The 61487-nt window shown below is 27.9% G+C and overlaps 12 protein-coding genes across 14 annotated transcripts; 7 read left to right on the forward strand and 5 right to left on the reverse strand.

Annotated features, from left to right (window-relative positions):
* The first annotated feature begins 4068 nt into the window (after positions 1-4068).
* Positions 4069-13007, forward strand: LOC128952790 (neurocalcin homolog). Its single transcript, XM_054298233.1, has 4 exons — positions 4069-4134; positions 11856-12139; positions 12207-12336; positions 12412-13007. Exons 2-4 carry the CDS (start codon positions 11892-11894, stop codon positions 12601-12603), a joined length of 570 nt encoding a protein of 189 aa, XP_054154208.1. The 5' UTR covers positions 4069-4134; positions 11856-11891; the 3' UTR covers positions 12604-13007.
* Positions 4557-11430, forward strand: LOC128952788 (neuronal calcium sensor 2-like). Its single transcript, XM_054298232.1, has 4 exons — positions 4557-4584; positions 10137-10521; positions 10605-10662; positions 11128-11430. Exons 2-4 carry the CDS (start codon positions 10190-10192, stop codon positions 11317-11319), a joined length of 582 nt encoding a protein of 193 aa, XP_054154207.1. The 5' UTR covers positions 4557-4584; positions 10137-10189; the 3' UTR covers positions 11320-11430.
* A 1129-nt stretch (positions 13008-14136) lies between the features above and the next one.
* Positions 14137-16455, forward strand: LOC128966443 (extended synaptotagmin-1-like). The gene is made up of 3 exons (XM_054313294.1): positions 14137-14712; positions 14794-14920; positions 14978-16455. Exons 1-3 carry the CDS (start codon positions 14137-14139, stop codon positions 16453-16455), a joined length of 2181 nt encoding a protein of 726 aa, XP_054169269.1.
* An 813-nt stretch (positions 16456-17268) lies between these two features.
* Positions 17269-18155, forward strand: LOC128951967 (S-phase kinase-associated protein 1-like). Its single transcript, XM_054297279.1, has one exon. The coding sequence runs from the start codon at positions 17444-17446 to the stop codon at positions 18044-18046; it is 603 nt and encodes a 200-aa protein (XP_054153254.1). The 5' UTR covers positions 17269-17443; the 3' UTR covers positions 18047-18155.
* A 1171-nt stretch (positions 18156-19326) lies between these two features.
* On the forward strand, positions 19327-28957 carry LOC128951955 (neurobeachin-like). 2 transcript variants are annotated; one of them, XM_054297264.1, is made up of 4 exons: positions 19327-19558; positions 19764-19894; positions 19967-27964; positions 28028-28957. In XM_054297264.1, the coding sequence occupies exons 2-4, from the start codon at positions 19768-19770 to the stop codon at positions 28684-28686; spliced, it is 8784 nt and encodes a 2927-aa protein (XP_054153239.1). In that variant the 5' UTR covers positions 19327-19558; positions 19764-19767; the 3' UTR covers positions 28687-28957. The 2 variants fall into 2 exon arrangements, with proteins under 2 accessions (XP_054153239.1, XP_054153237.1); XM_054297262.1 differs by having other exon boundaries at positions 19764-27964.
* A 594-nt stretch (positions 28958-29551) lies between these two features.
* LOC128951962 (endoplasmic reticulum-Golgi intermediate compartment protein 2-like) lies at positions 29552-31294 on the reverse strand. The gene is made up of 6 exons (XM_054297273.1): positions 31045-31294; positions 30869-30977; positions 30752-30798; positions 30311-30691; positions 30144-30242; positions 29552-30086 (listed from the first exon to the last, which is right to left on the reverse strand). Exons 1-6 carry the CDS (start codon positions 31151-31153, stop codon positions 29635-29637), a joined length of 1197 nt encoding a protein of 398 aa, XP_054153248.1. The 5' UTR covers positions 31154-31294; the 3' UTR covers positions 29552-29634.
* A 132-nt stretch (positions 31295-31426) lies between these two features.
* On the reverse strand, positions 31427-33701 carry LOC128951957 (dnaJ homolog subfamily C member 2-like). The gene is made up of 6 exons (XM_054297267.1): positions 33529-33701; positions 33241-33459; positions 32936-33179; positions 31928-32871; positions 31748-31858; positions 31427-31672 (listed from the first exon to the last, which is right to left on the reverse strand). The coding sequence occupies exons 1-6, from the start codon at positions 33542-33544 to the stop codon at positions 31437-31439; spliced, it is 1770 nt and encodes a 589-aa protein (XP_054153242.1). The 5' UTR covers positions 33545-33701; the 3' UTR covers positions 31427-31436.
* Positions 33702-33982: 281 nt separating this feature from the next.
* On the forward strand, positions 33983-35358 carry LOC128951961 (GPI mannosyltransferase 1-like). The gene has a single exon (XM_054297272.1). The coding sequence runs from the start codon at positions 34081-34083 to the stop codon at positions 35308-35310; it is 1230 nt and encodes a 409-aa protein (XP_054153247.1). The 5' UTR covers positions 33983-34080; the 3' UTR covers positions 35311-35358.
* A 317-nt stretch (positions 35359-35675) lies between these two features.
* LOC128951965 (thymidylate kinase-like) lies at positions 35676-36524 on the forward strand. Its single transcript, XM_054297277.1, has 2 exons — positions 35676-36314; positions 36388-36524. Exons 1-2 carry the CDS (start codon positions 35790-35792, stop codon positions 36508-36510), a joined length of 648 nt encoding a protein of 215 aa, XP_054153252.1. The 5' UTR covers positions 35676-35789; the 3' UTR covers positions 36511-36524.
* Positions 36525-36697: 173 nt separating this feature from the next.
* LOC128951956 (ral GTPase-activating protein subunit beta-like) lies at positions 36698-42576 on the reverse strand. 2 transcript variants are annotated; one of them, XM_054297265.1, is made up of 13 exons: positions 40519-42576; positions 40399-40458; positions 40156-40295; positions 39991-40085; positions 39811-39927; positions 39639-39743; positions 39455-39544; positions 38352-39252; positions 38040-38286; positions 37286-37961; positions 37100-37229; positions 36913-37029; positions 36698-36851 (listed from the first exon to the last, which is right to left on the reverse strand). In XM_054297265.1, the coding sequence occupies exons 1-13, from the start codon at positions 42253-42255 to the stop codon at positions 36740-36742; spliced, it is 4527 nt and encodes a 1508-aa protein (XP_054153240.1). In that variant the 5' UTR covers positions 42256-42576; the 3' UTR covers positions 36698-36739. The 2 variants fall into 2 exon arrangements, with proteins under 2 accessions (XP_054153240.1, XP_054153241.1); XM_054297266.1 differs by lacking the exon at positions 39455-39544.
* A 364-nt stretch (positions 42577-42940) lies between these two features.
* Positions 42941-43976, reverse strand: LOC128951964 (tRNA methyltransferase 10 homolog A-like). Its single transcript, XM_054297276.1, has 2 exons — positions 43100-43976; positions 42941-43040 (listed from the first exon to the last, which is right to left on the reverse strand). Exons 1-2 carry the CDS (start codon positions 43857-43859, stop codon positions 42949-42951), a joined length of 852 nt encoding a protein of 283 aa, XP_054153251.1. The 5' UTR covers positions 43860-43976; the 3' UTR covers positions 42941-42948.
* An 804-nt stretch (positions 43977-44780) lies between these two features.
* Positions 44781-53648, reverse strand: LOC128966444 (type-2 histone deacetylase 1-like). The gene is made up of 8 exons (XM_054313295.1): positions 52252-53648; positions 50437-51356; positions 49149-49470; positions 48342-49106; positions 47802-47935; positions 45291-45457; positions 44972-45174; positions 44781-44910 (listed from the first exon to the last, which is right to left on the reverse strand). Exons 1-8 carry the CDS (start codon positions 53101-53103, stop codon positions 44848-44850), a joined length of 3426 nt encoding a protein of 1141 aa, XP_054169270.1. The 5' UTR covers positions 53104-53648; the 3' UTR covers positions 44781-44847.
* Positions 53649-61487: the final 7839 nt, after the last annotated feature.

Below are 61487 nucleotides of genomic sequence, written 5' to 3' on the forward strand. Positions count from 1 at the left end.
TTAATAAATATTTAATTTTAAATTTATAATAAATAGATCAATAAAAATCATATTCAAATTTAATGATTTTTTAATAAGACAATAAATGTTATTATTTAATAGTGAATCAAACTATGATACTATATTTAATAGTTTTATTTATATTTAATATATATTTAATACTATATATATATATATATACTATAGATTATATTTAATATTTTCTAAAAATTATTTATATTAATAATTAAAGGAATCACTTTTGGTATTTACAGTATATTTGTATATTAATAAATGTAATGTTAGTACAAAGTAATATCCATATTATTTAATTATGTATTATCTGTATTATATAAATATAATGACTATTTATGATAACAGAGGTCTCAAACGATTTCATTAATTTTTTATTTTTCGTCAAACATGTTATATAAAAATATTGTATAATATTATTAGCAATTTTGTACGAAAACTTTGTTTATTCACTAATGTTATGAAGGGTTTGCTTAACATTTATTGATATGTTATTGCAATGCAATGCAACAAATGGCAAAAATCAAGTTTTTATGGCTAACACTAAAACATTAGTATTTTTAGTTTTAGTGGCAAACGTTAATAGTTGTTGATTGAGATTGAAGTGATGGTCATATTTGAATTTAGCAAAATTGATGGTCATATTTGAATTTAGCAAAATTGATGGTCATATTTGAATTTAGCAAAATTGATGGTCATATTTGAATTTAGCAAAATTGATGGTCATATTTGAATTTAGCAAAATTGATGGTCATATTTGAATTTAGCAAAATTGATGGTCATATTTGAATTTAGCAAAATTGATGGTCATATTTGAATTTAGCAAAATTGATGGTCATTCATACATTATTATATTTATTTGATTAAATCATAGACATATTGTCTAAACCATACAATTTATTTAATTAAATTAATATATTTTTTGTGACAATTGTGCACATGTTATACTAAATAATTATAATTATAGAAACTATACAACACTTTAATAGTTTAAGGTTGACGTCAATAGTAAAGGTAAGTACAAAATATTGATTACCTTAAAGTGATAATATTTTTTCATATTTTTGCATAATTTATAACAAATTATTCAATAATAATGCTTTATTTATATATTGTGTTTTATACAAAATTATTTATAAATAAATTAATATATAAATAATTAAATGATTAAATGATTAAATGATTTATGCATTTGTCATATGATTGTCAAATTAAATTTACTGTATAAGTAGTAAAATCCTTTGAAATATCAATTATTATTATTTAAAATATCATCCATACTATTATTCAGAAAATGATAAATGCATTAATTTAACAAATAGTTTTTAAATAAAATAATTATATATATGTTTTCATATCTAAGTATTTAATTATTTGCCACATAATTATGGTTACAATCGATAAAAGTATCGGAAAATCAATTGTCAAATACTATGAATGTTGAGAGCAATTGATTGTAATATTGTTGTTATGCATATAATGAAACAAACGAGTATTATGTTAATGATATAAATAAATTATATATTGTTATAATATATATATATATATATATATTTGTTTGTCAAACTTGATAGTTATCTTATAAGTTATAACTGTTTAAAAGTGATACAAATATTACATAATAAGTGGTCGACTCTTGCGCTTTGATGTAGAAAATGGTCGATTTCTTCGGTAATAAATAATAAGTTTGTTTTACTTTAACAGTAAATGTATTTTGCATTTACTCTCTATTTTTTGTTTCTTTAATATACATATTGTCAGAGAGTGTGACTGTAAACTGCATACCGTTTCATAATATACTGTAGTTATATAATACTATAATATACCGGTATATAAAAGTGATCTCACATTTGAGTGTTTCATATACCCAGTAGTATAGTAACTATTGAAGTCATTTTATTACTGTTACAATACTGTACTAACTTTTTTTATGTTCACTAAAAATAAATGAAATATTTAATGCATTGAACTTTTTTGTTGTCATAATATTATATATGCAATTGTTTTTATGATAAAACAGTCGCTATCATCACATATTATTTTTTTTGTTTTTTTAGTGCAGTAAATGGTAAGTGAACTATAAGTAAACTTTTATAATACATATAAATTTATATTACATTAATATCTTGTTTATGATAATACTTGTTTCGCAAAAGTTGAGTGTAATTTAATTTTAGATTAATTAGACAATTTAGCAAATTATGATTAATTATAATTTAATAGTATAATTATCCATTAAAAATTATCAAATTAAAATAATTAATCATATGAATGTTATCCCATATTTTTTAATTATTAATGAAATTACAACTAAAACAAAATGATATATAATTGCAGTAATATTTTATATTACCTGTATATTGATTAGTACAGTATTTCAACAGATGTTAATCTATTGACTTGAAATATTAGATATCTTTATATGATTTGTTAGTTTATTATTCATTATTATATTTATACTTTGGAGACAATCAATCATTTTTTGATAGGAGTGTCCATTTGAGAGTGACATCAATTGATACCTCAATTGTTTTAATTATTGTTATATTTTTTATTAATACAATTGTTTTTGACATGCAATTGTTGTCTTGTATTTTAGTATAATTATTTATATTTATGTATACATTATATTATTATGATTGTGAAACATTTTATTTCTATATATTACTAAAATAATTTTACTTAATTTTTTACTGTAAATATAATAATAATAATATATACTTAAATTATTTGAAAATTATATTATCTGATGAGTTTGTTGTTAATATCGATGACTTTACAAACTTAATAGACAATTAATTTTTAAAACGATATTATAATACAATATTTAATACTACTTTCAGTATATTGATTTCAATTATTCTTAAATTTTCAATATATGTAATTTATAAATATATATATATATATATATATAGTAATCGTGAAAACAATCTGGTAAAAGTTTGAGATCAAATATCTTAAAAACTATTTGATTAATTTTGATGTAGAGTATATACTGTACTATAGTTTATATACAAACAAACAAAATATTCAAAAATTATAAGTAATTTTATAAATTTAATTAAACAATGTCTAAACATATGGAAGCAGTTCTTAATGCTCGTAACGAACTTAATGTCAAACATAAAATTTTTCATTTATTTAATTATATCTTTTTAATTAATGATTTGTTTGTACATAAACTATAGTATATACTTTACGTCAAAATTAATCAAATAGTTTTTAACATATTTTATATCAAATCTTTATCAGATTATTTTCACTATTACTGTATATAAATATAAATATTAATTTCTATAGCATATACAGTAAAGTAAATTTATATTATTATTAAAATAGTTTGCAAGTATATACACACACACACCGAATTTTTTTTTATTTGAACTTTCATCTCAAATAACTAATAAAAAATGTAAAATGTAAAAATGTCAAATATATAGTATAGTATATTTAAATTTATATCAATGAATATTAAGAAAATTGTAACAAATTGTTTGTATTTTATTATATTTTTTATTACATAACACAAATTCTTGTGATTTATTGTTTGTTTTTCTTTAGAAAAAACAGACTTAACTTTTTTACACCTGATTTCAGTTATTTTCACTATTGTTGCTCTCACTCAACAAATTAATCCTAATCTAAGTTAAGTTTGTTTTGTCATTCAATACAATCTTTAAAAAAACAGAAACCATTACAATATTATAGACTACAGTATAGCTTATATGCTGTTTACATAATATAACAACCAATTCTTGTGTATGTCAAACACCATTACATAACTTTAACATTAATATAATAACAAAAATTATGAATTATTTATTTAGTAATGTATTTTCTGTTTCCTTTAACAAAAAAAACAAATATAGGTTTTTGTAATATCCTTACAATTGAAGAGAAAATTGTTGAAACAAAATAAAGCAAAACAAATGAATGAATACATCAAATGGTATTTATATCTAACATATGATTTCTACTAAAACTCATCTCAACTTATGTTTAACAGGACATCACTTTTCAAATAAAATGATTATTACATATATATAAAAAAATAACATTACATCTCAATAATATAATCAATGTTAATGTTGGCATAAATTTTCAAATTTGATGTTTTTTATGGTAAGTTAACTAAATCTTATTTATTACTAAATTATTGTATGTTAAATTTAATATTTTTATGTAAAATTTTATAAACTAAAAGTGTTTTAAGTCATGATCAATAATAATAATAATAATAATAATTTATAATATTTTTGTAATTATTATCTAAATTCAATTTGTTATTAAAATAATACATATTTGTAAATAATAAGCAATGCAAAATTTGTGTAAAACAACAAAATGTTAAGATATTATGTCACTATAAACCAAAAATTATACATTTTATTAAATATTGGATTTTAAAATTTGGATAAATATGAGATCAATAACTGTTTTGGCAAATATTAGCGTTATTTTGGTTGAGAAATAGTATTTAAATTGATTGAAATATGATTTGCGGTACAATACATATTCAATTTAATATAATTAATTAAAGCATTATTCATTGATATCAAACAAAATCAAATGGTAAGAAATTATATTTATAAATGAAATATTTTATTATTTATAATATTTATGTCAAAATTAATATTTTATTTGTGTAATGCATGATTTTCATACTTTAATGTTACATTGATTTAATTGATATTAATATTTATTGCAATTTATTTGCATTTAATTTATTCTACTCAAACATATTTTTTTGTTTATTTTTAATTTAGTTAATAATATTGCCTGCATTTTCATTATTAATATTTATGGCTATAAATACATACAGTAATACTTAATGCTTTACGACAGTATGACTTACGACAAACATAGGAGTGAATTATTATTAATTAGATGTATATTTTTGTCGTTGACTTTTTATAAATTAACTCTACATTTGAAAAGTATATAACTTATTAAATATTAATTTACAGGTAGAAAATATTATATATAAAACACTAGAATCTTATACATGTATTGATTAAAAGTAATGTTATGTATAAATATAAATCACAAGAGACAACAATTTTCTATTATATCTATTTATCTATTTTTTATATTTTAGTTATATTGTTAAGAATAAATAAAAATAATTAATTATTATGATAATGTAGAAACTTTCAAACATTATTTTTTAATTATTTATGTTTATATGCAATTAACTAACATTAAACCTTTACAGTATATGATTGATTGTTACATTGATGAAACATTAATTGATTAATTACAATATAAAACTATAAGAGATTTCTGTAAAACTATCTTAATCTCTATCACTTGATGTCGAAAATATTGGTCATAATGTTATAAATGAGTCCAAATAATGATGTGTTCTCTACAACATTAATAGTCATTTGTATATACTGTAGGATAGATTAAAAACTTTGTTGTCATTTAATTAAATATCTATCAATGTTTACATATATATTAGTTTTTATTTATTTTCGTCTAATTTGGTTTTTACAATTTTTTTTATAATATCTACATTTAAGGCAAATATTAATAACATTGTAAATATGTTTAGCATTTTTGCAGAAGTAATACAGTATATCTATAGGTATAATGTTTTTATTAAATTGCATTTATTAACTATAAATAGTCTATAATATTGCGAACAATTCTATGTATACTATAGATTAAAGTTTAATCAATAGTTGTCTATTTGTAATTTCAAGTGAAACTATATTTTTAAATATTTAATATGTTTACTGTACATAATAATAATAATAATAATAATAATACTGTTTTTAAATTATGTATTGATTTTTTTTAATTATTTTAACTTTATTTTAAAAACATTATATTGGATTATAATAATCATAATACTGTAATACTGTATTTAAAATTACTACTAAATTGTAAACAATTGTGAAAGAGTTGATTATTTTGTAAAATAAGAAGAATAAATAAAATATAATATCAATTGATGTTTATGTAAGCGTTTATTCTGTATTTGTCTAACTTTTAAACTATTTTTATAAAAATTTCTTAGCAATTACTCAATTCTATGTAAATAATTAAATTTGTCTCAAAAATGCATTAAATTTAAATAATATAAAGAATTGTTTAACTAGACTACAAAAATAGTGTATATTTATAAATAATGAAATTTAATGAAAACATTAACACATTTGTATGATTTTGAGTTTGAATTACATTTAAACAATATAAGAATTAGAAATATATTTAAATAAATAATAATTATATTTAATTTATTTACAATTTGTTATTTCAGCAAAGACTATAATAAAATGTATAATTAATAATAAAAATCATATAATAATGTCATAGAACTAAAAAAAATAAATATAAAATATGCGTAAGTTATTAACAATAACTTAAAATATAATAAAAACAAAAAATTTATGTAAAAGTAAATAACATAAACTCAGGTACATTGAAAATGATAATTTTTAATTTGTTTAATGTTTAATGATTGAATATTTAAGATTTTTATTAGTAATATATAACTAAATTACTAACTTTGGGATATATTTTATTTATTGAAATTAATATTATGAATATATAAGAAATCCATTAAATAATTATATGACATAATTCAGTAAATAAAATATTTTATATCAAATTTTTAAAAAATAAATCATTTATAACTATAACATAACAAAATTATAAATTTTATTTTATATTTATTTAATAAAAAATAAAGTAATGAATAATAATTATAATGAATAAATGATAATAAAAATTATTATTATGTAGTATTTTTCAATAAATCAAAAAAGCTATTATATTGTGTAATAAGTAATTTTGCTATTTAAATTAAATTTTAGCAGTTTTAATGTTTTCAAATGTGTATTATTTTGATAAAATATTTTTATTATAATTTGTTTACTTGATTTATAAAAATAGGTGTCTATTAGTGTTTTATTTATATCAATTGTCAAAATATATATATAATTATTGATTATTTATACAGTATTTTAAAAAATAAAATAGATATACAAAAGTTGAATTACTGAATTAGCTTTAAAACTATTAAAATTGGATAAAAATAAACATTTATTTTAAAATTAGACTTATTTTTAGATAATAAAAATATTACCGTAAATAATTTCCTTTTTTACAATACCTGTATATAAATAACATTAATTTATGTTTGATATTATTATCAGTTTATCATTTATTTTATATTAATAACTTAGATTAATGTATAAATATGATATATGAGAATTGAAAAGAGAAAATACTTGTTTTTTAAATATTTATATTTGATTTTTCAGTGATTATTCACAAACACTTGATTTATTGTTTGACGTGATTATCATTCAAATCTATAATTATCACAAAAACAATATTATATTGTAATTTACAACTAAAGACAAGCAAAACGTTATTTTTTAAATCCCTTAAGTAAACAATACTTACACTAAGAATCTAATTTCGGATTAACACAATTTGATAATATAAATAATAATCAAATGATATGTTAGTATTTATTAGTGTTGGAAAAATGCAAGTTTTTGAATTTGTAATACAGATTCTGTATAATATAATCATTAATACTTGTGAAAGAACTTTATCATTATTAAAATGTTTGTTTTATTCAAAATCGATATTAAAAGCGATTAATACTCAAAAAACAATAGATTAATAAAAAGATTAATTATTTACTTATATTATTTACATTTTTGTATTATATTAGTGTATAATAATTTAAGATTATAATTACTTTATTTTAGTCTTACTTATTACTTAAATATATAATTTCTTAAATGCGTTATTATGCTAAATTATTATTATGATTAAATTAATTTTATTTGATTACTTTATTTATTTTAAATTATCAATTGCTATACTGTATATATTGAACTTTATGATAATTATTAATTAAATAATAATTTTAGTCATATTTATTTATTACTCACTGATTGGTTATCAGTTATTTTAAATATTTATTTACATTTTTACATAAATTAGACTTATTATGATTTAAATAAAATATAATGTATTTTTAAAAGGTAATCTCTTAAATATATGTATTTATTGTATATCTACAATATAAATGAATATAAATTATATATTAATTATATCCAGAAATTTCCATAAAATAGTATTTATAAGAAATACTGTACAGTAATTATAATTGCATAATAATCTATTTGATTAAATAAAATGTTTAATTATTAGATTGATTTTCATTATTATTGTATAGTATTGTACGTACAATGTATTACCAATAATAACCACAATTATGTTAATAGTTTAAACACATTTATTTCTATTTACAAAATAATATAATTAAGGTTTAGTTATGACTTAAACAATGTCCAACTATTGATATTTAATATACTATATTTGCACTTTAATACATTTAATAAATAAATTGCATTACCTTTTGTACATTTTTGTTATACCGGTAATATTTATTTTGTTAGCGTTTTCATTATATTATCGAAATGACATTTTATATGCAAATTAAGGTCACAATTAATAATATTAGTTTTTATATAGCTTTTAATTAGTAGGCAAACAATTATAGTATAATACAACTCGAGAATATTTTATGCATTTATAAAATACTTCAATTAAACTAATTGATATTTTGTATAAATACATTTTTAAATTATTTAACTAAATTAAATTACATTATAATCATTGATTTTATACTTTAGATTTTACATTAAATTAAAATTAATATAAATAAAAAACATTTTCACAAATTATTTTGTGTATAAAAAGTATTATATTTGAATTTAGTAAATGAGAACTATTTATATTATATATTATTGTATTTATTTTTAAATAAATGTTTTTTATAGTTAATCTTTTATTTATAATGTATCTATTGTTAAACATAAATAAATTAGAATTAATTTAATTATTAGAACTAACATTTAGTATAATAATTACTAATTAGTAATTATTATACTAAATGTTGGTTCTAATAATTAAATTTATTAGTTATTAATTTAAACAGCGCAAGTTTTTAATTTTAAAATTTATAACAAATCTATATTATAGACAGCCAGTAGAAAATTATTTGCCCCAAACCCATACCCACCCATCCAACCACTTCATAACCTTACACTCACCCAAACTAAATAATAATTAAGTAATAAAACTAACATTTTATATATGTATAACTGCATAAAAACAATACTTTTTTGCTGTCTATAAACTTTTATATAAAATAAAGTATATTAAAATATTAAAAACATTTCTTCCACTTTTACTAATCAATATATAACACAAATGTATACATAAATATTACAAAAATATAATAATTTTTAATTAAATTACTTTAATAATTCTTAAGATGTTTTTGTTATTATCTTGTTTGACATCTGATACAAATAGTTAATACTTATATTTTTATAAATTAATTTATATAAAATTGATTATACTAAATAAATTGAAAAAATCAATAAATAGTAATATAAAAATAGTTATATATTGGAACTTGGTCAATATATATATAATTTATATTGATATATTTTTATATGTATATATTTGATAAAGTACATATAAATAATATTTAGTATATGACGATTAAATAATCTAATAAATAGTTAGTTTTACATTTAGTTATCATTTATGGAAATATTTATTAAATAGTATTGAAATAGATATAATCTGTAAAATCACTTGAATGTCACAATATATGTCACACATTAGTGAAATGCATTGAAGCAATCATTAAATTATATGATATACAGGTATTATATATAAAGTTCATAATCAGCTCAGAGATAATCATTGCATATTCACAACTCGTCCGCAATGTTATCGATTATATTATTCATTATATTTTGCATGAATTTTTAGCTAAATTACAATTAGTTATTAAGGTTTAACTGCAAACATAATGTCATTGTTTTTGTTGGTCCGACCGTTACTACACCAACACATTAACCACTCAAATATCTGCACATTATATCATTATTTTGCATTTCATTTCAGTAGAGTTGCACTGAAAAATTTCATTAACTATTTTGCGTTTTAATTAATTTAATTTTGATTTAAGCATAAAAATTATTTTTAAATTTTAATTAAATTTAGAAATTTTTTAATTCTAAAAGGTTTAAATCAATTGACATTTAATTTTTTGCATATATATATATATTTCTCAGGTTTTTTAAATAAATTGTTTTAAGCTAAAGCCAAGGCCATCAAAATAGTGACGATGGGCTGTTCCAACTCAAAGTCAGCCATCAAATTAAACGATGAGGACATTGAGTTTCTTAGAAAAAATACAAATTACACCGAGAAGGAGATCCGTGACTGGTATAAGGGTTTCCAAGTGGACTGTCCTAATGGAAAGTTGCCTAAAGAGAAATTCTTGGAGATATATCAGGGATTCTTCAAGGGTGGTAATCCCGACAAGTTTTGTGAACACGTTTACCGAACTTTCGATGAGGACGGCAACGGTTGGATCGACTTCAAGGAGTTTCTCTTAGCCATTGGTATCACCACCAGTACTAACCCCAGAGAAAAACTAAAATGGGCTTTTAAAATGTACGACTAGTTTACTAAATATAATTTAAATATTTTTGTTACAATTATTATTTTTAATTATTGTTTTAATATGTTGTGCTTAGGTATGACATCAATAATGATGGTCTCATTGAATTGGATGAAATGACAAAAATAATTAAAGTAAGATTACATTCAATTTGACATTAATGACAATGTTTTATATAATATTCAATACTTTAATAGCTCTATAGTTGTTGTATGTTTAACATACACTACACTCTATGCAGTAAATGGCATAACATATTAAATATTTATAATCATTTACTGGGAGTTTCATTAAAATTAATTGCAATTTATTCACATGTATTTTATTTATACTATTTATAGTATATTATATAATTTAAGTACAACTCGTTACATATTTATTAATAATTATTTTAATAATTATTTTTATAAATAGCATGATTATAACATAAACTATTAATGTATAATAATTTCTAATAATTTTTTTATAAAAATTTAACTCTAATATACTCTATTATATACTCAATTTCAACTCTGAAAATGTTTACTATAATTATTAATTATAATATTAGTCTAATTTATAAAAACAAAATAATTACTGAAACATAACTAAAACAATAGGCTTTACACGAAATGCTCGGCGAAGAGGCAAACGAGGCATTTGATGGCGAAGAAGCAGCTCTTAGAGTGAAAGATATATTTGAGAAAATGGATGCAAACAATGACGGAAAGATATGCTTAGAGGAGTTCCTCGAAGTTTGCAATATTGACGACGGATTAGCAAAATTGCTGTCACTTTCCGGTGACACCTAATTGTCACCAATTCTTCATTCCATATATTAATGCATTTAATATATAAAATAAATTACAAAAATGAATACATTTAGTGCTAAATTGACAATTCATTAATAAAGAGCTATACAGTAATCATTAACAAAACAACATATCTTTATTATAAATATATTTTTTAATATTATACATAAAAATATTTATTGTGTTATATAATATAAAATATAGCTTATATTTAAAAACGTCTAATAATTTACTTTTTATGTTAAAAAATGTTTGAATTAAAATATACTAAAAGCCATTTTATTATTTAATATTTTATTTTATTTTAATCAAATTTTAATTGATAAATGTATTTAACAATAATATTGTAAAATATTGATCATGACTTGACTCACTGTAATGTATATAAACATTTCAGTTATATATTCAATTGTTATTATAGATTAAGTGTTTTAATTTATTAAAAGTATGATAACAATTAATAATTAAAAAATTATAAAACGCTATTTTTTGTTATTTTTACAAGTTATCAATTTATTTATATTTGCTTTTATTAGATAAAAGATAATTTTTAAAAATATACAGTAATTTTGATGGGAAAACAAAATAGTAAATTAAAGCCCGAAGTGTTGGCTGATCTCAAATCAAGCACTGAGTTTACCGACGCAGAGATACAGGAGTGGTATAAAGGTTTTCTAAAGGATTGTCCCAATGGTCACCTGTCTATCGATGAGTTTAAAAAAATTTATGGCAACTTCTTTCCTTACGGCGACGCTTCACGTTTTGCTGAACATGTATTTCGGACTTTTGATGCCAACGGTGACGGAACCATAGATTTTAGGTTATATTTAAATATTAAGTAATTTTATATATAATTATATTAAAAATAACAACATTTCAATACATAGAGAATTTTTATGCGCTCTTTCTGTTACATCGAGAGGAAAGTTAGAGCAGAAGCTCAAGTGGGCATTCAGTATGTATGACTTGGATGGCAATGGTTTCATCAGTAGACAAGAAATGCTGGAAATTGTGACGGTTTGTAAATATATAGAGTTTGTATACATTTTGTGCAATTATTATAAAATAATATAAATTTATGTCAAATATTAGGCGATTTATAAGATGGTTGGTTCAGTGATGAAGATGCCTGAAGACGAGTCGACACCAGAGAAGCGAACGGACAAAATATTTAGACAAATGGACAAAAACTCTGACGGAAAGCTATCTCTTGAAGAGTTCATCGAAGGCGCCAAAAGTGATCCATCGATTGTACGATTACTTCAATGCGATTCTCAGACATGATATCAAACATTAATTGCATTTCTTTGTAGTTAATAATATGTGAAACAAATATTGATATTTAAAAGTTGGTCTTTTATTATATATCTATTGATTTTAGCAAAACAAAAGTTATACAGTATTTTGGTTGAGACAACAATTTAAGGAATTTATAATGAAATGACTTATATAGGATATACCCAAAAACATCACTGAGTGCTTATATACCACATACATATTTGACAGAAATTTGAGATCTAAGTCGAAAAAATTATAGATATAATTATCAATTTTATACATGATATCTATGCAACTGTTAAAACTAATAACTTTTCTATAATTTAAAAAAACTTGATTTTGTCTAATCGTTTTCGAGATTTTCTAAAGTGACCTTTGATTATATAAATAATTTCTATATATTTTGTAATATTAATTAAGATTATGTAATTAACATTTTAAACATATTTTTAAAATATTGCATTTTAACTAATTGGATGCTAACTTAAAATAGTCTGTTTTCAAAACTAACTGATAACTTATAAAGTTTAAAAATGTTAATTACATAATCGTATTTAAAGTTAAGATATACAAACATTATTGGATTTATAAAATTTTGTATTCAACTCATCTAAAATTTATCAAATTATAAATTTTCATTTTAAAGTCGAATATGTCGAAAATGATGAGTTATAATGAAAATGCGATTTCTTTTTTTAGACTAATATACAGTGAATTTAATTATATTTAAAAATTTCGATTGAATATTAAAATGAAATCTCAAATATCTGTATTCTCATACATGTATTATGATTTTAATGACAGCACTTACCTTATAATTTACATACAATCCTATAATATTAATATAAGTCAAAGTTCCTTAAAGCGCTACAACAACGCAATATTATTACAGTATTTAAAGTATTAATAATTACAATATTATATACAATATTATATTTAATGTTAATTATTTATGAGTATATTTTTAATATTACTTGACACTTTTTTCATTTTGTACATATATATAATATGAAAATTTATTGTATATATATAAATATTTTCAAAAAAGTTATTAAACAATACAATAAATGTATTGATTGTAATTATATACTTTATATATGGTATATCTAAATATAATTTTTCTGATTATTTGAAATAAATGTTTATCATTCTGACTATCATTTATTATCTGATTTATAATTTTGATTAGTTTTCAGTCAAATTTATATTATGTAACTCTTGAAGAGTTCATCGAAGGTATGCAAATATATAACTGAGTTTTCGTATACCAAACTCATACCTATTTGAGAGAAATTCAATTTTATACATGATTTCTATGCAACTTATATTCTATAGTATAGTAAATAGTATTATACTTTAAATGCAATTTCTTTAACTGTTATATCGCACGCAACAAACAATAACTTAGCGAAACCTAATATATTACTTGTTTAACCAAATATATCAATATATTTAAATCTAATAATTATTAATCTTTTAAAAACACAATTTGTTAAATATCTTTCCTATCATATCGTATATTGACTTCTACATCAAAATATGAGTTCCCGAAAAAATGCTACGACTATACCAATAATCGGTTTCATTGTCCATCGGCTCAAACTGTTAGCCAAATCGCGACTCTTCTCCGCCATTATTATGGATGATTTGAAGCAAAAGAAAAAGAAGAGCGAAAAATCTAAAGCATTTGATTTAAATCTATTGCCGAGAGTTAATCTGTCGAAACCAATCAACATATTGGGTCACATACTCATGTGGTATAACATACCAGTGCTCTTTGGTATCATAATGTCGCTCATATATGGCTACTATTTTGAGACATATGTCCGTTTCGTCGACTATTTTGGTCTTAACATTATCGTGAAAATCATAGCTCTGATGATAGGTCTGATGCCTATCGGTCTGATCGTAGCACTGGTAGCTTTGATGCGCACATTTGAAGAAGAGTTTGACGTTGTAGGTGACGGTCGCTATTTATATAATGCCCAAGACTTGCCAAAGTTAGTCAGTAATCTGGACTGGAGTTCTGCGGAACCTGAAGTTGAGAGCGCCAATTGGATACGGGATCTACTGGAACAACTCTGGTCTAATCTTAACATTTTTGCCATAAGAATGGTTAGTATAATGTTTCCTAATTGTTCATTGGATCCTATACTCGGACCGGTTAACCAAATAACAAAATTTGAAATCAAAAAGCTATTTCTCGGCGAAAAAGTACCAAAAATAACAGGAATTCATGTCATGAATCGAGGCGTCAAACGGGAGGATCTAATCATTGACTGCGAGTTCACATTTGACTCAGATTTGGAAATACAGATCATTGGTTGGTATATAAGTATTGATTAAAAATAACATTTTTAACAAAATACTCGTTTTGTAGGCAACTATGACATTGATTTTGGTGTCGACTGGTTTTATTTTAAGGCTAAAACAAGACTATTGTTAACACCATTATTCTCAGATCTTCCTGTGGTCGGTAATCTGCAGATATCATTACTGGAGAAACCAAAAATCAATTGGCACTTCACTGGACTATTGGCAATCTTGAATTGGGATTTCCTTAAAAGTTGTGTCGAGTGTGTTGTGTCCTATTTTGTAGGCAATCCCCGATTTTTTGCAGTCAATTTGGCTAAAGTATTGCCGACGCGGGAAATGAAGCTCAGGGAGCCAATCGGGTTTCTTCGTATTGAAATATTGAGTGCTAAAAATGTTGAACGACCGCAATCAGGCGGTGCTTTGAATTGTCTCCGTAAGCCCGACCCGTACTGTAAGATTGAAGTGGAAAACGAATCGATGTCAACAAGTATTATAAAAAATGATTCAAATCCTGAATGGAATCAACAGTTCTGTCTTATGGTACACAACTCTATACTCAATCCATTAATATTATCCATTTTCGATGAAGACCTTATCGAAGACAAACTTATTGGTCGCTTCTCTCTACCGATAAAAGAATTTGTTGACAATCGACAGCTAAATGGTCGCGAGATATCAGTTCCGTTGACTCTAAATGGTCGTCGCATTGAAACACTGGAACCGCCCATAACCGACAAACGCTCGACACGTATGGCCATTCGGGTGAGTTGGTTCAAATTGACTAATGATGTTAAACTCTTGGATCATAATTTGCGTCTCTCGCGTACACAACTGCCAGTGGCTGTACTGTCCGTTTTGATCGATTCAGCTTCCGGTTTGGACACATGTACCGTTCAGGTGCGAAGTCCCGAATTGAGACCAATTGTCAAAATCAGTGTCGGAAATCAGATGCGCTTTACAACATGCAAACGGAGAACGGGTTGCCCGGTATGGGAGGAGGCCTTTCACTTCATTCTTTATAACCCTATTTGGGAGAACATCCGCATCGAAGTGATTGATATGTATTGGGTCGAAGAGAAACAGTTGTTGCCATTTATACCACTCTATGTTTCAAGTTTTGGTACTAAAGACATACTGGGATTGTCATCCAAAGGGACAGTACTCGGAACGTACGAGATATCCACTAATGAAGTATTAAAAGCACACAAAATGAAACTCGAGGGCTCGTATCGACTAAACGGTTACGTAGAAAATGGWTTCATACGGTTATTGACGACTATCCGAATCGCAGAATTTGAATCTCATGTCATCGAGAATATCCGCAAACCACGCGTCCAATTGGCATATGTAGTGAAACTTKAAAAACAACGACAAGAGGCAAAGGAAATGAAAGAAAAACAGTTAAAAGAAGTAATCGATTGTAAGACAGAAAACAAATCATTCAAACAGTTGTCCGCCGACCACACTGTCCAACCGGTTCCCTCTCGAGTCAAGTTTGAACCAAAGTTGGATAAACAAGAGACTGGAAGAATGCATTCATAATCCTCTGAGGATTGAATGATATTTCAGAAATGTATATAATTATCAATTACTAAAAGTCTTAGTTTTTTAAACTGATTTTATTATTAATTATTTTAATAATTTTTTTACTATACCTTCATATTTCAACTAATTATTTATCGATTTTTTAGAAATGTTAATAAAAAATAATTATGTAATTAATTTTTATAAAATACTATTGTATATACTCTATGTATTAATAGTTGGCAATAAAATTGTGATATTTAATTATAAAATAAATCATATAATTATTGTTAAATTTATATACATTAGAGATAACATTTAAAGACTAAAATTATATTTTTTTATATAAGTTTATATAATGAAAATACATATTTTGTTAATGAGTTGCTAATTAATTAACCATGATTATTATTAATTAACCATGATTATTATTAATTAACCATGATTATTATTAATTAACCATGATTATTATTAATTAACCATGATAACTATTATTTAAATTAAATTTACAAACTTAAATTTAAAGGATTTAATTCAATCGACATTTAATTTTTTGCATATACTGTATATACAGTATATAATTAAAACTTTTAAAATATATTATATTTTAACTAAAGTTAATTGAATGAAATGTCTTGAAAACAAATTAATGTTTTATATTTAAATTAATTTAAAACATATTATTATATTAGTATTGATTACTAATCACTAAATAATGATTTGTAATGTACTGTATTTGTGAATCACTATTTCAATGTACTGTTGTATATGAATGTAACAAATTGGCGCTTAAATAATGCTGTTATTGAATGACTATTAAAATATTCAACTATTGGTTGCTTTTTATTCATTGACTCAATAATAGATTGAATGTTAGACTCAGTCATACATTGAATGAATTACTCAATCATTTAGTTTGTATTTCATTGACGACAAGCAATCGTTACATTGATTTCAATCTTTGCAAACATTAATACATTAATTGTTTTATTAATTTATATAAACAATGGCTTCGGCTTCGGGAGAGACTATTGATGACTCTTTGGCTCAGTTAGAGGCAAATGAAGAACGAATGGCCAAAGAAAACAAGATTAAGATTAAGTTGAAATCCAATGAGGGAGGAGTGGTTGAGTGTGGACTGACCGCAGCAAAGATGTCGGTTCTGGTGAAGAATATGTTGGAAACGATTGTTGATCCGCAAAAACCATTGGAAGAGTTGGCTAATCAGGAACCGACACCACTTAACAATGAAGCCGTGACCGATGCGGCTCTTAAGAAAATAGTTGAATGGTGTGAATATCATTGGGACGATCCTCCCATTGATGAGGATTTCGAGGAAGAAAAGGATCGACGCAATGAAGAGTTGTCTCATTGGGACAAACAGTTCATTGATATCCCAGATCAGGGGGATCTGTTTGATATCATAGCTGCCGCTAATTTTTTGGACATAAAAGGTTTGGTCGAAGTCGGCGCTAAACACATCTGTTCTAAGATCAAGGGTAAGACATGTGCTGAAGTCAGAGATATGCTGAAGATTACCAACGACTTCACGCCTGAAGAAGAAGAGGCCATTCATAAGGAAAATGAATGGATTTATGCTAAGGATTAGACATTACATTTAATTTCAAACATTTAATTTTATTTCTCATAATATTGGATATAAATATCAACTTTCTATGTAAAAATGTTTTTCAGTTAATAAATAAATAAAACTTCAATAAAATTTCAATTATTTAATATTTGATACATTTATGATTTAATGTACCGATAGTTCAATATGTAATACATTAGTTTAGTTTTACAGCATTTACTTATTTGGTGTACAAATAGATAATCATTTTATTTGAATTTATGATTTAATGTTTAGTAATATCAATCATCAAATGATTGCAACAATTTAAACAAATTGTAATTTGATTGAAAAATGTAATTAACAACAAATTAATACTTTAATTGTATAGTAATTGTTAATTGAAAGGCTATTATTAATACAATGTTATTAAGTATTTGTATGGATTAATCAACTTAACTATAATTATGAATAAAATAATAAACTTTAATATAATATATGTTTTCATAGATTTTATAGCCATTTATATCATTTATAAAGAGGATTGAGTCAAATGGTTGACTCATAAATAGTTATTTTAAAAGTAATAAATACATTGATATTGAGATATATTTATTAAAATAGTCAAAACTTAAACTTAACTTAAACTCAAAAGTATTCAATTTCTATCTATTTGTTAATTAGATTATTACTTTTCAAATGAAATATTTTTATATTTCAAATAACTTCAACAATATATTTATGATATATAATAGAAATACATTTATATGTACTGTATATAACAAATAAGTCTTTTTTTTGTTATTAATAACCAAAATTTTATCATCAATTACTGATAGTTTAAGTATAGGTTTGGCTAGTTTTTTAATTTTTATGTATAAAAAACTAACTAAAACTAAACTAAACTATTTTTATATGCAAAATCAATACAAATGATATAAAATACTGTACAGTACTTATAAAATGCATTGATTAGTATATTAACTATAATAAAACGTTAAATGTTTTTATATGAAAATAAATTTTATTAAACATTAAATAATGCAAACAAATTGTGACAAAATTGCTAACAATTTATTAAAAAGTTTATCACCGATTGTTATAACTTATAATTGATAGACTATTACAAGAAAAAGTAATTGATTTGAATGACACAAATACTTATTGAAAAATATAAATATTAATTAATTATAACTAGAGTTTCGGTCAAATAATTTTGAAATAAATAAATAATTATTTAATAATTGTTAGTAATTATAGTCAACTTGTAGTGTAAGTGTAAGTGTTATGATATAACAGTATTGCCAATCAAGCGGTGTATTAGTAGTGATGTGTACTCTATTGTAGTGTTTGTTATGTATGTGTTGTATAATACTATTACTATTACAATACAAGTGAATTGCATTGCATTAGGAATACATGTTTTACAGCCATTTGAGTGAATGTCAGACAACATTGACATCACTGACAAACACATCACTTCTGGACTCACATTGACTGCAATCCGCCCACCAATTGATCCATTGATTTGTTCCCAAAGTTATATTAATTGTAAGTAATTGTCACCAAAAATTGTCATAATATGGGTCACAATCATTGGACACAAACACAGGCCTTAGATTATGTAAACAATATATGATATCAATGGATGTCTTCAATTGATTTACTAATTGATTACTCATTTGTTATTCAAATTAGTTGTTAATTAATTTGTCATTTATTATAATTTTTGTTTATTTTTTCTGTTAATTATCAGTGAAATGAACTCAAATGAAGACACAAATAATGCCAACAATGAACCTAAAGATACGGATGACATAAACGCTCAAAATGTGACCACAAGTGGTGATCATCTAAATGCTAATAACGATATCGACAATAATATAAGTATTAATAATAATAATAATAATAACAGTAATAATGATGATGTGATTAATGAAGTTTCAAACAAATCTGTAGAAAATACCACAAATGATAATATTAGTAAAGACACTGATATGAGTAGTGCCAGTGATGAAGGACTTGTAAGAGAAGATAAAAGTGATAATAACGGATCTACTGATCCAAAGGTGATAACAATAGATGATAATAATGAAGAAAGTGTACAACAAGACAACAAATGCACTGATGAGACAACAGAGGATACAAAACCACTGGCTATCAGTACTCATAGTCCCGGAAGCGCTCAACAGATCATCGATGTTAAAGAAAACCAAGAGACAACACCTGATGGTGATAGTGGTGATAGAGTGTCTAACAATGAGATGAAAATTGATGAAAAAGAGATAGAAACGAGTGGCGACCTAAATACCGGCAATGAGAGTGATGTCAATAATGAAAAAATTACAGATAAAACTATTGATGATTTAAATCCATTTAAAGATGAATCCGATGAACAATGTGACGATAAATTAGATGATAAAAATCCATTTGCAAATAATGATACCACTGAAGAGAAAAGTGAAACTAAAGAAAGTGGTGAATCAAATGTTGTCACCGATAATGATAAAGTCGATGTAAAGATGTCGGAAAACAAACCCGACTCGACAGTCAACAGTGATAATCAATCGACAACTGTTTCACCGGCAAAGAGTCCAAAATTCAATGCAATTCCCAGTGATTTACAAGAAGTGATAAATGATAACAGTATTTCAGATGAAGTTAAGTTTGGATTACTTTGTGCTAAACTAATGTCAATTACATCATCGGAAAGTAGTCAAGAAGCGAATCCAATTACTGATCACATTCTTCACCTTTTGATTACTGATGACTTACAAAGGATAAGAAAACCCCAAACATTACGACTGTTTTTCAGAGATTATCTTAAATTATTGCCGTCAAAGATTGTCGCCGAGATTTTAAGTGTTTTGATTGCCGTTTTTAAGAAATCCCTTCTTAACTTAGAGGCAGCAAAAGGATTATTATTAGATTCATTGACCCAAACATTTCATTTCGATAATCTCATCAAACATTTTATTCGTGAAATTATTAATCTTCAGACATCTTATAGTTGTGATGTTAAGGAGTTGAGAGCATTACTCAAACAGAGTGAAGACGATCCAAGACTTCTTCATTATATTCGTAACGCAAATCTTTTACAAAGAAGTCGTCCGAATGCGTTCTATGCATTCCCCGGTTCTATGGGTTCTGTATTAGCAATGCCACCAATTCAGAAGTGGCCGATTCAGAATGGCTGGACATTTGTTACGTGGTTTCGTTTGGAACCAAATGCAACCAATTCTCAGCCTTATCTCTATTACTTCAGAACCAGTAAGTCCGGTGTTGGCTATTCGGCTCACTTTACCGGAAATTGTTTGGTATTGACTTCAATGAAAGTGAAAGGCAAAGGCGTTCAGCATTGCATTCCATACGAGTTTAGTCCATTCAAATGGTTCCACTGCGCCATCACTTATGTCACTAAATGGAGAAGTGCTGAGGTCAAGGTGTATGTGAACGGCCAGTTGACTGCCAATACAGACATGGCGTGGAATGTCCAGACATCAGATATTTTTGATAAGTGTTATATAGGAAGTACTGCTGACCTCAATGAGTCCCACCTATTTTGTGGTCAGTTGTCGTCCATATATTTATACCACGAAGCACTAAATGCCAGTCAAATCTGTGCCATTCATCGGTTAGGGCCGTCATATGTCGGCCAATATTTACACAGTAATGAAAGTCAAATTGAATTACCAATGGCTATGAAACGGGTTTTATATGAAGAAAAACTAAGTTCAACGCTATTTTCTCTCTACACACCCGTCGCTGTCGAAGGCGAGACATTATGTCTTCAATCGGCACCCAAAGGCAATGTTATGTACTTTACATCCTCACCACACGCAGCACTGTTGGGTCAAACAATTGCAATAAAAACTCAATCAATCAGTTCAACACTTCAATCGATTGGTGGTATTCGAGCACTTCTGCCACTTCTTCATCGTTTTACTCAACGATCTGATGCCGAGGCATGTGCTACACTAATCGGATTTATTTGTGATTTATTAGAAAGTTCTCCGCAATGGTTTGGCAACGAAGTGGTTCAGTCACACGGATTTGTCATCATTTCTTCACTGTTAGCAAAAAGTCCACGAATTTTGATAAATGAAGAAACTTTAGATATATTGTTGAACTTAACGAAAACATTAATTAGTGCCGCTTCTGGTGCTGACTCTATCTTATTGAAGCAACTGATGGACAGTGTTTTATTTAATGCTTTTCTTTGGATTTATGTTGACTCCAAACTACAGCTCAGACTTTATTGTTTCTTAGCCACAGAATTTATTAGTGGAACAAATAATACAAATTCCAATAATGGCAACAATAGTGGTAGTAATAGTGTGTCCAATGGCATAGTCTTTAGCGAAGTAAGGCGTATATCAACAGTATTACAATTATTACATTCCCTTAAATATTATTACTGGTTATCGGAAGAGAAAACAATTCAAGTGAAAGCCAAAGACAAGTCTTTACGGCCCAATAAAAGTGAACTATTGTCCATTCGTTCTTATATTTTACTCTTTATTAAACAACTGATATTAAAGGGCAATGGAGTCCATTTGGATGAACTTCAGGCAATTCTCAACTATTTGACAACAGTTAATGAAGACGAAAATATATTGGATGTGTTGCAGATGTTGCAGTCACTAATGTGCGAACACCCGGCATCTATGATACCCGCCTTTGATGCCAAACATGGCGTCAAAACAGTATTCAAATTAATTGATTCATCAAATGAAGAGATTCGCATTCAAGCTCTTAAACTATTGGGTTATTTCTTATCTCGAAGTACTCAGAAACGAAAGCAAGACGTAATGGGTCCGCACAACCTCTATATGCTTTTGTGTGAACATCTTATGAAATACACTCCACTATCACTCGAGACTTATAATGCATTGCATGAAATACTGACAGAAACAGCTATTGAAACAATAAGAGCCTCGCATTCAAATAATGCCAGTCTTCGCATTGAAAATCCAATGGTTCTTAAGGTAATTGCAACTCTTCTGATTGAAGGTAAAAAAGAAGATCTCAATGAAAGAGATGATTCTTCTCCAGACATAAAACGGTTGTTTATAAGTGATTTATGGAGACTTTTGGTGAATAATCGGGAAAATAGAAGACTTGTATTACAGATGTCTGTATGGCAGCATTGGCTCATTAATTTGATTGATCACAACATTGAAGTAACAAAAGATCAGATTTTAGCCATATTTCGCATACTTTTATATCATGCCATCAAATATGAATACGGAGGTTGGAGGGTATGGATTGACACACTGGCCATCATTCACGCTAAGGTCAGTCTCGATGAGTTTATGGATCAGTTTGGCAGAGATAAGGCTCAACGAACCAATGATATTAAAGTTGAACGAAGAACTTCTGGTGACTCAAGTACTGGAAGTAATTCACTGAAAGATGAATCAATTCAGCAAAAAACTGATGTTTTGGATAATAAAAAGATTACTGAAAGAACATCAGAAGTCAAATCACATGATAACGAAGATTACGAGAACCGTCCAGAAGACGATCCCCGTCCTGAAGATGACCGCGAATTAAATAATGTCCCCTCCGTTGCCACTCAACAATCAGAAGATACTATTGATAATAAAGAAAGTTTAACGAGTGATAAAAGTGCCAAAAATAACGATACAAATGGAATCACTTCTTTAGATGAAAGTAGTACTAATGACAATGAAGAAGAAAACGAAGAACAAAATAGCCAAAAGAAAGAGGCATTTATTAGTACTATTAGTTCAATTGATACGCAATCAAAGTTATCCGAAACCGATCCCAAAACAATGTCCACAACCAATGTTCCTGACAGTGCGCCCTCAAGACATAATCGATTTGCTAATCGTCGAACAAATCCACAAAAAGAGTTTTATTCTTCTTTAATTTTGGGCCAAAAGACAACTCCCAAAGTGTCGGCAACGCCTGCCTTTCGGATACCGGAGTTTCGTTGGAGTCAATTGCACCTCAAATTACTAAATGATTTATTATTTTCAGTCGAATGTGATCTTCAAATGTGGCGAAGTCAGTGTTCTGAATACAAATCTGAATCCAGTTCACAAAGAAGTAATCAATTGGATCAAATTCTTCAACATTCCGAAAATCAAATATATATAGTTAATGCTATTCACTTAGTTTCTCAATTAAGTGATAATATTATAATATCTGCGGGCGGACTTTTACCATTACTGGCTGCGGCCACGGGTGGAAACAGTGCCAATACAAATGTTTCCGCGGGAGGAGAGGGTCTGACCGCAATTCAGGCCAATTCTCTTCTTTATAGACTCGTTAACTTAATCGACATCTTGTGTTTTGCTGCAACTCACGTAAACTTTAGTGAATTAGAAGCAGAAAAGAATATGTCTGCCGGAGGAATACTAAGACAATGTTTAAGACTTGTTTGTACTGTTGCTGTCAAGAATTGTCTAACAGTTCAGAAGCATATAGAAAATGGTTTGGCACATGAAAGTGATGTCGAGTCAATTGAGATGAATGACAACTTTAATACCGGCACCAGTATTGCTGCCGCAGCTGAACTATTTGGCATTGATTTCACATCAGAATCAAGTGATTTAGTCACTAATTTTAAAATTGATGGCTCAGATACTGAAACAGTGTCGACATTTATTCCAATACAACCGCTTCCTATTAAAGATCCGATGCGATTGTTACAAGAAATGGATGTGAATCGTTTGAGAGCCTGTATCTACAGAGACGCCGACGCAGACACTCGTCAGTCACAATTCTTAGCTTTGGCTACACTTTATTTTATATCTGTTTTAATGGTTTCTAAATATCGCGATATAATTGAGCCAAAGGGTGCTCAGGTGTCAAAAGGGAGTCGTCGTAATTCTCAAGTTTCTAACGACAGTTCCCATTCAATCAACGAACAAAACATAGACTCCGGTAGTTTAGATCCATCGGAGATCATTAAACCCATCGAAATTCCTAAAACTCACGTCGACTCTAATATTGGCGAAAAATTGACCGCAAAGTTAGAAACAACTCTTTCGAGTGTTTGTCCTCTTCTTAGAGAAATTATGTGCGATTTCGCTAATTTTTTGTCCAAAACACTTCTTGGATCTCACGGTCAAGATTTGGTCAGCAAAGAAGCTGTTCGAACATTCCGTCGCACTAATGCCAGTCCGGTTGAGTTAGTGATGTTGTTGTGCTCTCAAGAGTGGCAAAACACACTGCAGAAGAACGCAGGATTGGCTTTCATTGAACTTATTAATGAGGGAAGACTTCTATCTCATGCTATGAAAGATCATATCGTGAGGGTTGCGATGGAGGCTGAGTTCATACTTAACCGATTAAGAGCTGACGACGTTTCCAAACACGAGACTTTTACTTTATCTTGTTATGAAACACAAGAAAGTCGTACTCATGAGGAGACACTAATTAATTCGTTGATATTATCAGCTAAACGACGCGATTGGATGGTTTTTACACGATTTAAGGAGAACCTAAAGCGCGGTCACAAAAAGCAGTACAAACTGGATTCGTGGGAAGACGACGCCAGAAGAAAACGTCGATTTATTTGTGACCCCTTTGGTGTCGACCAAATTCCAGATAATTCACAAACAACTTCAGTTGACGGAAGTATTCAATCAAAGAATATAAGCGATGAGTCACACAGTGAAAATCACATGAATAAGACTAGTGAAGACTTAATGGCTAATCCAATAGTTTCGCCAAAACAAACATTAAATACTTCAAGAATTGAAGAAGAAGATAATGAGTTATATTTATGGGAAAGTGAAGAATCGGCTCAAGAAAGTGAAACAAATCCCGAATTTAGTGGTTCTGTTCTCTTCACAATCGATTGTTGCCTTATTTGGGGAATTTATGCCATCGAAGGTATTCTACAAATAACAGCAAACGAGTTATTCTTTGAGGCGCACAGTAGTGATATTGAACTGAATTCTGCCCTAAAATTTGATAAGAAAATGTCCAAAAGTGATACCACAGACAACATAATGAAAGGCTTGAGTGGCATTGGATCGAAGGGTTCAAAAGGTTTTAAAGATTTAGATCTAATGGTTCTTCGGTATTGCGATCTTTTGACATACAATGGAAAAATTCTTTTGAATGAAATTCGAGCCATTTTTACGCGAAGATTTCTTTTACAACAAAATGCTGTCGAAATATTTTTGGCTCAGAGGACATCCATTATGTTTGCATTCGCCGATTACGATACCGTCAAAAAAGTTGTCAAATATTTGCCACCCGTTGGTGTCGGAGTCAAGTATGGCATTCCTCAGTCGAGAAGAGCATCTCTTATGTCACCAAAACAGTTGTTTGCGACCTCTAATATGACACAGAAATGGCAAAAGAGAGAAATCAGTAATTTTGAATATTTAATGTTTTTGAATACAATTGCCGGTCGAACCTATCAGGATCTCAATCAATATCCTGTATTTCCTTGGATTTTGACAAACTATGAGAGCAATGAACTCGATTTGGCTCAGCCGACAAACTTTAGGGATCTATCGAAACCTATCGGTGCCCTCAACAGTGACAGAAGGTCCGAATTTATTGAACGATTCAATTCATGGGATAATAGCAATAATGTTCCGGCTTTTCATTACGGAACTCATTACTCGACGGCTGCATTCACTCTGGGATGGCTCATACGATTGCAACCATTTTACTCGACATATCTATCCTTACAGGACGGACGTCTTGAAGATGAGTCACGACTATTCACTTCAGTACGCGACGCATGGATTGCTTCACTTATGGGTGGACAGCAAAATGTTAAAGAGCTGATCCCTGAATTTTTCTATTTACCTGAAATCTTCAATAACAATCATATATTAGATGACGTGGAACTTCCAGTTTGGGCCGAATCTCCCGAACATTTTATAAGATTACATCGAATGGCTTTAGAATCGGATTTAGTTTCGTGTCAATTGCATCAATGGATTGATCTGATCTTTGGTTATAAACAACGAGGACCTGAAGCTATTAGAGCTGTTAATGTTTTTTACTATTTAACATATGAAGGTAATACAGACCTATCAAATGTTACAGATCCGGCACTTAAAGAAGCTATTGAGTCCCAGATTCGCCATTTTGGCCAAACTCCGAGTCAATTAACCTCAGAACCACATCCGCCCCGAAGTAGTGCTTTGCATGTCTCTCCACTAATGTTTTCACCCGTTATGGATGAAGTGTGTATGTCAGTCAAGTTCCCGTTCAATGCAGCCGTGACTCATGTGGCCTCGTGTTCCACACACAGCACACAACCCAATACAGCCTCACAGATAGTGACCATAAATTCACACCAACAGTATTATCTGCACAAATGGAACGTCAAAGAGACGACATCTCCATTAACAATGGATACGGCGCTCGTCTCAAATGCTTCTAATATGAAGAGACAACTATTAGATACAACAAATCTGTGCACTTCATTGCAATGTCATTACATCGTCACTCTGGATGCAAAACATATAATTATGTGTCCGTTTTATGACAACTCATTCCGTGTTTATTCAACTGAAACGGGAAAACTCAATCAAATCATTTACGGTCACCGCGGGATCGTTAGTTGTTTGACGCGCAGTGAATGTAATATTGCGGCCGATTTTTATGTTGCTTCTGGTAGTCAGGACTGTTCGGTATTATTGTGGACATGGAATGCAAAATATGCTCAAATTGAAGGCAACGGTGCCTCTAATCTATCGAATCCATTGCCAAAACTAACTCTTTGGGGACATCAGTCCACTATTATATCGATATTAATTAGTGCAGAGTTGGGTATTATAGTGAGTGCCAGTCGTAATACAATACTTATCCACACAACAACTCACGGCGAATGTATCACTGAAATTGATATCAGAAAAAGAGGTGCTATTAATACAATCAGAAGTATTAGTTCCTATTCTGATACTAACAAATCTGATGAACAAATCGAGTCGAGACCTGAAGGACAGATAAATGGTATGTTTTATGACTACTAATACTTAAAAATTGATTAATTAAATGGTTTATTATATCTAACAGAAGCCAACTTAGAGGCGTCAATGTTGGGAAAGGAAGGCTCGAAAAGTATTCGTAAACAATCACAAGATTCAAGAAGTGACACAAAAGTAGATACACTAAGTATGACCTCAAATGATGTAAACACTGATTATTGTTCGGCATTCGATGAAACCGATTATCTCATTAATAATTTGGTTTTGTGTCGGGAATTGGGTTTCATTGTTGGTATAGCTATACCACAAAGTAATGACAGCGACTATGAAGATCCCAACTGTTTGTCACAAAAGCATTTAAAGACATCTAAAAATGAAAGACAAGAAAATGCTTTAATATTTTCTTATAATTTGAGAGCAAAACTCATCAAATGTGTACAAATCGGTAATATTTCGTTTTTAAAGGACAGGGATTCTACTCTATTATTGTCCACTCGAGACGGCGAATACATCGTAATGACCGAAAACGGAACGACTATTAAAATATTGCGAACCTTTGATTTGACGCCTTTGTATGCTTTGAATACTACAGAACTGTCGACGACTTTCACTGGCGAACAAAATCGGATAAAATCTTTGACTTTAATCGACTTTAAGTACTTATTGGTTGGTCTGGAAAACGGAAAACTCATTATATATAACATAGACTTTAATCGATGGCATCACGAATATAGCAGCAGATATTAGTGCCTCAAATCTAGTCGTAGTTTATAAACAAATTCAGTATAAAAAATGAATGACAATATATAGACGCTATTCGTTTCATTTAAAGTCTTTAAAAAATCAAATTCATTGTCAATCGAATCGCGAATCAATTGAATATAACTATTATTTTGTAAATTTAATTACAATTTTAATCTTCAGAACTAAATCTGATACTAAGTTTTTACGTGAATTATATGAGTTTTCTCTCATCGAGTGTAACATTTGACTTAATATAAAGAGTATTTAATAATAATTATTATAAATATTTATAAATTATTGATTGATTGATAATTCAAATGATTATTAGCCACTCCTTTGTTAAAGAGGTGTTAATTATTAATATAATTTTGATTCTCTATTAATTAGAGACAATGTCAACGAAAATGCAATTTTTATTTTAAAAAATTCTTTAATAGATTCTAGATTTTAAAGAGACTATAATTATTATTGTATTTATATTATTATTGTATTTATTAAATATTCAGAAGTTTTGGGGTATTTCGGTAAATATAAGGGATTTATAATGTTATTAATAATTTATTAAAAAAAACTAATCTAATTTATATTGATTTTATTAATTATGTTAAATAATTGTTTTAGACATTCCTTTAATTAAAATGTAATTTTTCTGATACTATTGCAGTTTTGCGTCCAATAAAAATAAAATTAACTTTAAATCTATCGATGTTTATACTTCTAATGTTTTTATATAATAATAAACATACTGTATATCTACCGGTAATTAGAAAATATCTCAAATTTAATAAACCACTTAATATCACCCAAATATACCTCAATATAATGTATAATAATTATAGAATTGTTATCATTGAAAACTGAGTTATTTATTAAAATTAATAAAAATATCAAAATATATTTACAATAAAATATTTAGCAAATAAATAAAGATCTAAAGTTTGGGAACTAATATCACTGGTTTATACCATTGTTTTGTTGGTTAGATTCGGGTGAATAAAGTAGTGAGAGGTTATCACTCGGAACAGAAAAACCTTCAACCGTTTGGAAGCCTTTGTTGTCAATATCTTTGATCAAAATATTTGATGAAATGTATTTACAGGTGACTATATCGACAATAGTGTTGGCAATACTACTAATTAGACCAGAGATGGCATAAATTCCGCCAACAATACCACACAAACGGATCATAAACTTCCAAATGGGAACATATTCTTCAACAACTTTGGCGCAAATGGCGTCGATATCATACTTGAAGTAAATACCGGGCATTCCATGGCTTCCAGAGCTGTGATCAATTACTCGTTCACTTTCAGTGGTCGAGTATTGATATGTCTTTAGATTCAAATCAGATGTCTGAACATCAGTGGACATCACTTTAACATAATAATTGTATAATTGGGTCCCTGAAGTCAAAACAATTAAATTTAGAATAAATTGTAAGAAACAAATGGATTTAATACTTGATTGTGTGATCTTTTCTTCGCCTTCCAACGGATTTATAATACTCGGAACGTATTCACCGAATGATAATCTTTCGATACGATGACTAAAATTGTATTCTTTAATTAAAAAATAGCAAAAATAGTACTTAATTTCATCAATGATTTGAAGAGTTAATGTATAAGACCTGATTCACTGGTAAACAATGAGATGTGTGCGTGTCCTAAGGGCATCGGTAGGTGTTTGCCGACAGTTATGTGAAAATTTCCTGAAACTTTGTTCACTACAAGAGTTCCGTGAAGACGACATGCATCGGGAGGACCGATTGGCTGGATTTCACGGGAAGGCAAATCGCGATCGTATTTACGTTGACTAATGACATCAGACTTCCACAAGACTTCTTGAAGAGAGTGGTGTTCGTTACGTAAGTAATTGTTAACTTCTCTTATGAGAGTCCACTGCGATCTCTGTGCGGGACTTAACGCAAAGTATGTCTGCTCTTCAACGAGTCGACCATAAGTATAGGCATTGTTAGTGTTAGTCGAGTCCAGGATATCGGCGCCAATGCCTTAAGAATCAGAATAATATATTTAATTAAAATTATGGATCAAATCAATTGATGTCTTACTTTCGCAACTCATGGCAACTGTTATATCAATATTTATATTTAATTTACTGTCGAAATAAATAAAATATATTATAATAATTGTTTTAATTAATTGATTGAGAAATATATAACAAAAACCTATCAAAGTCTGTGTCCACGGAATACAAGAATTTGATTTTTGATTTGAAAAACATTGAAATCTCGAAGACAACCAAAATGACAATTAATATGTAACTCAAGAGTGAGACTAAAACAAACAATAAAATACCAAATAAGTGGTCAACTCTTTTGTGTTGATTGTTATCACTACAGACCAGTTCCGCCGGTTGTCGTCGCTTTAGTGAAGTTGTGGTCAACTTTAGTGAATGCGTCCAATTCGGTGATCGACCGCTGACTCGAAATCAAACGACGAATTAATGTCATCTTTGATTGTCTTAACTGATCTCAAATGCAATCAATTAATTGATGAGTTGTCCACTCGTTTGCCAAATGAAGACAAACACAAACTCTTCATTCAATTGACTGATCATTGAGTTTGAGTGACGACAACAATGACTCATAAATTACGACAAAAAAGTGATTTCAAATCAATTGACAATTATTTTAGAAATCATTTATTTATTAACAAAATTATTCACAAATATTAACATAAAAACCATTTATTTATTTAAGAAATTGTTTGAAAAATTGATTTAAATTTTTTGAATTATTTTTTAGTTTTATGAATAACAGCTTTCGCTTCGTTCTTGGATTTCACTAATTTTACTAAATATTTATATCTTTCGATACAATCAGTTCGCGATCGGTTTGGTATACATTTTGAGATCAGATCCCATCTCTCAGTTCCCAGAGATGAAGGATATGTTTTCATCGCCTGTTCCAAGAGCTGCTGTTCTTCATTATTCCACGGATTAGCATTCAATTCAACGAAAGTACGCGGAGCTGATTATACCAACAAATTAAAGTTTACAGTAATTTACAATTTATCGATAATTTAAAACATCTTTTCATACATACCATCAAACCTCTGACTGGGAGCCGATTCTTCACATTTCTTAGTTTGTTGCGATTCTTCTAATTTTTTGTACGCATTTTTGTTAGTCTCTTCTCTAAGAGTTTGTGATTTATCTGAAACAAAACAATCATTATTTGATGGGAAAAAATTTCGGTAAATAAAATCAATCAATAGTTTTATACCTGTGTTCTGAAGTTCTTTTGCTTTGCTTATAACGTCGCGATGATTGCGAGTCACACCTGAAGTTGATTTATCGGTAACCCATTTAGCAATAACTGCGTATCGATCAGAAGTTCCGGCGGGAAATAATTTGATAGCTTTTATAAGTAGCTGAATGTCATCATAACTCCAGTTCTTCTTTGAGGAACCGGTAGCTGACTGTCCATTCGTCGAGTTTTGTCCTGAAATCAGAACATTTCTTTCGGAATCCAATTTTGAATTCAATGATTCAATTTGTTTATAGAAAAAATTTCTCTTCGATTCTTCACAATCTAATCGTTCAAATTCTTGTCTAAATGTTTGCAATTCTTCTAAATTAAATATTTTAACCATTTTATCAAATTCTTGTAAATAAAAGACACGTTTTTCATCGTTTTCAGCAAAATAGTCAAACTTATCAAACATTGCTTCCAATAGTTTGCGTTCTTTTCTGATTTGTTTTTTAATGGCTTCCTTCTGTTTCTTCTCTTCTTCTCTCTTGGCTTTCAATTGATTTTCTTTTTCTAATTTCTCTAACCTTTCTTTATCTTCTTTTTCCTTTTTGACTCTTTCTTCTTCTAATTGTTTTTGTCTAATTATCTCTTGTTTCGCTAATTTTTGATTTAATTTCCTTTGTTTTTCTTCTTCTTTATATTTACTAATTCTTGGATCGCATTGATAAGCGTTATCCACGAGTTGTCTTAATCGTTGCATTTCTTCCTTTTTCCTCTGAGCTCTGGCAGCTTTGTTCTGCTTCTCCATCCAACGTCTCTCTTCACGATTTTCTCCCTTTTCTTTTTCTTCTTCATCCAAATACGAGTACTCTCTCCACGAATCAAAGTCATACCAAAAGTTATAAAAATTGTTGACATTAGACATATCGGAATCAATAGTTCCCAAATCTGGAACCGGTTGTTTGTTTGACCATCTGTTGACAAAAAAAAATTAATAAATTAAACAATTACTACAATTATAATAAAACTAAACAATACCTCGAATTTAACTTAAAAACTGGTCTAAAAACTTGAATAAAATGAGACTTATTATAGGCATTAACTGATGGTATCTCGTCATCAAAAGTCGGATCAATGCTATCATAAGAACGTCTCTTCACGGGATCGCCTAATATTTCATAACCTCTTGTAATACAAGAATAGTAGTCGAGGTCTAAATCAATAGCTATTCCAGTGGCCGACGATCTCTTGTCGGGATGATGTTTGAGGACAAGTTTGCGATCTATTCGTCACAAAATAAGTTAAAATATCGTTAAATAATTTACAATTCATTCAATACATACAATGTTTCTTAATTTCATCATTGGTTGCAAAGAACCGTTTGGTGATATTGAAAATCTTGTAGTGGTCTTGATTTTTCCAGTCTTTTGGATCCAAACCAATCAAATACTGTTCACTTGTGTCTTGTGATGCAAACAAGCAATTGATATCAATGAGACCCAAACGCTTCAATAGTTTGCTTAACCATTCATCGTAAGCCTCGATCTTAACCAAAGACATCTCTATTGGACACCAATCACATCAATAAGCGTTAAGTCATTTTCATCAACAAAAAAATTAAACAAATAAACCTTTTATGCGAGACATCGTTAAAACTTCTTAATGACAACCAATTGATATAAACAAATACAATCAAATCAAATGTCAATTAAATAAATGAAAACATTTTTATTAAAATATCATATAATTTGGTATTTCATTGAAAAACATTGCATTCATTCAAACAACACATCGAAAGCATGAGTTTTACTCTATTATTGAAGTCATAAATATTGTTATAAATATTGTCTTCAATTTATATGTGTTTGACATTTAGCTAAACATTAAAAACATATTTAACATTAATTTTATATTATATTTTTAAAGATTATATTTATATTATTTTTAATACAATACTAATACAATTTCATTTTTATAAAACTAATATATTTAAACTATTAAATTAATTAAAATTATTTATAATTTAATTTACTGTTAATAACTTTGAAATACGGGTTCATTAATGTATTGAACGTTATTATTGGCAAACATATGATTGAAGTGTTGAAAGTAAATCTATAATACAATAATTCATTTGATTTCAAGTGTTAATTGAATTGAATTGAATTTAATGAAGATTTTTGATGAAAATGTTGAAACCGTTGACAAAATTTGTTAATAATAACTCATTTACTGTTCATTTGTTATATTCATTGATTATAAGACTTTTGTTGATAATATTGAGTGAAATTCAAGACAAAGTGTTGACTTTGAAGTATACGGACATTGATTATCAGGTTTACACCGATGGCTCCCGATATGTCTGGTCGGGTGAATCACCATTCAATAGACTGACCTATCGGTACACACCATTGATTGCCTTTCTTCTGGTACCAAACATAACACTTTTCGGCCAATTCGGCAAAATATTGTTTGCCGTATTGGATGTAATAACGGGAGGATTGATTTATTCAGTTTGTGGCCATTATGTGGACAAACGTCGGGCCAAAATATGTGCGGCCGTATGGCTGTACAATCCATTGCCAGCCATTATATCGACGCGTGGAAGCGCTGAAGCAGTTATCACAACTCTAGTCTTATTAACCCTTAAATGTGTAGTCAATGGCCAACTAGTCTTTGCCGGTCTTGTCTATGGTTTTGCCATTCATTTCAAACTTTATCCAATTATTTATTTTCCGACATTTTATTTATATTTAACTAAAAGTGATAAACTTTGGAAATCTTTGAAACCAAATATAAAGAAAATGACATTTTTTACATTTACTTTAATTGGATTTATTGTTCCCACTTATTGGTCATACCATATGTACGGACAGTTATATCTGGACGAGGGATGGCTCTATCATTTGCATCGCAAGGATCCGCAACACAACTTCAGTCCGTATTTCTATATCTATCATATCATCAAAAGTGAAGACAAACACAAATTGTTGTCTTATATGGCATTCATTCCGCAAATGTTATCCGTTTTATTGTTATCTTTCTATTATTGTCTTAACTCTAAACACAAAACCCAAGATCTCATGTTTGGTATCTTCGCTCAAACAGCTGTTTTCGTGACACTGAATAAAGTGATTACTTCTCAATACTTCTTATGGTATTTCAGTCTTTTGCCGCTCAGTTGGCCATACATTGAATTATCGGCTAAAAAGTGGTTATTTATGCTCATTGTATGGCTCTTAAGTCAGGCTCAATGGCTATTACCGGCCTATTTGTATGAGTTTGAGGACTGGCAGTGTCTTCAATGGGTTTGGACCGCCAGTTGTATGTTTGTGGCCTTAAATTTAGTATTACTTATAACTATTGTTTCAGTTTATAAATGCAGTGATAAAAAGCAAAAGAAAAGAGATTAAATTTTCCGGATTATTGTATTACCAGAAATAATATCTTAAAAAACAATTGTCACAAACATTTTGAATCGTTGACCAAAAATGTATTTTAATTAAGTTATAATTTGATATTTTATTGTGTACTCTATTTATATTAATGACTAAATAGATATTAATTAATATAATTATTTAAATAAATACTTATTATTTTAAATAAATACTTATTATTTTTAATAAATACTTTTACGAATAAAATACTAAAAAACAATTATTAAATTTTCCGCATTTTATGTTATATTTGTTATTATTTTTATCAAAAATAATGTCATTTAATGTTTGTTTATCTCTAATATATATGTATTGTCTTTAATGAAGGTTTTGTTGAAAGCGACTAAATGTATGGCAAATGAATGCAAACATTATTAATGAATACAAAGTTTGGTAAAAATGTTTGAAAAGTAAAATGAATTCTCAATTTTGTTACACTATTTGTCTAACAATTAATGCAAAGACTGGTAATGAGGGGCGCATTGATAGTCTTGGAGGGCATCGACAGAGTCGGCAAAAGTACACAAACTATACGACTTAAGGAAGCACTCGACACAAGACAAGTGACCGCTCAGGTGATGACTTTTCCTAACCGATTGACACCAATCGGCCAAATGATCAATGAATATCTTAAAGGCGACAAACATTTGACTGATGAGGTCATTCATCTGTTGTTTTCTGCTAATCGATGGGAACTGAGAGAAGAGATGTTGCGGTTGTTGTCTTGTGGCACAACTCTGATCGTCGATCGGTACGCCTTCTCCGGTGTCGCCTATTCTGCGGCTAAACCTTCGCTGAACTTTGAATGGTGTCGACAGTCAGATAAAGGTCTTCCGCGACCCGATTCTGTGCTATATTTGACAGCTAATGAAGATATCATTTCATCGAGAAGTGGTTTTGGCGATGAAAGGTATGAAACAAAAGCTTTTCAACAAATAGTTAAACAAAACTATGAAAACCTTAGAGAAGACTATTGGGAAGTATGTCTTGATTTATAACCATTTTATCAAAATGTTTGACTATTTTTTACCTTAAATTATGTCGTATTTTAAGATAATTAATGCCAATAAAAATGGTGACGAAGTACACAAAGAACTTCTGGATTCAGTGTTAAAAACAATTGAAAGAGTGACCAATTCTGGTGATAATAATATCAAGAAATTATGGATCGATTAAAATATTGAGTAAATATTTTCAATAAACTATTTTTTTAAGAAAATAATTTTTATTTTAAGTTTTGATTTTTAAATCGATTGCACAAAAAAATGTTTTCATTTAAAGTTATAAAATACAATAAAAACAGTAAATATATATAAATATAATTCTAAATAAATTAATGTTTTTTCCATTCAGTCAATACATGATATGAATGAATTGGTTATTAATAAATCTAACAAACGTTAAACTATTTCGAAGTAAATAACGAATTGTAAAATTCAGACTCAGGTAACAAAAGTCTATATTTGTTAACAATTTCTTGAATCTTCAGTCTTCTCTTGACATGAGGTGGTTGGAAGCTATTGGTGACAAACAATCAATCAATATAAACATATTTTGTCAAACAGTAATCATATATACCTTTCAGTATCGAGGCGTCGACGTCGGCATACATTCAGAGCTGCCAATCGGACAAATGTACCCAAAATGTGTTTACTGACAACCATACCATCGATTAGGGGTAAAGTGATTGGAGTTCTGTATAAATTGTTAATACAATGTATTTATATATTTTTACAGAAATTGCTTTAATAATATTTAAGCTAACCGTCCTCCCGATCCCTGTAGAATAATCCTGAAAAGTCCGTTCTTTAGCGGATGAATAAGTATAAGGACGAAGTCTTTCCAAAGACTTAGATTAGACTCGACTCCAGTGCCAGTCGTTAAAAGTAAAGAATCTGAAATAAATGATTAATTATTGAAAGAATATATCAATTAATAATAGATTACTAACTGATAGGTAGATCGTAGTGATCGTCAGTGCTTTCCATCCAAAATATAAGTACTTTGACATCACATCCGACGTTATGAAGCAATTGATTTCGAAATTTCCTTCTCAGACTATTTCTTGTCGATTCGTTTTCTGTTATATTCTTCGATGTATTACTTCCATCATCACTAAGACTCGATACAGATCTTGTGTCTAAATGAAAATCTGCAGTAACTCTCTGTTTATAATCGCCATCAAGTGATTGATTGTCTGAATCTTCCGAAAGCGAAGAAAAACTCGACGGTAATACAAAAACTAATTCATGGCTTACATCAGCCCAATAGAGAACATGTCGTTTAGCATCAAATACACAATTCTTTTCGTGATCTTTGACATTACAATCTTGTATTATCTTCCAAGCGGTTGAAATATGTCCCGTCCATCCCGAATGATTCTTAACGTCGACAACAGAACCCAAAGATAATACAAAACTTTTAAATTGATTGTTTGAAATGATTTGTTGTTTAGTGTCGGCAAGTATTTCATCAGCACTTTTCACTCCTTGTTTTATATAATAAACAAATGCCGTATCACTCGTTCGGTTAGAAATTGAGTCAAGAATTTTCAAATTTGACACAAAATCAGCACTTTTGCTGTTCAATGCAATCAATGATGGAATCATTTGACCCATAGGTGCGTCCTTTTATTATTTAAATATAAAATTAATTATTTAATTATTAATTATAAGTGACTTTAAAATTGTGTGATACTATCAAACCTGCAATGTTTCAAATGAAAGGAAACTGAAGTGCGAGAGTATGAGTCTGGCCGCTTCGGTCTCTGTTGATGGCATCGGTTCCTTACACTCTAAGCTTCTGTTAGCTAATGGTATTTTATGAGCCCTTTGTTTCTCATATTTCATATGATTTTCAACTCTTTCAATAAGACTTGTCATAATATCCCGATCCGAACGAAATTCTGGCGATTCGGCAATCATTTTGGTTAGATTTGGGACAAAGCTATCGCTTAATATTTGAAAAAAAAGTTATAATACGTTCAAATCTAAACAAATATTATAAGAAATGCTTACAATTTTGTAGATTTTATTTTATCTAATGATTCAGGAAATTGACGGACTGTTTGGCCCAATATATTAGTCATTGAATCGGGTTTAGGTAGAGGTCGAGCAACCACTTCATTATAAGTTTTCATATTGTGTTTTCGGGACAGTTGTCTAAACGTGAAAGACCAGCAATATTTACCAAATGGAGATCTGATTATACAAACAGTTTGTTTATCATTTGGTTCCAAGATATCCAAAATTGCAATCATTATGAGATTATCGCTAACAAAGTACTTGAACCGATCGCAAGCAGATTCAGGCGATAAATTTTTACCGATTGATAAATATTTCAATAAATTGCATTCATCTAATAAAGTTGAACCTATTATTGATTCCGGTGGGCACGGAGTCGGTGGACAATTATTAAAGTGATTCATAAGTAAAGTGAGCAATGACTCAGCGGCCTCCCTGACCCTCATTGAGGCCGGTTTTAATGGTTTGTCTGCTTTAAAAACAAATCCATTTTTCTTGGACTTTGATCCAGAAATTCCTAATTCGATTACTTCTAATAACATAGAAATACAGTCTTTCTCTCTAAGGAGGTGTGAGTGTTGATGAAACCAAACGGCCAGACATTGATAAGCGGCGACAATAGTGGAATGTAAGTCTTTTGAATGGAATGGCGCCGGCTTTTCGCACTGACTCTCAATAAAAGCATATATCTGTTTAACCGTATCTTTACATTCAAGCAAACAATTCATATGATGTCCATATTTACTATCATTTGATAAATTGATTCGTCCGATAACTGACAGCACTTCGAGTGCAGCCAAAGAAACTTGTGAATCGTATTGACTTTTATCACGACATCGGGCCAACACTTGTCCCACTTGTGACAGCGCCCGACCAAATAAACCCCGAGCTGTGTCTAAATAATAATAAATTTATCATCAAATAGGGATTTATAATTCAGTAATCAATTTAAAAGTATTTCAAGTATTTAATTATAATTTAATTTTAAAATATTGTATTATTAGGATAAATGATTTATATTATTTAAATATCATGCTATTAGTAGAAATTAAGATTTTATATTATAAGCGCATTAATAATCCAAATATTTTTAATACCAGGAATGCCTTTTCCATCGTCTAAATATTGGATATCACTTGACATTAAACTCGATTCACAACTCGTTTGACCAAAAGATAGATTGTGTCCTAAATGAAGTCCCGATGAATCAACTTTTATATACTCTTATAATTTGCCGTTCAATTTATTATAGATAATAACTATTAAAATAAATAAACTAACCGTTCAAAGAGTTTGATCGCATCGATTCAAGACTGCTGTCACTGTTTTCATTTTGATTGAATAATTCATTATTAGAGACATCAGAAACCATTAAAAGAAAACCGCCTAAAAAATATCAATTTTCATAAAATTACAATAAAAATATTGTTATTATAACCGAAATGATAGAAACCTAATATCATTTGAACATTTATTGAGTCGGTTTCACCACAAAGTGCTTGAATTTGAAGATTAATAAGACGAGGACGAAGGGACTGGAATGTTGTCGAAGGGGTCTCACTCAAGGTTTCTGAAACAATCAAATTATTAATATATTTTTATTATACAATAAACCTCATGTATATTACTCTACCTTTAATGGGAAGTTCATTGAAATGCAATGGATATGAAAACAACGATAACAATAATTTAATACACGATCGACGGATTTCAACATCTGGTTTAGTGCTAAATCAGTTCATAAATATTATTATAATTAATAAATCATTCATTAATTGTTTTAATTATTAATAAATACTTTGGCTTCTCTTTAGGGATTAAGTAAATTTCCAACGCTTTTAAATAATGTGGTATTAGTAGACTACCTCCTGGAAGATCCACTTCAAAGATTTTTGTTGAATTTATAAGAATACTTGCTATAAATTGGCGCCGAAAAGTCTAATTATAAATATAATTGTATAGACAAACAAATTTATTAGAAACTAAAATTACAATTTTCACTAAAATTATAATTATTTGTGATAAATAAAATAATAATTACTTCTTTAAGCGATAGTCCAAATTGAAGTGCCAAATGAAATTGTGTTAAATAATTTTTAACCTAAAATTTTTTTTATTTAAATATAAAATTAGTTTATTATTAATGTTTTAATATCATTACCTTTTGAAAGGGTGGATGCGGTTGTTTGTTAAGCATTGTTGATATTTCTTCGTCTGCCTTTTTAAAGCAAAACAGTCGACAGAGTGCCCCAATAGCCTCCGCCTGTCCGGCTTCAAAGCTTTCGGGACCTAATAGTGGTAGAGTCTCAATGAGTAACCGATCAGAAGCTGCAGATTGTTTTCGTTGTAATTCATTTATTTGAGAGAATGATTGACTGCTATTTGAGCGAATCATTTCATTTTCTTTCAGATCGGATCCAAAGAGTGCCGCCTGAAAGAGCCAATCGCCTAATATATCTAATATTGATGTTGACTTTGGTCGAGTTGGTGGCAATATATATTCTGGAACCGTTGGATAAATAATGGTAGGCAAAGGATTGACATTTGGTTCAGCTTTAGTGGTAACCGTGTGTTTTGATGACATTCCTTTGTTTTGTGTTTTATTTATAGTTAATGCGGGAAATGCTGGCTTACGTCGCTCTGGAGGAGTCGGTGGCGGTTGAATGGAACTGATGGCTGAAGACATTGCTAGTGATGTCGACGATTTGTACATCTCTACATCAATCTCTTCAAAAGTAACTGGAATTCCTAAAAATGTATCGACGAGTACTGAAAGTCCTTTCATTGATTTGTAGAAAATATGCGGCAAATTGTTGAGACAGGGATGTTGTCGAGGGTCGACCACATTCTCTGAGGCACAGGCGCTGTGATAAAACCTATCGGTTTTACTAATAATTTCAGGCGAACACAAATCAACGGGATTTCCAATACAATGAAGAAATCGATACCAACATTGTTTAAGTGTCTCTTCATTCATCTCATCTAAAATGACATTTAAATAGTTTTTCTGAAGAGTTGGTGAATTGGCGTTTATATCGTAACTGTTAGGAGACATATGTTTGACTAAACGTAATGTCAAAGAATAGTTGACTCGATTCCAGGTGTCAATCAGTGCCGGTCTGTGTCTCCAACAGCTACTCAAGTGTTGGAATGTCTTCCAGAAGGATGGCGAAGGAAAACAACGACAGCAAGCGATTAACCAAATCTCAAACAAAACATTTATTATACGGTCACTAATTTGAGTACCGATATCATTGGTTTCCACTGGTGGTGATAGTAATGTGTCGTTAATGGCTAATAAAAAAATAAGAAGTGAATCCCAAAATTGTCTGTCCATTAGATTGTGTTCGTCTTGAACTATGTTTTCTATTGTTCGCAATAATCGATGACATAATACTGCCTGACGTTGGATGGCATCCAAAACAACTGCTTCATTGCCAGCGACGGGTCGGGCGATGAATATGTTATAAATGTGTTCTAAGATTTTGCGACAATAGAGGTTCGGGTCGTCTCGGATCGGGAAAGGGATTACCTTGGATTTGGCCAACTGTGGACTCAATGCGTATAACCATTCGCTGTATAGACTGACACAATCGCGGACACAGTCGTGTTGTTCACCTGAAGTCAAGGGTAGTGACAGACCATAACAGATCACTTCCATAATCCAAAGCACATCCCTATCATTCTGGAGAAAATCGTTGTCTTCAGTAGTATTGTTGATGACATTTGTGTTGTTCAACATTTGGGCCAATGGTTTGACACAAGATGTGACCAGAAGTGTGCCATTGATTTGTGGCATTTTGTGCAATACTGAGACCCGACTGGCCTCACACATGTCGACCACCCGAAACACTGACCACTCCGTATACATCGACTTGGATGACGGCATGCCGTTCATTGTGTGACCAATCAATCAACTGATTTAGTGATCAACCAAACTATCGATCAATTGTGGCCACTGTTGACATCCATGTCTTCACATTGTTTTATAATCAATTTGAGCACTCATTTGATTATTTCAATCAATTTGATGAATCACTTGATAAGTGGTATCAATAGATGACATTTAGTTAATTGTTTTCAATAAATATCAATAAAAATCACGTTTTGTTACATTTGTCGTACACTTGAAAGCATATAATAATAATAAATAATAAAATAAATAACAAATTAATTAAAAGTATAACTCATTTGAGTGTTTGTTGTGTTTATATTTCACGTATACAGACGTCAAACATAAATGTGTGGCCAATGTATACAACATTAGACTCATTGATAGGCTTTTAAATGATTACAACTTATGGTAAAAGTAAGGGACGAACAAGTATTACGGTATATACTGTACACTACATTACAGTACATATGTATAACATTATTCAATTAATTATTATTTTCTAAATATATTTATATTATATTTATCATACGGTAATAGACATTAATTTAATATAATTTATTATATATAGTAGTAATATACTGTTAATAGGGTTGCATATTATAAAAATATTTTTATTATTTACTTTAAAGATAATATATGAGATAAAAATAGTGTTTAACTTTATTATTAAATGATAATTGAATAATAAAACAAATATTATTTTAATTTCCTTAAAGGTATGACTTTATTGAAGATTTGGGTCCAATCAAGTAACGAACCATTGGATGCCAACAACATTATCTCAAACACTGTAATCAAATATATTAATAATAATGTGATAAATAAATTGTCGGACAATAAAACAAACCATGATTTACAGCGAGAACTCTTCTTTGAGACATTTCTATGTATTCATCGATAGGAAGTCTTCCAGTTTTACACGACTTCTCGACTGCTAATCGATGACAAAGTCCTTTATGTCGGTTGTGATCAACTAAACCGCCGATTATAAAGACGAAATCATTGGCGTCACAGATAACTTTGGGATCGGGTATTGTATGCTCTGAATCACTCGTCATATAAATTACTTTAGTTTGTTTGTCATCAAACACTTGTGTCCAATGTTTGTCGAGACAAATAGCGTCCCAATTGGTAAATCCCGGTTGACTTTTCTCAAATACTTCTTTAATTTTTGAAGTAATGGATGTAATGTATAGTTGTGTCGGTGATGAAGAGTGTCTATTAACAGCATAACAGCGACCAATCTGTTTAACCAACTTCTTCATGTCTCTCTCATCCATATATTGCTCGAAATGACAATCAATACAAATGCAAACTTTACAGTTGGATGAAGACATTGGTATCAATTGTTTCTTAACGACAACTCTGTTGATTTCAACGCCTTCTTCCCTTAATTTTTTTATTTTCATTTTTTTCTTTTCCTTTTCTTTTTTCCTCATTTCAGGTCTCGATTCTAACCATTTCTGTTGTTTAATCAATCGTTTCATTTTTCTCTTCGATAACTTAGGTGTTGTTGATTCATCAATTTGGACACCAATTGGCGGATCAGATATCTGTGCATCACTTTGATTGGACTCATTATCGACGTGAAGAAAATTTGTTGACATTTGTTTTGATTTACTTTTATAATCACCGATTGGTCACTAAATGTGTATCAAATGTGTTGACAAAAATCATATGTTTTGTCGTTATTTTCTATTCATATAATATTCATCACATGTTTTCAAATTAAAGTGTTTTTGTATTCAATATTTATTTATTATACAAATTGTATTATAAAAACATTAGTTTTCATTTGAAAACATACATTACGTTAGAAGTTATGTGTTATTAAGTGATATCTCTGTTTACTATAAGATTGATTATTCAACTGATGCGGTGATAATTTAGTGATCCTATAAACTAAACTATCATTTGAATAATTAAGTCAATAGTCAGTAAATTTAATGAATTTTAAAGCAGTCGTACCATTGATTATCAATTTATTGCTAACATTTTAACACCTTTTTATAGGACACTCCAAACTGGTCTCTAACAAGACGGACAACTTTTTTTACAAATTATTTCGACAATAATCCAGTTTTGAAATAAATTATAAGCAAACAAATAAAATAATTTATACAATTATTTTTTATAGTTAACATTTTTTTTATTAATACAAATTCTTGTCATTTTTTCATAAAAATTAATTTTAATGACATTAATATTTAAAACGATATAATATTTTAATTAATAATAATTATATGGAATGATAACCAATTGAATAATTATTTTAAACTTTAAATAAACAATCTAATAATATCAATAATATTAATAATAATAAAATATAATAATGTGATGTATAATTTAAAAAATAAAATGATAGTTATAATGATACGTATAGTAAATACGATTATAATTATAAAAGGCACTGATTATTGAGAATCTGTAATATTTAATAATAATAACAATTACATCAATAGCCTAATCACAGTTAGCTATATGTTTGTTGGGGACGGAATCGACATATCTTAAAGTTATTATAATAGATGTATATATTGTATATATATATATAGCTTAATTTGTTATGTATTATAGATGTCATTATTGATTAATTTATTCATTATTTTCTTCGGCAATCGTTTGAAGCTCTTTATTAGGTTTGACTCTGGGATATAACTGTAAATAATAATAATAATTAAGATGGATATACACTAAAATTTTAACGTTAATGTCATACTCCGAGCAAATTTCTGGGTACATATCCTTCCAGGTGCTCATTATTGGTAGCCCACCACCACTCCCGTTCCTGTTCATCGCCTTTCCTCAGTATGACTACCATATCTCCATCTTTAAAGCTGAGTTCGTCAGCATTTTGTGACTCATACTCATAAACACCAAACACTTGTCCGTTGTTGAGAACTCCCAGTTTCTCTTGAATTCCTGTTTCAAACACATCAACGCATCAAATATTAATTGAAAACAAATAAATGAGAAAAACTAACGAACAGTTGTCTTCTTAAAACCCAAGGGTAATAAAATTTAGTTAATAGACTAACCGTAAAGATATTGAGAGCAACCGTCAAAACCTTCCTCTTCCTCTTCACATTTTTCTGCAGCAGTTTCTTCATCAGACAAAGTGGTGGCAAAAATACAGGCGCCTCTCTCTACTAGAAACTTGACCATGGCCAAATTATTACATGATGCAGCACAATGCAATGGTGTCCTAATTTTTAAATACATCAAACAATTAAATTGCAATAATATAAATATATAAATTTAAAATATAAAAATTTCTAATCATCAATGTCATTTATTTTATTTAAAAAATATATTTCTGAAAATCTAGTATATTATGAATTTCTTAGAATTTCAATGTATTATGAAAATTTTGAGATATTGTACCTCCCTGTGCTAACCTACCGATCCTTTATATTGTACATCGAAAGTTCTTATGCTGTATGAGTTATACAGTAGTTATTCATATAATAAATTAAACTAAATCCCAATAAACAGTAGTTGAAAATAAAATATTTGTTATATTTGTTAGTTTTTAAATATCTCTATAAATTAGTTTCATGTATTTTGTTACTGCAAATACCCTATAAACTATAAATGACATATTACATAATATATACTATATATTACTTAATATATTAATAATAAAAAAGAAATTTAAAGTTTTATTTAAAAATTGCAATAATTTATAAAAATATGTATATTAATTATAATACAATGGTATCAAATGCCAAATTATTTAAATAAAAATAACTATCTTTTATCCAAAACAATAAATAAAGCTTACATGTAAAGTACAAATACATTATGCACAGTATATGCATATTAATATTACAATTAAATGTAAAAATGATAATTATGTTAAATATTTAAATTCAAAAATTAAAGCTTTTAATAATATTATTCTATAAAAATATATATTAAACGAAAGTTCAATTTTAAGGAAAATACAGTATTTTTTACTTTTGAATGAAATTTAAAGAGCATTGAAAAGGAAATAAATAATGAGTCGGAAAATAGAGTTTTATTTCGTGTGAATTAATTATTTTTTCAATTTAATGCTAAAAATTACTTTTATTTTCAAACACATTTAGCGCCATATCTGTATAAATACTAAACATAAGACTACAATAATAGGAAAATTCACTTCCCTTTAGTTGATCTCTTTGATGATAATGAATGTCAGCGCAAAAATTAAAAGGATATTCACAAATATTTACACAATTCAACACTTATTAAAATACGGTAACTGGCAATACTAGCTTACAATTAAATATTTAACTTAAAAAACAAATTGTATTTAACCGATTTTTCTAAATTATAAATAAAAATCCTGGTTTATAAATATAAAAAATGTAAATTAAATAAATTACCAAATCATTAAATTTTTTAATATGCATTATAAATCTTTATAAATTAGAAAACAGTATTAAATGTTTAAATCAATCAAAAGTTATCAAGGTAGTTATCATGTATATAGTATAAAGAAGGTAATGTCATTAATTGTATATAATATATAAAATATATATCATTTTAATCCGTATGAATTTTATAGTGAATATACGACTTTAATACTATAATTTTGCTAAATTTCAGATCAACTTAAATATATTTTATATTTTATAAATGTTAGCAATAAATTTGAAAAAATCTTGGTTTATATGGTTTAAAGAAATAGTAAACAATTGATACAAAGCGTAGAAAAATGTATTAAAATTTTTCAAAATACGCTTTTTATGTACAAAACAATGTTCACAAAGATAAGACAATGTCCATAGGAGTCTAGTTATATAACTATTGTATAATAAATAGTACAATATATAAATTAAATTGAATCATTCATAAAGTAATAAATTTGTGTACAAAATAGCAAAGTGTAGCAAAAACGATGAAAGCAATACTACTGTATATTATTATTATATATATATAATTTATATTATACAGTATATACTATATACTGTATTAGTGGTGTTTCATAGCAATAGTTTGGATATAATATATGAATGCCATATACAATGTATATAATGTTTGAGCCAACAGTTTGAGACAATTTAATGAATCGAAAGACACTCGACTGCAATACACATAAATTATATACATTTTTAACGCAAACGCTTTTTGGACAATAAATGACTTTTTGATAACTGAACCGCTATTTACTAGTAATAGTGGTTTCAAATAAAACATTTATTTATTTCAATCATTTTTCGGACCATCAGTTCCCCATAAGTGTAGCTGTCTATAGCGTTAGCAAACAAATGCAATGTCGATGTGATCTAACTTTTCGACACAACGTTTCTCCTAATTAATGACTTTCCTGTTTTTGTTAGTTTCTTTCTCTCAACAATTGGTGACAAATAAATAGTAAGTTTACATTAATCTCTTTGATTAACTAGATTTCAAATAGTTTAAAATGTATATTTCAATAAATTTCTAATTTTTCATTGAATTAATTAAAGTGGTTAACGATAAAAGATATATCAACAGAGATAAAAGTTAGCTTTAAATGAGTACAACAAAAATAATAGAAATAGTGTTTTTGTTAGACATACCATCCATCGCTGTCCTGTGCATTGACATCACATCCATTGTCGACAAGATATATAACAATATCTAAATGACCGGCGCATATGGCGTTATGCAGTGCTGTTATGCCCTCGTCATTAGCAGCACTAGGATTTGGCACCTGTATGTTAATACAACATAACTTATGTCAGTATATATTTAATTATAAATAAATTCAGACAACATATTAAATATTCTGTGTGTAGGAATTGAGTGACAGTTAAGTTGATTATCTAAATGGAAATCTTCATACATAAGCAACACAAACAAACAGCTCTTTAACACAATTTCCTAATAAATAACTGATTTTTAAACGAGAAATTTATGTTTTCATCTATAAGTTAATTTAAGTGACAAACAAATGGATTGAATCTCATTTTACTCATTTAGTTATTACTGCATCAAATAAACATTAGTTTAACGCAAAACATTAAATTAGACTATTATTAGTGATTTTCATTAACTTTAAGATTAACGGTCAGTCATAAAGTGATGTATTTATTGTCATATAAATAGTAAAAACATACTTCTTTGGCAGTTCTCTTGACGAGTTCGAGTTCACCCTCGAGTGCGGCATCCAATAGAAGCGCCAGAGGATCAAAGCTAACTCTTCGTGACACAAGTGGATGCTTTCCATTGCAAGAGCTATTAGTGTCCTCTTTGCGATCCAATTGTTGACATTTGAGGTTCCCTTTGACTCTCTTAGAGCCGATAATATTGGTTACAGACTTATGGCTTTGCAGAACATCTTCAGAATTCGCAGTTTCCGTACAATTATAGTCTTTGTTAGAGATGTTGCTCTCAATCATCGCATTAACGTCTAATCCCTGGCGAATGGTCTCCTCTTTCACATCATTGAGCGGTTGATCTTTGATTAGATTTATATCACTTTCTTGGTCTTTGTCGACAAGTTTATCTAATTTGGTTTGCGTTAAATCGCTTTGAATTTTGTTTGTTATGGCATTCATATGCTTTGAATTGTCTTTAATCAAATCACAAGACAATTGTTGCGATGACTTTACATCTGACTGTGTTTTCATTATCTCTTCACAATTCAACTCCAAGTCAATTGATTTTGTCGTCTCAATGGATACTTGAAGAGCCAATTCCTTCTCGATTTCATTATTTGCCACAACTGGACGTCTCTTATCTTTGTGCCAATCATTTGATAAATTATTTATATTTTTATTGTTGTTTGATATGTTAGTCACAGTTGTGTTAATACTTTTATCATTATTAAGAACAGAGTTTTTCTTTAAACTGAAAGTATTTTCATTTTCATCACTTTTGGAATGAAATGAATTATAATTATCAGAATTATTAGATTTTTTTGTGGTTATCATTGATTTCATGTCATTATTATTTTGTGAAGATAATGAAGAAGATAGTGAAGATAAAGACGAAAGTGTATCAATGGTTGTCGTCTGAGAGACCGTCGATCCGTTCAAATGACAACCATCTGTGATCTCGTTTGATGAGTGATGTGTTTGTTCACTGGTATTATGGTTAGCATAAGATTGGTTCTTATCCTCATAGGAATGGAGAATCAATTGGTTTGGTTGTTGGCAATGGTGTGGCAGCTGTTCATTCATTAATCCTAACTTACCATTCATCGAGCTATATGTCTTGTGAATGGCCAGTGATGTCATAGGAAGTCTAATAAAAACACAAAAACATTATAATTGTAATAATAATAATATTTGTTTCATTATATTTTTAAATATATTAACTCTTAAATCATAAATCATTTTTATATCGCATTCGGCGTTATTAAAAAAAATATTCAAAAATAAAAAACTTTAAAACAACGGAAAAAGCAATTGCTTGGCATTTGAAATATATTATAATTTAAACGGTTATAAATGATATTGATTATTCTATACATACTACAGTTATGTCATAAAATATTACATTATTGAAAATGCTTTTTCATAATATATATCAAAAATATAACAAAATTGATGAAATAACTATTCATAAATATTTTTAAAAATAGTAAACTTTTTTCACATTTTATGTCGCGTACTATTACATTAATGTAAAAATCATAAAATATACTGTATATACGATAACAGAAATCAATATTTGATTGATTGATAAATAAGAAAATGTGATTAAAATTTCAATAAATTGTTTTATAGTATACCCATTAATATTGATAGTAAGTTAAATCAAATTCATATAAACTATTGCTTAATACAAATGTAATTGCGATTATGTCTAATTGTTATATTCACAAATAAAATACTGTATCTATTAACTATAATATCACATTATGTAGTGTAATAATATTAAGCTATATTTAATCACTCATGAATTTATATATTTTGTAACTAAAAACTTAAACATAAATCATTTCAATGTTTCAGATGTATAACATTTGAAAAAACATTTCAGTGATAAATAATTAATCAAACTATGAAATAACAAAACATTTGTAAAATTATAACAAATGTAAGATTTTAATCAAGAATATTATTAATAACTTGTCTAATAATAATAATAAAGTGCTATATTTTGTATTAATATTTAAATAAAATAATAATAAAACTATTATTATTTAAAGAATAACAACTATTAGTTCAATAGTACAGTAGTTTATAATAGATGTAATATACATACCTATTATAGCCAGTATTAGATGGATTTATTGTAGCTTTAGTAGTATTGGTCAATAAATTGTATGGTATTTTGTTGTTATATTTTGTATGTAATGAATAAGCATTGACATCAATTGTGTCGTTATATATTTGAGCATTAGATAAATGATTTGGTGTTTGACGGGGTGGTGGTGTTGGTTTCACCGGTACCGACGGCTTAGGGGGTACTACTGGTTTAGGTTTGGTATTTGGTGGCACTTTAGATAAACTACTAATATGTTGTTGTGATTGACTTTTTATTTGGGTATTTGTTGGCACTGATTGGCTATGAATCACATTTTGGTTTAAATTCAATGAATTAGTTAGTGTTTTATGATTATTATGATTATTATTATTAATAATATGAATATTTTGTTTAATTGATTTGTTATTTATCAATGAACTACTATTTGAATCATTGTTTTTAATAGTGTTAATCATATTTAAATTGACATTTTGGTAGGGATGTTGTGTTGAATTACTGTTATTCATATTATTGTGCATTTGTTGTAATTTGTAAGCAGTTATGCCGTTAATGTTTGGTATGGATGCCCGATCTGATGAACCACTACTTCCTGATGGTGACGGTCTCTCCTCTAATGTTGAACTCATATTGCCTGTCATAGGCTTTGTATTATTAATGTTCGTAATGATAGACACATTACTATTATTGTGATTATTATTATTATTATCGTTATTTAAAAAACTGTTTGCATCGCTTCTATCATTTTGTTGAATCGTTGAAACACTTAACTGATTTGCCACCAAACTTTCATTAAGTCGATAATGTGATTGTTGTTGTAGTTGTCTTATACCAAATTTTGTATTATATGGTAATGTTTGATATTTCGGATCCAATTTGCAACCAATAAAATCTTTATTGACATTAATATGTGATTCAAACTAAACATATAAATAAATAGAAAATATTTAATATATATATACATAAAGAAATCTATTGGCATTGTATAGTATACAGGTATATAAGATACACTAATTTTCTCATTATATAAATATTTTTTAATTTTATAATCTATAAACAATTACAAAAAATATTGAATTACTCAAATAAATGGACAATAATTGTATATATCTTTAACCTTTCGCATCCTAACACATGAAAGTTATCTCAGTTAACCCCCAGTATTGATAAAGTAAAGTTTGACCAACAAGTCATTAAATAACATTTTATTAAAAATAAGTGTCAACTAAACTAAACTCAATCATGTAATTGTAAAAAGATATTTATTTATCGACAAAAATTAAACCAAATATCTTAATTATAGCTTAAATTTATAAATATTTTTTATCCTAATCAGTGCTATTTTCACGGTATAGTCTATACTATAGTCCATATGATCATTGGATACATAAAATTTACATCAATTTATTAAAATCGTTATTAAATAAATTAATATATTATTTAGTAGTTGCTTATTATCTCAAAGACAATATTTTAATTAAATGACTATAATATACAACAACATAAGCCCACACATCACACATACATACACACAGTTATGACACCTAAATTGTCAAACGTATAATAAGGTGTATCCGTTATAATAAACTATTTAATAAACAGCATTGAAAATAATACAAATTTGTCTCTCATTGCCACAACTTTTATAGTAAAAGTATACTTTTCATACAAATATAATGATTATATAAAAAATGTATGCAATTGTGTAATACTATAATAAAAGAGAGTTTGTTTGGTGTCCTACTAATGACTATCTAATTATATTTAATGTCATATTATATGATATGTAATGCAATGTTAATGATTGGTAAATACCTCATTGTTATGGATCCGTTGTGTTTGATCCCTAAGCACAGGCTCGACAGCGGCAATATTCATGTGTGCACTCATTGGTCTTAATGTATTGACTGCATTATGTCGATGTCCAGTGTGACCAACTGAACTCCTCAACAATCCATTGTGAAGGAGTAACTCATTTTCATCTAATCCACAACTATTGGCACGAATTATGTTTGAGTGCATCTGTTGAGACAATTGCTGATTGATTTGTCTTTTTCTGGCTAATCGTTGTTGTAATTCACTGATCCTCATATCCACTCTAATCATATCTGATTGTCTTTGTGTGAGAAGACCCCTCTTGAGCATCAATTGATGACCATTTTGTTCACTTAATTTACTTCTGTAGAGTAACTCTTGTTTAAGTTTGTCTAACTCGACGGTGTGTTTGGCATTAGTGAGTGCATTGATATGATAACTGTTGGAAGTGTTGCCATTAGTTAGTTCATCCAATTGTCTGGTAAGTGCATCAACTTTGGTCAACGCAACCGATAACTCCTTTTCTTTTTCATTAAATAAGGAGCGAATCGATTCCAGTTCTGAACAGATGTTAGCATTGGTTGATCTTTGCTTCAATACCTGTGCTTTCAAAGCATTTAATTGTCTTAATTTGAGCTCTTGTTGAGTGACCGACTCTTTGAGACGCTGGACATTGCGATCGTATTCATGAATGGCATGATTGAGGTGTTGATCACTCTTCAAAAGTTTGAGTCTCTGTTCGCCATTGATTATCATCTGATGAGTTGATTCAATGGTCTGTTGTTGTCTAAGAGCTAATTCCCGCAACTCATACAAACTCATGGCTTCATGTGGTTGAGCCATAACTGCCATTAAATGACACAAACACCACAACACCGTTGTTTAAACTAAAGGTTGTCTCCCGTAATGTTATTGTAAGCACTGGTAAAACAGGTATAAGTCGTATGAGTGTTGGTGTCGACGAAAGCCATTGCAAACACTACACCACTTGTTCACTACCTTTGGATTCACTTTTCAGGTCAAACCACGTATTGAATATCACCTTAAAGTTGTTTCAAACATTTATTACAACAATTAGTACCCGATTGTGGTCACTGATCGATAATAAAAGGTCCGAAACAGTGGTCGGACACACATTGTTTGACATCAAATCTTTGATAAGTTTGTTCACTGTTTGAATGTTTGAACGGCAATGCAATGCATTCACACAATGCATGCTATGCTATGCATAGTATTACCAGTTGTGACAACACATACAACAACTGGTAGTACACAACACAACACAACACTACACATACCGTACAGACTCTGGCAGTTGTGGCTTCAATTGGCAGCACTGACTCTCCCAGTGTCTCCCTATAGCTCCCTCATTGCTCTTTCTCTCCCTCTCTTTAGTAATAGTCTGTCGACGCACTGGTAGTACAACGAAATGTAAGCTTTGGTATGAATTGTATGCCAACCCCTGTTCTGTTGAAAATTGGGTAAAATCTATATAATGTTTTCCTTGGAAACGGACAGCCAATCACTTTTGGCAAAACAGTTGAGAGACGATAGTTAGTCACAAAAATTATTGAAATACCAAATATTATTGCATTATTATTATCATCGAAAGCTAAAACAGGGGTCGACTCGCTTTTTTAAACAGGACTGGCAGGTACTTAGTATTATATACATACATACAAAGTCGGGTCACTGCAGACACAAACGCCAGTCCCGCTCACCCATCAGTGTTATGCTGTCAGGTATTACCAGAATTTGCTTTCGGCTAATAAACTTAACAGTCAGGTATGGTATGACATATCTAACACATTGGCCTTACAAACACTCAGACCTTTTCCTAATTACGGCCACACCATCAGCTCACTGTCCACAGGCATTATTGCCAGTGATGTCGATCATGGAGAGCATCCATCGCAAAGCACCTGCACTTTTAGGCACTCGTCTCCAGATTTTAATTATTTAAAAAAAGATTTCAATAAATAAATGCAATATATTTTATTTGTTGTTAACTAAATCTGTTATTTTTCATTGAATTTTTGTTTTAAACAACTGAAATATATTTGTTTAGAAATTGATTTAATTTTTAGAAATGGTTTATGCAATGCACGCATTCAGACATATGACATGAAAAATAAATTAATGAATAGTCACACAAATAAAATCACATTAAGTAATACCGTATATAAAAAAATTATTTGAATGGAAATCAATAATTTAATAGTTATTGAATTGTAAACATTTTTTTAATAGGAAAGACATTTTCCTTCTCATGTTTTTCCTATTCATTAGTTTTTAATGATTTTGATATTTGTTTTGTTGAAAAGAGAGGTAAGTCAGCAATGAAAAGGCCAGACTAACTACTGGTGAGGACTCGAGTCCATACCAGTGCTCATCGAAGTCATCAAAACATCTATCAAACTCTTGTATTCTTGTATTTCAAGCCAAACGACCTTCAAATTGAATACAAGTCCTACAAGTGCTCACTATTTTCTTAACCGACACATGAAGTACAGTACATAACTTACAAGTGAACCAACACTTAGATTAAAAGCAATGGTTTGACTTGTTTTCAAATTCAATCAATTGGTTACCTCTAATCAAATCATCTTTTTCTATGCTCTCTATAACATAAATGTCTCACAAATATTGGTTTCTAATATAAAGTTAATATATAATTCAATAAATATATATTAATGCTTTTAGAAAATTTGATTTTAAATAATTTATTATATTTTAAAATAATTCAAATAACTCGTTCATATTGTAACTACAGTACTTAAGTTTTTGTTTTTTTTGCTAAGAAAATGTATCACTATGTAATTGAATTTGAATTTTCAATAATATATCTATATTTCAATTTAATTATTATGCTTAAGTCTAACAAAAATGATAATTCAACCAAAAATGCTTAATATCCTTATTTCTCAAATAGCATAATTCATAACTTATAGTTTACAAAGTTTAATCCAAGTTCAAGTAAAAAATTTAAAAAAATTAGGGTTTAAACACCCCGGGGTCTTTTTACCGTATTATACTATAGATCTAAATGTTTATTTGCATTGCCATCTAATCTTAAATCTAAATTAGCAATAAAAGCATTTAAAAGGTATGCAAATAAACTTTAAAAATTTAAATTACAACAAAGAAGTTATTAATTAAAATATATATATATATATTAACGCTTACTAATTTTATTATTATTAGTAATAATATACAAATTGAAATAACACATTCACAATTACAAAGAGTTAAACCATTTATCTCATAAAACATTCCTAAATGATAATAAAAATATCTTTAAAAATGATAAACTGAATCCAAGGTGTTAAATGTTAAAATTCAAAACTGATTTCAAATTATTATTTTATACATATTATTATACACGTATAATATGTTTTTATGTATTTTATCATTTATACTTAAAATAAAACAATTTATATAATTCTTTTATGTTATTTAAAATAATAATAATAATAAATTCTTTTATCTACAATTATGTCATATATTATGACTATATTTGTATTAAATTCAGTGTATTATATGTTAACTTCAGGTGAAATACATATTGCCTTTTGATAGCGTGTAGTGAATAAATAAGTGAATGGCATTACAATTATAGGCGTTGCCCTCAAATAACACATAAAAATTGAGAGAAAATGATTTTCAAATAAATATTATCTTTTTTAAAAAAAAGTTAAAGCAATGTACTGTATATAATATATATACTATGTTGGTGTATGTGTGGTGATGTATAACATATACACTACAAACATGTTTTTAAAAAGTTTTATAAAACTTTTTGTGTGTCAACTCATCAGAAATATCAATCCTTTGAAATGTATTCTTGTTTTTCTCCATTTTTTTCATACACTTATAGCTGGATCTCCGCCTTTGAAGACAAATAGTAGATAAAGACAAAGAGATTCTGTAAGAAACACATGAGTTATTGTTTGATATTTCATTTCTGTCACTTCAAAACAGTGTCTTTTGCTTTTTCGTTCGCGTTGTGAACCAATGGATATATAATATACATCTAAACACCAAAAATAGATAAAAATGACTGAAAAATTTGTTGCTTCACTTCAGCGCATATATAATATTTTTTAATGTTTATAAGCTGAGTATATATATACAGTATATATATATATACTTTTATATTTGTTACATCAAAAACATTTTTTATCAAAACCTCTTAACAAAAATACCAATCAATAATATAGACTTTTTCTAAGAATAAATTTTTATTTTAAGTATTTTGACAATTAAATTGCAACTTATTGTTATTTATAAAGATGTTAGCAATAATTTTAGATTTTATGTATAATGTTTTTGTTAAATTTAAGTTCAGAGAAATAAATAATTGATTTCTTAAAATAAAATAAATAGAAGAAAAACTGATTGATAGCAAAAAATAAATGTTAAAATAATAATAAACTAAAAATTTTGATGTATTTTATTAGGATAGTGTATGAGATGTGAATGCGAATAAGCATTCAAATTAACATTTAAAATTTTATAAAATATTTTACTTATTTACTTAAATTAGTGATATAAATGATTATGACACAATTCTAAAATTTAAATTTATAGTAAAAAACTTGAAACAATTTCAAAATTAATAATTATGCAATACGTAATTTTTATTCAAATGGCTTAAAAATTACAATCAATTTTTGCATTAATATTTTCAATTTATTATCAATGAATTATAAAATTCAAACAAAAAATATCAATCAATTATATATGTTTAGCAAATTAAAAATAAAGAAAACAATAACATTTAAAAAAATAAACATAACAATAATGTTGAGAAATTGTATATACATTTTCTTGTTTATAAAGTTACATTGGATTAGTGTAAAACAATTTGAGGAAATTTAATTGAAGTTAATTGTTTAATAAAATTAATTTTCTATTTATAATAACTATCTGTTGACAAAATAAGACAATTCTTAGTTTATAATAATTACACATTAAATTAAAAATTATTAAAAACATTGAAAAAACATTGTTTTTATTTTTATTAATTAATCTTAAGTAACTAAGTATAATATTTATTCAAATGAAAACATTGAAGACAATCATTAATTATAATTAACGTAAAATGAATGTTAAATACTAATGAGAAAAATATTAAAATAAAGCATATTATGCACATTAATTATAAATATTTTATAAATATTTGTTTAAGTTATAACATAATTTATGATAATAATATTAAATTATATCAATAGCTATAAGAAATTATAGTTTAATAAAAATACAGTATTTAATAATAATAATAATAATAATATAAATATAATTATGAATATTATAGTTGATAATACAAAATATACAATTTATATCAACATTTCTGTTTATTAAATATATTTCAAAAATATATAAAATATAATGTATTGGTCGACAAACAAGTTATGGACGTCAATAGAGATTTGATTATTGATTGAAATACTGTATTATATAATGAATTGCTTTTCTCGATATAAGACTTCTTTTAATAGAAATCTCGTCACGTCTTGAGTTAAGAGGAAAATTCATTTGAACTGATTGTCACCGAGAAATCAGTGATCAGTGAACCTAATCGTAACTTAAGCTCCAATTTTGACTAAATTAAAAAACTATTGACTTCTGTCACTTAATTTTGCTTTATATTAAATACTCTCTCTCTCTCTCTCTCTCTCTCTCTCTCTCTCTCTCTCTCTCTCTCTCTCTCTCTCTCTCTCTCTCTCTCTCTCTCTCTCTCTCTCTCTCTCTCTCTCTCTCTCTAATATATATAAATTGAAATTTTGAAATTGAAGTTAGTTAAAACTCGAGTTAAATTATAATATTGACAATTTAATTAAAATACTACTAAATATTGTATAAATATAAAAAAGTATTTTTTTATATAAATCAAGTAAATAATTTAGTCTATAAAAATTATAGAGTGGCTGAATTAAATTCATTAATCTATTTCTTGAAAATTGATTTGTATTATAATCTAGTGTTTTTTTAATATTTAGATAATTATATTTACTAATATTTTAACTAAATTTATAAACAACTAATTTTATTGAAAAATTTAATTACTAAATAATTTTAGTTTAACATCATAAATAATTTTATTCTTTTGTTAATTAAATTTATGGATAAAACTTTTAAATTTATTTTTTTAGCGAAAATTTATTTTGATTGTGCAAAGTTAATAAAATTTAATTTCAATTTTATATTTTTAGTAGAAAATATATATTGAAAATAAATTATAGTAAATCTATAGTTAATATTTCGATATACATTATAGATTATATGCAAAATATCTATTACATAAAAAGACATAAATCAACAATTGTGGCAAATTATATACGGTATATATAGAAACTTTGAAATAATATTTTTTGGTCAGAAATCACTTATTTTTTAGGAATCTTTGGCTCTATTTGTCATTCAAGCAAAACATATAACCATAAAAAATGTCAGAAAAAGCTATGTTTAGTATAAAGCAAAATGTTTAGCATATCATACATTTAAGTCATATTATACGTTTGTGAGAAAAATGACACTTATTTGATGCCACAAAATAGCGTTAAAAAACAAGCAATTAATCGATAAACTGTTTTTACTTCTAGTTTTTGCTTTAATCAATGCTTAAAAGTGGAAAAACTAAATAATATTTTTTTAATGAATTAAATATAAAATATAATTATTTTTTTTATGATTTTTTATAGATAAGACACTTAAATATATTTGTATATACAGTATATAAGAGGTGGACTTTCTTTGTTATAACAAATAAAAGTTTTGTACAGTAAATATACTGTGTATATGATTGTTAATATTAATTGTTGGGTTAGAGTGGAGTACCTCCTGATCTTCATATATTTGATTGTATTTTGACTGTATGTCTATCGGTGCCTCTCAATCACGATCACGATTGTGCACCCAATATATGGTTGAATATTACATTGCAAATTGTATTGCCTATTATTGTTAGTTTAGTACACAAACAACAAGACAAGTGAGGCAATCATTTATTGGATGTACAGAAAACACTATTTCAATGTTGATTACTGTTGGCCCTAAAGCACTGACAATAGCCGATAACGCCTTAACACAAGTCATACCAATAGACTGAATAAATGACTGTTTTTTGTTACGTAAAATTTGGTCTCCGATTGATATAAAATGTAATTTTGTTTTTCTTTTGTTTATCTAACTTATACTTCACTTGAAAAGTCAATGTTAAGTATAAGCAGACAGTGACTGACTCTTACATGACATGCAAACAACGCTTTTCGCACACTTTGCTTAAACAAACCAAACAAACCAACAATTGTTTGGACAATGTTTTAACACTTTGCACGACTGAGTCCTTATTAATTAAATACAATTTGAAAATTTAATTTATGGACCAAAGATAAACTGATTAATGCATACAATGGCATATGTGTTAAGTGTCGCTCACAGTCCAACTAATTTATTAATTAAAAAGTAAAGACAAAAAAAAGGTAATGAAAAACATTGAAACAATTGTTTAACTTATAACTTATATTGTAGTCTATAAGTGAAAGCGAGGTTAAAATATTGAAAGTGTTGTTAATAGTGTTGACATAACATGTGATGTAATTAAAAGCTCATATAAGAAACATTCAAAATATGAAACTATTTTTTTGTGAACACAGTTTACATGTAATATTAAATGAAGCATTAGATTGTATAGTATATGCTAAACACTTATTGAGCTAAAAATATTTATAATAGTAAACTCCGGTAACATGAGAGCCAATAAAGTAATAAACAAATAGTGATATTTTGCGAGAAACAGAGTTAACATTATATGAGAATCAGATGAAAGCAATTAATTTGATATATACTGTACTCAAACAACACTTGATTGGCCATTCATTCCTATTATAATTGTATATACTTTACCCGTATATCACTTATGTTTATTTTACTACAAGTTATACTCATATCTCGCAAACATTATACCAACAAAAACTGTATTCAACAATATATCTATTAATATTTGCTTCTTGAGATATGCCAGGAATGCTATATCAAACTCATAGAAAGTATTACTAAAATCTATGGTTTCTTTTCATTTGGTAGTTATTTTTTGTTGACATATGATATGCAAGCTTACAATACAATACAGTTTGAGTGGAAAAATATATACCTTTAATGTAGATACAAGAAAATGCATCTAATCTATAATATCCACCAAAATATTATTACTATTATTATACTTATCGGCAATTATTTGGCGAAAATATTTTCGGCTATTATTACAATAGTAATCATAATAAAAACTAATTTTGTTTGAAGGAATGTTATGCTATTTGGTGTGTAATGTTCACCACTTTATGCCATTTTAGCGATAAATAAAAATCGATTTCTCTGTTTGAACGTCTGTTGCAAAAACTTAGTCTCAATTGATAACTAATGAAAACAATTTTTAATTTTATTATTTAATAAAAAATATTAAGCATTTAATAAAAGACATTCTTATGGAGTGACGATATGTTAAGATATGTTAAGAAATTCAAACGGACCGAAGTTCAGGTCAACCATATCTTAGCATTTGTTTGACACTGTATTTATATACTCAATATAACAAACATAATAACAAAATATTAATTACCGGTAATTATATGTAATAATCAATTGTTTTGATTAAAAGTTTAATTAGACTAATAATAGATTATTTATACTACAGTAGTATTATTGTAGTAAAGTTTGTAAAAATATTTTTATAATATTTGTAATACAAATAATAATACAGTAATAATGCTGTTATAATGAGTCATTAGTAATGTCTGTAAAAATATTTAAATATTATATATAAGTAGACAATTTGTTATACAGCAAGAAGATTAAAATTTTCTAAATATATAATATTAAACATTTGTGAAAAATATATGCACTTTTCATAATAAGTAATACTGTTTAATGGATTTTTAGTGATCGATGTGAATGAGGCTCACATCTGAAAAAATGGTTCACTTTATATGTGAGTCACCGGAGTATTACTTGTCTCTCATATTTTCATAAAAGCTTAGCTCAACTTATAAATGTAATAAAGATAAGAATTATATATAATAATAGATGTACTCTAACTCATGGTATACTACTTTAGAAGATTAGTTGTCATATATATATATAATATATTAGTTATATAATATACAGTATGTGTTTTACGCCAATTAAATCTAAAAATAATTTTAGTTAATAATAATCGTAATATAAAAACAGTACAA

The sequence above is a fragment of the Oppia nitens genome, unplaced genomic scaffold (genome assembly GCF_028296485.1).
Source record: "Oppia nitens isolate AA-2021 unplaced genomic scaffold, nextdenovo-longstitch-racon4-pilon3 scaffold1_pilon_pilon_pilon, whole genome shotgun sequence".
NCBI classification, from domain to species: Eukaryota; Metazoa; Arthropoda; class Arachnida; order Sarcoptiformes; family Oppiidae; genus Oppia; species Oppia nitens.

Excerpts from the sequence above, each read along its gene's own strand:
- LOC128952790 (XM_054298233.1), top strand. The coding sequence starts at position 11,892 with ATGGGAAAACAAAATAGTAAATTAAAGCCCGAAGTGTTGGCTGATCTC. Across the intron at positions 12,140-12,206 it reads GACGGAACCATAGATTTTAG|AGAATTTTTATGCGCTCTTT; the intron begins GTTATATTTAAA and ends TTCAATACATAG. Across the intron at positions 12,337-12,411 it reads AAATGCTGGAAATTGTGACG|GCGATTTATAAGATGGTTGG; the intron begins GTTTGTAAATAT and ends GTCAAATATTAG.
- LOC128951962 (XM_054297273.1), bottom strand. The coding sequence starts at position 31,153 with ATGACATTAATTCGTCGTTTGATTTCGAGTCAGCGGTCGATCACCGAA. Across the intron at positions 30,799-30,868 it reads GTGGACACAGACTTTGATAG|TAAATTAAATATAAATATTG; the intron begins GTTTTTGTTATA and ends TTATTTCGACAG. Across the intron at positions 30,692-30,751 it reads AGTTGCCATGAGTTGCGAAA|GCATTGGCGCCGATATCCTG; the intron begins GTAAGACATCAA and ends CTGATTCTTAAG.
- LOC128951956 (XM_054297265.1), bottom strand. The coding sequence starts at position 42,255 with ATGAACGGCATGCCGTCATCCAAGTCGATGTATACGGAGTGGTCAGTG. Across the intron at positions 40,086-40,155 it reads ATCCCTAAAGAGAAGCCAAA|CACTAAACCAGATGTTGAAA; the intron begins GTATTTATTAAT and ends GAACTGATTTAG. Across the intron at positions 37,230-37,285 it reads TCACTACGATCTACCTATCA|ATTCTTTACTTTTAACGACT; the intron begins GTTAGTAATCTA and ends CATTTATTTCAG.
- LOC128951965 (XM_054297277.1), top strand. The coding sequence starts at position 35,790 with ATGCAAAGACTGGTAATGAGGGGCGCATTGATAGTCTTGGAGGGCATC. Across the intron at positions 36,315-36,387 it reads TTAGAGAAGACTATTGGGAA|ATAATTAATGCCAATAAAAA; the intron begins GTATGTCTTGAT and ends TCGTATTTTAAG.
- LOC128951957 (XM_054297267.1), bottom strand. Across the intron at positions 33,180-33,240 it reads TGATGAAATTAAGAAACATT|ATCGCAAACTTGTCCTCAAA; the intron begins GTATGTATTGAA and ends TGTGACGAATAG. Across the intron at positions 31,673-31,747 it reads TCCCAGTCAGAGGTTTGATG|CTCCGCGTACTTTCGTTGAA; the intron begins GTATGTATGAAA and ends TGGTATAATCAG.
- LOC128966444 (XM_054313295.1), bottom strand. The coding sequence starts at position 53,103 with ATGGCAGTTATGGCTCAACCACATGAAGCCATGAGTTTGTATGAGTTG. Across the intron at positions 47,936-48,341 it reads TCAAGAGAACTGCCAAAGAA|GTGCCAAATCCTAGTGCTGC; the intron begins GTATGTTTTTAC and ends ATTAACATACAG. Across the intron at positions 45,458-47,801 it reads GCACAGGACAGCGATGGATG|GACACCATTGCATTGTGCTG; the intron begins GTATGTCTAACA and ends TTTAAAAATTAG.
- LOC128951955 (XM_054297262.1), top strand. The coding sequence starts at position 19,768 with ATGAACTCAAATGAAGACACAAATAATGCCAACAATGAACCTAAAGAT. Across the intron at positions 27,965-28,027 it reads ACCTGAAGGACAGATAAATG|AAGCCAACTTAGAGGCGTCA; the intron begins GTATGTTTTATG and ends TATATCTAACAG.
- LOC128951967 (XM_054297279.1), top strand. The coding sequence starts at position 17,444 with ATGGCTTCGGCTTCGGGAGAGACTATTGATGACTCTTTGGCTCAGTTA.
- LOC128951964 (XM_054297276.1), bottom strand. The coding sequence starts at position 43,859 with ATGTCAACAAATTTTCTTCACGTCGATAATGAGTCCAATCAAAGTGAT. Across the intron at positions 43,041-43,099 it reads AGTTCTCGCTGTAAATCATG|TGTTTGAGATAATGTTGTTG; the intron begins GTTTGTTTTATT and ends ATTTGATTACAG.
- LOC128952788 (XM_054298232.1), top strand. The coding sequence starts at position 10,190 with ATGGGCTGTTCCAACTCAAAGTCAGCCATCAAATTAAACGATGAGGAC. Across the intron at positions 10,522-10,604 it reads CTAAAATGGGCTTTTAAAAT|GTATGACATCAATAATGATG; the intron begins GTACGACTAGTT and ends TGTTGTGCTTAG. Across the intron at positions 10,663-11,127 it reads AAATGACAAAAATAATTAAA|GCTTTACACGAAATGCTCGG; the intron begins GTAAGATTACAT and ends CTAAAACAATAG.
- LOC128951961 (XM_054297272.1), top strand. The coding sequence starts at position 34,081 with ATGAAAATGTTGAAACCGTTGACAAAATTTGTTAATAATAACTCATTT.